The 60948-nt window shown below is 51.2% G+C and overlaps 1 protein-coding gene across 1 annotated transcript; it reads right to left on the bottom strand.

Annotated features, from left to right (window-relative positions):
• Positions 1–32825: 32825 nt before the first annotated feature.
• On the bottom strand, positions 32826–60540 carry shisa9b (shisa family member 9b). The gene is made up of 4 exons (XM_048992280.1): positions 59629–60540; positions 57667–57794; positions 37356–37511; positions 32826–33319 (listed from the first exon to the last, which is right to left on the bottom strand). Exons 1-4 carry the CDS (start codon positions 60144–60146, stop codon positions 32826–32828), a joined length of 1296 nt encoding a protein of 431 aa, XP_048848237.1. The 5' UTR covers positions 60147–60540.
• Between the last annotated feature and the right edge of the window lie 408 nt (positions 60541–60948).

Raw genomic sequence — 60948 nt, forward strand, 5'->3', positions numbered from 1 at the left:
CCTCCATAACGAGGGCAGTAAAACGAACTCATTAATATTTATTAAAAATAAAAGCTGCTAGATGGGAACAGGTGCAGTGAAGTCTGCATGGTGTGGCTCGGCTCCTGCTCCTGAGGTGTTGGATCGGCGCTCGATTTTAATGCCTGGCGGCTCCCGCTCCTGCGGCGTTGGATAGGCGTTCAATTTTAATGCCTGACGGCTCCCACTAAGAGGGGCTCACACACAGCTCATTATTCATGCTGTGCAAAGATCTCTGAGCGTCTATGTCAGTGTCTTTAATATGAAAAATACATTCAAGGTTATTTGTACATGGATCCAGAGATTTGATGATGACAGCAGACGCATTTCGCCCAAACATCGCATCATCATGCATCCTCCAAAGGATCTCCTCACTGAGTTCTTCTGCAGATGCAGAATTCCATTAGAATGCTGGCAGGTTCTCCGACTTCTTTCTGTCTAGTCTTGTGTCTTTCCCGTCCTTCTCCCTCATTATTCTGGCAGCGGGTGGGCTTGTAAACAGGAAGTGCCATGGAGGTGTCCTTGCGCCAAACCCAGCTTTCCGGATCCTCGCCGTGATCCGTGGCAGCCCTGCAGGCCTCTTCTCCTCACTTTACTTCACTCACCTTTATTAACCTGTTTTTTAAACCCCCCCATTCCCTCGGGCGGCTATTTTCGAATGAGAGCAGCACTGTCCTGCCGCACAGCTGTCCAATTGGTGACCCCCCCTCCCCCCCCCCCACTGCTATTGCTGAGGTTTCTCCTTCTGGGGGCGGGTGGGGGACTGAGTTACCTCGCCTCACTCAGCCTAATGCCTGCCTCGGGATACATGCCTTTGTTACCGCTTGTGCTTTCTGGCTTTCAGTCTCTCTGGAGGTACGGAATGGGTATGGGGTGCGTATGAGTGTGCGCCGAGGCTCTCTGCAGCCCTCGCAGCTGTTCTCTACACTCTGGAGCTTCGTTTTGCTGCGTGGCAGAGAATTCAAAGCTTCAGTTATGGCTTATCACGCTGTCTCAGAAGCAGGAAGCGCACTTGTTCAGGGTTTTGCTGCCAGACCGTACAGTAAAACAGTATGCTTTAAACATGAACAATGAGCCACCCTGAAGCTCCACCTGAGAGTCCCAGGACATTGGTTCTTGTCCTCCATCCCTAGCTTGCGTGGTTCCCGTCCTCCTGCCCTGGCCGTGAGGTTCTCGTCCTCCTGCCCTGGCCGTGAGGTTCTCGTCCTCCTGCCCTGGCTGTGAGGTTCTCGTCCTCCTTCCCCAGCTCGCGTGGTTCTCGTCCTCCTGCCCTGGCTGTGAGGTTCTCGTCCTCCTTCCCCAGCTCGCGTGGTTCTCGTCCTCCTGCCCTGGCTGTGAGGTTCTCGTCCTCCTTCCCCAGCTTGCGTGGTTCTCGTCCTCCTGCCCTGGCTGTGAGGTTCTCGTCCTCCTTCCCCAGCTCGCGTGGTTCTCATCCTCCTGCCCTGGCTGTGAGGTTCTCGTCCTCCTTCCCCAGCTTGCGTGGTTCTCATCCTCCTGCCCTGGCTGTGAGGTTCTCGTCCTCCTTCCCCAGCTCGTGTGGTTCTCGTCCTCCTGCTCTGGCTGTGAGGTTCTCATCCTCCTGCCCTGGCTGTGAGGTTCTCATCCTCCTGCCCTGGCTGTGAGGTTCTCGTCCTCCTTCCCCAGCTTGCGTGGTTCTCGTCCTCCTGCCCTGGCTGTGAGGTTCTCGTCCTCCTTCCCCAGCTCGCGTGGTTCTCATCCTCCTGCCCTGGCTGTGAGGTTCTCGTCCTCCTTCCCCAGCTTGCGTGGTTCTCATCCTCCTGCCCTGGCTGTGAGGTTCTCGTCCTCCTTTCCCAGCTTGCGTGGTTCTCGTCCTCCTGCCCTGGCTGTGAGGTTCTCGTCCTCCTTCCCCAGCTCGTGTGGTTCTCATCCTCCTGCCCTGGCTGTGAGGTTCTCGTCCTCCTTCCCCAGCTCGCGTGGTTCTCATCCTCCTGCCCTGGCTGTGAGGTTCTCGTCCTCCTTCCCCAGCTCGCGTGGTTCTCGTCCTCCTGCTCTGGCTGTGAGGTTCTCGCCCTCCTTCCCCAGCTCGCGTGGTTCTCATCCTCCTGCCCTGGCTGTGAGGTTCTCGTCCTCCTTCCCCAACTTGCGTGGTTCTCATCCTCCTGCCCTGGCTGTGAGGTTCTCATCCTCCTTCCCCAGCTCGCGTGGTTCTCGTCCTCCTGCTCTGGCTGTGAGGTTCTCATCCTCCTGCCCTGGCTGTGAGGTTCTCATCCTCCTGCCCTGGCTGTGAGGTTCTCGTCCTCCTTCCCCAGCTTGCGTGGTTCTCGTCCTTTTCCCACACTCTTTTAAGAGTGTTCCCTGTTGTGGAGACAGTTCCAGATCGGTTGCCGTCGTTTCTCCTGAGTGGTTTTTCCGGCCTCTGCTGCCCTGGCAGAGCCATTGCCTGTGTACCTGAATCCTCTGAGCTTCTAATGAATGGAGAATTATTCAGCGTGGGGCAGGGGGGCTGTGTTTGCATTCTCCCCCCTAGCACCTCGCCTCGCCTCGCTGCAGCCTCTCCGCTCCAATAATCACCGAGCAGGAGCCTCCTTCCCTGGTATCCCGGCCGCCACTCAGAAACACCTTTTTTCTTACTTTTCCTTCTGTCAGCCATTATCGGCTGAGCATCCACGGTGCGTGATTCCTGGCTGCCAGCAGGGTCAATGCCGGATAATGACTGGGGGGTCGGGGGGGGGTTTCTTCTTCACGCTCCAATGCCGGTGAAACGTAACAGCAGTGGGTGAGGGAGTGGTTTCAGGCCTCATTACGGAGGCACTGAGTGGTGCTGCTGCAGAACGTGACCCAATGTGTTGGTTCCGGTTGCCTCTGGAGGCCATGGGGGAAAAGCTGCACTCTGATGGCCCTGGATGGGCTGTAAAGCACAGTGTCCAGAGCCCCAATGAGGATGAATCCGAGATCAGGCCTGAGGTCCAGCATGGCCATCCGACAGACTCACTGTGTCCTCCTGAAGACCAGAGAGGATTTTCCTCTGGTTTCAGGGGCCAATGTTTGGGATTCAGGGGCCACCGTGCATGATTCAGGGGCTGGTGTGTGGGATTCAGGGGCCAATATGTGGGATTCAGGGGCCACAGTGCATGATTCAGGGGCTGGTGTGTGGGATTCAGGGGCCACAGTGTATGATTCAGGGGCTGGTGTGTGGGATTCAGGGGCCACAGTGTATGATTCAGGGGCTGGTGTGTGGGATTCAGGGGCCACAGTGCATGATTCAGGGGCTGGTGTGTGGGATTCAGGGGCCACAGTGCATGATTCAGGGGCCAATGTTCGGGATTCAGGGGTAGGTGTGTGGATGGGTTCTGTGTCTGCTGTCAGTGCTTGAAACTCCAGGGTATTTGGGGGTGTTCGAGACAAGGAGCTGCATGGGAGTGACAGGCCCATTAACTTGCTCCCCCTCCCCAACAGAGAGTTTCTCTCTCTTTTTTGACTCCCAAACCCTCCCGCTGATGAGGGCCATTTGGGATCAGGGGCCACTGATGGAGGCCCCGCAGCTCAGCTCCCCAAATGCAGCCTCACCTGCTTCATGAAAACACCAAGGTATAGAGTGTCAGTGACCTTTGATATACTGCTAAAACCTATGCATATAAAAAAAAAATCAGAAGCCAGGAGGAATCCTTCAGCTGAAAAATTTGTATTCTGTGGTTTTCTGGCAGCGTTTTCTGCTCCAGGTCCAGGACCAAGGTGTACAATTGGGTCACCGTCTTCCCCCTGAAAGTGATGAAACTGTGGAAGGTGGTTCTTCCTCAAGCAGCCTCGCAGACAGACGCCCCCTTGTGGCCTGGGGCACCATCTGTAGAACCTTATCTAGGGCACACTTCCCCAACATCTGATGTGAAGATGATGCGGTGTGAGAGTAAATACAGGCACAATTTCAGCATGGACATGACATCTGAGGTTACTGTCCACCTCTGTAGCTCCTAGACACTCAGCACGTGTTAATATGTCATGATTATGTCAGAGATCAGCACTCGTACTGAAATAATGAGGTGCGTATTCAGACCAAGCCGCCGTTAATGAGCCGCTGTGTTTCCTGTCCCAGCTGGTGACTGTAGACGCACAAGTAGATTTGTCCGTTTATCAGCAGACACTGTCATCCAAAGCGACACACGCGCGAGGAGAGCGAGGAGGTCCGAGGGCGGGTGAGTCAGCATCCCTGGAGCAGCTAGAGTTAAGCGCCTTGCTCAAGCATCCAGTGGGTATGTGATTACGCCACTGGCCGTGGGATTCAACCTCACAACCTTCAGGACATGGGAACAGGCTGCTAACATAGTGAGCTGCCCACCAACCCTGATAGGGCTCCCGACCTTACTGACACGCCAGTGGCCCCTCCCACACACCCACATTTGAACCCTTCACCGTGTGCACTGGAGTGTGCAGTTAATCGGATATGTGGTCCATTATCACCATAACTGCAGTGAGTTTTCACTGCTAAATTCCCGTAAACAAAATATAAGATGATGCTGGCTGAAGGTGCCATGCAGACACCATGTGGCATTGTGGGTAATTATATGTGACCCTGCTGGATGACTGATGCAGGTGTCTGGCATTACAGGTCGGTGCTATGAGCAAACCCTGGGCATGAATAAAACTATCAGCAGAACATGCGCCCCCCCCCCTCCCCAAAACACATACACACACACAGAAGCACCTCTTGCAGTACTGACACCAACGTGCTTTTAAAGAATCCGTCTTGACTTTAGCCTGTTATTATTATTAAGACAAACTCCTGGTTTTCAAGCTGCTAACTATACTTATCCAAAGTACCACAATTAATTCATCAATTAATTAATCAGTTACAATTGAACATATATGAGCTGTTTATCATGATCACAAGCTGTATAATGGGGAAAGATGAGCCCCATAGAGGTTTAAAAAGTAAAAGCAATGTTTTTTAAGTGTGTTTAAGAGCAAAGAGGTGTTTAGAAAGTTGTTAATTGGAAACGGTCCTTGTCGCTGTAACACTAACCATAAACCTGTCTACGTCTCAGTACCACTGTAACGCTCACCCTAACCCTCGTTTCGTCTCTGTACCGCTGTAACGCTCACCCTAACCCTCGTTTCGTCTCTGTACCCCTGTAACGCTCACTCTAACCCTTGCTACATCTCTAAGGGTCCCCTTGCCACCTTGGCTCAGGAGAACTGCAATACCTCATGGTTATAGCATGCTTTCTACTGCGGTGTCTCCCACAAGTCTGTTCTGGCCAGCTTCTGATCCCACAGCTCATCAGGCTGGGCTCTGATCCTGCATCTTGCTGGGCCAAATTTTAATCCTGCAGCTCGCTGGGCCGGGCTCTGTTCCTGCAACTTGTCAGGCCGGGCTGTGATCCCACAGCTCCCTGGGCTGGGTTCTGATCTCACAGGAAACCAGTCTGGACCCTGCTCCCATAGCAAGCTGGGCCGGGCTCTGATCCTGCAACTCACTGAGCCGAATTCTGTCCCCCCATCTCGCTGGACCGGGCTCTAATCCCAAAGCTTGCGAGGGTTGGGCTGCGATCCTGCAGCTCTCTGCGTCATGTTCTGTCTCCGACGCTGTGTCTGCTCTCTGGGCCCCAGGAAGATGTTTGTATGAAGCCGCGTGAAGTTAAACAGCCCCACCGAGGGGCCCTTAGGGGCCTGAGCCGTTCCACTTTTTCAGCACTCATGCTAAAGTGAACAGCAGACATGACAGAAGCTCGTCCCCAGGGGTGAGGGGTGAGGGCCTGGAAGAGGCTAACGCGCCACTTTTAAGTAAACATTCCCACTGGGCAACACACAGCGAAAGGGGCAGAGAGAATCTGTGAAATAAGTGTCACTTTGTCTAACATTAATGGACTTACTGGGGGGGGGGTGTTGATATGGGAGAGATGCATTATGGGAATCTCAGCATTGGCATTTCAGTGGTTTCCTTCGCCATTGCAGGACAGTGTGTGGGTGCACGTGCATGAGTGTGTGTGCATGACTGTGGGCTCGGTCCCATTGCAGCTAAAGTGCCTTGCTGGAACTGTTTGTTACTGAGGGTCCCTTTCCCTCCTCCCTGTCAGGACAGATCTGTCTCTCTTCCCTGGTTCATCTTCACTAGCCGAATCTCATTAATGCTCTGGCCGCTCTTACTTACTGTGTCTGTGGCAGTGGAAACATTCCAGTTTGATATTTACATCCTGTTCCTCTCCGGTTCTGTTAGATTACAGTCACGTCACATGATGTAAGACGACATCATTAATGGTAAAGAGGCCAGTAAAACAGCCGGATTAGTCTCGGCTTCAGGTGCTGCCGCTTATAATGACGGCTCAGATTCTGAGCTGGCAGATTTAAATTGCATTCAGTTCCTCGCATTCGCAGCAATGCAGCTCTGAAGCATTGCATGCACTGTATGTTTGCATTTTTAATGGCCCAAGGAGCTATTAGAGAAGCCTGGGAGTAACGACTGGGCAGGGGGCAGAGAGAGACCCCGTGTAAGATGGAAGTAGTGTGGTGAAGCCCTGCAGAGCCAGCCTGGGCAGTGGGTAACATTCCCGTTTTTCAAAAGGCTAAAGCTTATGCTTTCTAATCCTTTGTCGTGCTGATCAGATCACCCTCTGGTTAATTCTGAGGGTGTATCTTCATTCAGCTAAATGAGTTACTGTTTGCACTGTGTGTTGCTGAAATTTGTCTGGGGGGTGGGGGGGGTGGGGGTCAGAACCAGGGTGGCGGGAGGCATCAGTGTCAGAGGGAGGGGCCCTCTGCCCCCAGTAAGCGTAGGATTACAGCTGCATGACAGCGTCAGTGATGGTGTGTGCAGATTTGCCGGAAGTGAGAAGAGCGCTCTAAGCGAAGATGGATGGGCATTTGTGTGGGGGCGGTACACTGCTGAGCAGAGGATTGTGGGATTGCTGTCCTCCCCAGCCCCGCCAGCACTACTGAAGCGCTGCTCTGCTCCCATCCCCGGGATGTTCACGACCACCTCTGCGGTCATACGCCGGGCTCCACACGTGCCCCCGCCCTCAGCACCTTCAGCCCCACCTCCCATGTCTCCACCTCCATGGAGCTGTGACAGCTTGGGTGTTTCTCTGATAGTGCTGATGCTGGCAGCTTCTCCTGAGTCCCACCTTCAAAGCCCCCCCACCAGCCACCCCCCAGGAATCTCCATGAGCCCCGATCAGTCACGCAGTGTGGGACGTCCCCAGGGCGCTGTAAAGAAAACAATATTTAAAACAAGAGGACAACGCAATGGGAGGGGGGGTGTACGAACACCTTTTAATGTGCTGAGACTGCCTTTTATCAGCTATATTCTAGATCACTACACACACACACACACACACACACACACACACACACACACACACACATACACACACGCACTTGTCAGGTAAACATATCTTTATGGGGACCGCTCATTCATTTCTATGGGAAAAATGCTAACGCTAACACGCACATACACACACACACATGCTCACACATGCACACACCGTCGTATGGGTTAAAAGCTGAGGATGGATAGAGGTTAAGGGTTTGCGGGGCTCTGCATTCACCGCTAGGGAGATGATACCTTTAATGACATTTTTGTTAATGCTAAACCCAACTTGCACCTCCCTCACACATGTTACACCTTCCGCATTTGTTTTGTCGTTTTTAATCATTAATAATTAATAATTAACAATGAAATGCTCCCCGAGTCCCTAAACCACCCATTCTCTGACTGCCATGAAAACGCAGCATGAGGTGCTATCGAGTGTCTGGCTAACGCACTCAAATTCATTGCGCGGGCAGTTAATCAGAGCTAATGAATTGGCAGCGCATCAGGGATGCACTCCCCGGTGCTCAGGATTTATCCCCCTGGACCTCCCCCCCAATGGGAAGCTTGTGTGTGGCATTCGGGGGCCTGGCTTCCGGGGGTGACACTAGGGTCCCTGTTACGTGCCCCTCCACCTTTAACTTAGGACAAGTACAGATGAGTGTGGAAGGCCCCCTCCATCCCCATGCCCCCCTCAGGTTTAGTGACGGGGGAACCGCCCTTAGAGACACGCACAGTGTCCCCACCCCCCGCAGCTCAGACGGGAATTACTCACAGTAATTAGGCGACAGATCATCCGATTACTCTGTTCTTTCTCATCTTCACTGTCAGTCCTTCAGTGGGGGGTGGAAGCAGGGCATTGTTGGTAATACGGAAGCGGGAGTCACTCTGACGAGTCCCCCCTACCCACAATAGGCACGGCTGGGGAGTCTGACACCCATGGTTAACAACACACTTCATGTGGACTGTAGAGTGGGCTATCTGCCTAATGAGTATTATGGTATGTGACACCCATCTCCCAGCAACCTATGCTCTCTATCATATCCAACAGTGCAATCCAGTTCTTCCCAGCTCAATCATTATGTATGGACTTTGCCTGCTGCTGCCCTGACACTGAATAATAAAATAAAGCACGCAATCAGAATGCAGAATGGAATCTCTGGCGCGATTACCCAATTAAAATGCAGAATGGGATCAGTGGTGGGATTACCCAATCAGAATGGAGAATGGAATCTGCGACGTGATTAGCGATAGCGGTGGTTAGCAGGCGGTTTGTGTTCTGTGGCCTGGTAGTCTGTGTCTGCTCATAGTGGTGCGGTGGTGAGGTAGAGTGAGGGGCCGGCTGTGTCTTCTGTGTCAGGACACATCAGGCAGGACACATCAGGCAGGACATATCAGGCAGGACACATCATGTTTGAGAGCAAATGAGAGAATGTGAGCAAATGGCCAGGATAGTCATGATGAAGCTGCTTAGTGCTCTGCTAAGTTTCGGTTATTGTCAGAAATTTTCTGTTATGGAGGGAAAAATCCGCCCGGAGTTTGGAGTCCCGCAAGCCAGCGGTTCTCGATTTAACAGCGAGAGACCATCTAGGGGGAAGTGTCCGTGTCCAGGGTGTAAAGCAGCTCCACTGGGGAGCGTCGGCGAGCCACATGAAGGAGACCTCAGGGTCCAGCTGGATGCCATGATAAGCGGGTACCAGATGGATGGATCACTAGGGGGCAGAGGGGAGTGAGATCGTGCCGGGTCAGAGTTCGCTGTGTTATGCTGTTTACTCTCACAGAATCATGACTCACAGGCTTGACATGTATTGGCCTGAAAACTGCAGCTGGACCTTTGAGGGCCTGTGCAGAGCAGGCTGGCTGCGTCATATGCCGTCCCGACATCTTGGCTGAATAACTGCTGTGGGGCTCACTGGGGTCACCAGCTCTGCTTTCCGTGATGCGCCCATTTCTTATTCAGAAAGGGTTCTGCTCTCAGCCAGGTTTGTCCGAATGACGCATGCAGGTCAGTGAGCCTGCCTTGTCAGGGGCCCGTCTCGTCTGGGCCCTCCTCAGGAACCTGTCTCATCAGGGGCCTGCCTCTTCTGGGGTCCATCTGCTCAGGGGCCTGTCTCATTAGGGGCCCATTTTGTTAGGGGTCCGTTTCATCAGGGGCCCACTCCTCAGGGGCCTGCCTCCTCAGGGTCCTCCTCATCAGAGGCCTGCCTCCTCAGGGGCCTCCTCATCAGAGGCCTGCCTCCTCATGGGCCCTCCTCATCAGAGGCCTGCCTCCTCAGGGGCCTCCTCATCAGCGGCCTGCCTCATCAGGGGCCTCCTCATCAGAGGCCTGCCTCCTCATCAGAGGCCTGCCTCGTCTGGGGTCTGTCTCATCATCCGTCCTGCTCACATTAGACAGCCTGAGGCCACACAGCATTTCACAGGCAGTTTGGTAACATTAAAGATTACTGTCAATCCCTTCTCCCACTCCTCGTGATCAGCTGGCTTTCGAGGTAACTGAGATCAGCCCTGATAGGCTCCTTGACACTCAGGGGCGGTCTTTCGGTCCAGGACGCAGACAGCTCTCACTTCTCAGTACAGTGGGCCCTGATATCTCCTGCTTATCAGTCAAGTCAGTCATCCTGACGGCCAGTAATGGATACCTCCCCCTCGATATGGCCGGCTTTATGTCGGGCACAAAGTCACTTTGCTTCTGGAGAACCTCTCTGTGGCTTTAATCCACTGCTGGGAAGCACCATTCTCCAAAGCCGAGGTCACTCCGAACCAGCCTTTTAAAGGGGAGTGCAATGAAGCCATCTTTTGTCTAAAGTATGTGGTATTAGAATATAGTCTATATGCATTTTTAACATGTAAGTGGTGGCAAAATGTCATCTAGCTTTGGCTTTAAAGAATCTTAGGCTCTGTGAAGCTTGGCTCAAATGCAGAGTGTGACCTGTTTTCATCTGGATTTGTCTGGGAATCTGCTGGGAGCGCGGAGCCCCTCCCAGTATCCGGTGGCTATGCAGGGGGACAGATACGGTCCACGCATTTGCCTGGTTTCCACGAGGCTGCATAACTTGAATGATAGCAGAAGGTCACTTGTTTGAGACGGAGATCTGTCATACTGCTCTGACCTGTAGGGGGAGCACTTTCGTGACAAGATCACACTGACTGCAGACTCGATAGCCCACTGTACCTCCATGTCCCAGATCCTGGTCACCATCTCTGCACGCCCGGGGCTGTTTTTAGACTGGCTGGTCCATGGGGGGGGGGTCTCGCCTCATTCTGACAGAGGGACCATGTTTATTTATGTGCTTGTCGTGGCCATGGCACACATGCTGTGTGTATGTCCCACCATACTCCTTCAGGTTGAGGGGCTTTTCTCAAGGGCACAGCAGCAGAACCCCCCCCCCCCCCCCCTCCACCACCCAGGATTTCAACAGACAACCTCCAGGCTGCAGGTCCGGCACGTGTGGGCGGAGGAGGCGTCCCTGGGCCATGGAGCCCCATGGAAGCTGGTCTCGATTCTAACAAGCTGTCTGGCTCATAGGCCAAGATGATAGTGGGTATTAGCGCTTATGCTCTTAATAAGGTTGTCAGATGCTGGTGCTCCTGGGCGCCGAGACTGGCCGCCTCTCCTATCCCCCAGGTGGGATTTCTCTCCAACTCGCTAATCAGGGATCGTCTTAATAGCTCATCCTGACAAATGAGGGTCTGTTTCACTGTTTGTGTGGGGGGCCTTTGGTTCTGCCCTGAATGATGTCAGCTGTGAGTAAATGCTGGCTTTCTGCAGACAGGGGGCAGCGTCTGCGTGTGAAAACGCGGAAGGTGCCGGGAATCGATCCCCTCCAGCTCCGGATATAGAATTAATGATGTTGCCTAATGAAATGGAAACAAACTTCTGAGATGTGGAGGTGATCAGTCAGACCCTCCCCCATCCCACCACAACCCCCAACCAAGATCCTGAATGTGCAGGAGAAGCTAAAACACACACACTCACACACACACACACACACACACACACGCGCACACACACAGAGGAAAAGCTGCCAGGTTTCTGCGTGAGGTTAAATGTAATTAACTTCCCAGCTCAGGTTGTTTCAAATCTTTCCAGTGACTCTCTGATTTAATTAATCGGTTGTTCATCGCGACTAAATAACAATCAAAGGGAATTTCCACAGATTGGCTGCAAAAAAACGGTGGCAGCAATTAATCTGGCAGTAAATATTAGCTTACTCCCACGCAGATTCACAATTTACCGGCAAGTCGATTTTACAAAATGAACGTGTGCCCTGTGATGGAGGCATCTGAAGTTCACCGGCCCTGTAATGTGACCGAGCAGAGCGGATCTTTCATAAATACAGCTGTTTGCATTATATTCCAGACCTGATTTAGATTTGAATCCATTCCTCCATTCCTGAGTGTGAAGGTCTCCAGTCCTGTCATATTAATCAGCAATCGTGTGTTTTCCGTTTCCGTCTCTCCTTATCATTTAAAAGTAATATTTATTATTTAATCAGCTGAGAGGAACACAGCTAGTTGCCAAAAGGTCATGTGATGAATTTTATGGCGCCTACAATTTCTGTTTGACTGGGTATATAAGAAGCAGGTGACTAGTGATGTGTTATTATAACATGAATGGATGGATGGATAGTAGATTGGCCCCATCCCCTTTTGGAATAAACCCCACCCCTTTTGGAACAAGCCCCACCCCTTTTTGAATAAGTCCTACCCCTTCCCACTTCGTGATTCCTCTCTTCATTTATCCCTGCAGCAGGGAGTCACATGACATTGGTGCTCGAGGCGCCCTGCCCCACTGGCCTACATACAGCCCTAATGTCTGTGCTCCAGATTGCCAGCCGCCTCAGATACCACCCCCCCTTCCTCACACCCCCATCTCCTTAAACCACTCCGGGTGCCACAAGCACACAGCCGGGGGACTCAGGCGGACTCCACTGTGGCAGGAATAAGCCGGACATGTGGCTGGGCTGGGGAACCTCTGACTGGGTCTTGTGCTGTAGGGGGTGGAGCCTCCTCAGCCACATTTGGGTCTGTCTGGGGGGGGGTAGGTGGGTCTGGTGAGGAGCTGACACACACAGACAGACACAGAGACACACACACACACGTGCGTGGACCAGGCAGCCGGCTGCTTGGAGACGAACGTGGTGTTAATGGACCTTTTATCCCATGGGATCTAAAAACACTTCAGCTGTAATAGTTGCAGAATTATCAAGCGGGCCTTTGGTAGTCAGGCTCTCCCAGAGGGATCACTGCATCTGGTCAATGCCATGCACCCGACCACAGCCACATCTCATGGTGGGGGGGGGGGGGGGGGGGGGGGGGGGGCGTGTCCCCTGTTTATTGCCACTGTGAGGTCACGCAAGTTTAAAATTAGATAAACATATTTTAAGGTACCTTTGCAATCAATGGGAAAATATGCCACCCCCCCCCCCCCGTTTTATTTATGGCAAAATGAATCTGTCTCCCTCCCTAGATTAACAGCTCTGCAGTGTCTCGTTCTGCTCGGGTCAGAACCTCATTTCGGCGTACAACAGAGGGACTCCTCCACGTATCCACAGCCTCTCAAACCCAGCTTTCTGATGGGCTTGGAGGGGGGGGGGGCAGACAGATTTACATGTTTTATCTCTGGCTTGTTCATCGGCATCCCCTGTACTGCTGCGTGGGGCCAGCGTGGAATAACCCATGAGATACCGGCTCGAGTGGGAACTTGGGGGGAAAACATCAGCTGCCAGCGTTAATGAAATGTTATCTGCTTGGGAAGGTAAAAAACCGTGAGCTGAGCTGCTCCTCCAGCAAACAGGAGTGTGAGGGCAGTTTATCACCTGTTAAGCAGCAACTCCAGCCCCTAAACACTGCTTAGCAACAACGGGTATCTATCACCATCCGGCAGAACTCTGAGCCGAGGCAACTGCAGGCGATGAAATGGAATTATGGGAGTGCTGGGGCTTCTGGGGCGTCGCTAATCCATCAGCGCCCCCCACCTCAGATTTCAGCTGGCTTAAAGAGGGGGGGCTCCACGCTGGTATGGTGTTTGGCGTGGGAGAGGACGCAGGGTCCTCCAGATTTCCAAACGTGAGCCAAAAAACTCCTTGTTGGGGCCATTCAGACCCGTTCGTTAAAGCTAAGCACTCACAGGCAATGTATTTTTTTTCTAGATTTTTCCTCTTCCTCTGTTAGGTGGAAATTGAACAGTGTAGAGCAGGCATGCAGGGTGTGTAACCACCGCTGCTCAGGAGATCAGGTTAGACACAAAGAGGTCAAGTCATCTGAGCGAAGACACAGAGAGATGGTCTGGGAATAAAGACACAGAGGTTGTTTCTGTTTGAACCAAGACACAGTGAAGTGGTCTCTGTTTGAAGAAAGACAGAGTGAGGTGGTCTCAGAACAAAGACATAGTGAAGTGGTCTCTTTTTGGACAAAGACACAGTGAAGTGGTCTCTGTTTGAAGAAAGACAGAGTGAGGTGGTCTCTGGACAAAGACACAGAGGTGGTCTCTGTTTGAACAAAGACATAGAGGTGGTCTCTGTTGGAACTAAGACACAGTGAGCTGGTCTCTGAACAAAGACATAGTGAAGTGGTCTCTTTTTGGCCAAAGACACAGTGAGGTGGTCTCTGAACAATGACACAGAGAAGTGGTCTCTTTTTGGACAAAGACACAGTGAGCTGGTCTCTGAACAAAGACACAGTGAAGTGGTCTCTTTTTGGACAAAGACACAGTGAGGTGGTCTCTGAACAAAGACACAGTGAGGTGGTCTCTGTTTGAACTAAGACACAGTGAGCTCGTCTCTGAACAAAGACACAGTGAAGTGGTCTCTTTTTGGACAAAGACACAGTGAGGTGGTCTCTGAACAAAGACACAGTGAAGTGGTCTCTGTTTGAACTAAGACACAGTGAGCTCGTCTCTGAACAAAGACACAGTGAAGTGGTCTCTTTTTGGACAAAGACACAGTGAGGTGGTCTCTGAACAATGACACAGAGAAGAGGTCTCTGTTTGAAATAAGACACAGTGAGCTGGTCTCTGAACAAAGACACAGTGAAGTGGTCTCTTTTTGGACAAAGACACAGTGAGGTGGTCTCTGAACAAAGACACAGTGAAGTGGTCTCTTTTTGGACAAAGACACAGTGAGGTGGTCTCTGAACAAAGACACAGTGAAGTGGTCTCTGTTTGAACTAAGACACAGTGAGCTCGTCTCTGAACAAAGACACAGTGAGGTGGTCTCTGAACAAAGACACAGTGAAGTGGTCTCTGAGGGGCAATTGCAGTATCTCTGCTCTATCATCCATGAGAAAGTCATCTCCTCTGCATTTTATGAAATAGAAGTGGTGCTTATCCCATGACCTCTGGGGGGGGCATAGAGAAGGGGCCTCCACTTCACACCAGCCTATAGTAAACATCACATCTGCTGCTGGTGCTGAGGGTAAAAGTGACATTTTCCTGTCCTCTGGCTTCGGCCCTCATCTGCTGTCACATGACTACTAAATGTTTTTGGGAAGTGTTCTGTTTTTGAGGGCGGGGGGCATGTAATAGCAGAGCGGTGCACAGTGTCTGCCCCACCCCCATTCCGCAGGATTTCCCGACCTTTCACGAGGTCACTTTGCCATGTGGATCTGTCCCAAGCCACCGAAGAATCTCCATTTCGAAATGTCATCGTGACCCCCCCCCCCAGCTCTGCACTCTCCACTGCTGCCAGCACAAGCTGGCTCCGCCCGCATTGATCTCATGGCCTTCTCAGTGTCCAAAGCTCTGTCTGATCCAGCGCCCCCTAGCTTCAATCGGGAGACCCATGCCGTTCATGTCGCCGGCGCCGTCCGTTACGCATCCCTGCCTCTTTACGCGCTGTCAGCAGTCACGTCCGACAGACTGCGCTTTCAGAGCATGTGTCTGGCTAAATCCCGTCCCAGTCAAATGCCCTGCGAGCCCATGGCCAGCCAACCTGGTTATCTGGCCTGCACAGAGGAGCCAGCGGGCATGGTGGAGCGTCAGGGTCTGTGCGTGTGTGTGTGTGTGTCTGAGCGTGTGTGTGTGTGCGTCACACCTCCTCCTGTGCAGAGTGCACAGAGTTGGATCATATCACCAGTAGCACGGGAGAGGAGAATCTTCACAGAATAATGAACATCGCTCCATTTTTGGTCTTTATGCGGCAAAATAAAGCTTCAGACAGAAGGTATCTGCTGTCAGCTGTACTGCCTGCATGAAATTAAGGTGTGTTTTTTAATATAAAAACCGCGGTTGAGGGGCAGCGTTACTCTTTTGTGACTCTCCTGTGCAATCTTCTGACTCTGGCAGCTGTCCTGTTGCTGGGCTGTGGCACAGGGCGCGAGCAGGTCCCCTGCACTGACAGCTCGTCCCCAAGGGAGACTGAGGTCACAGATTATGTCATCAGAGCGGGCACATTAAAGCTTTCTGTGTGGTAGTAGGAGTGTTTGGGACAAGTCCCCGCCCTCCCACATCAGGAGAGCCTACTTCTGCCCAGGGTCTATTACCTTGTCCCGAAGCTGTGTCCTTCATCCTTGTGCATCTCTGAGGAGTGTGATGTATTTTTCTGTTCCCTATGGGATGCAAAGTTTCTCTGTGTCCCCTCAGGAGTGTGATGTCCCTCTCTGTCCACTGAGTGGTACGATGTCTCTCTGTGTCCCATCGGGTGCAATGTCTCTCTGTGTCCACTGCGAGATGCAGTGTCTCTCTGTGTCCACTGAGGGATGCAGTGTCTCTCTGTGTCCACTGTGGGTCACAATGTCTCTCTGTGTCCCCTCATGAGTGCAATGTCTCTCTGTGTCCACTGCGGGATGCAATGTCTCTCTGTGTCCACTGCGAGATGCAGTGTCTCTCTGTGTCCACTGCGAGATGCAGTGTCTCTCTGTGTCCACTGTAGGTCACAATGTCTCTCTGTGTCCCCTCATGAGTGCAATGTCTCTCTGTGTCCACTGCGGGATTCAGTGTCTCTCTGTGTCCACTATGGGATGCATTGTCTCTCTGTGTCCCCTAAGGGACATGATGTCTCTTTATATTCCCTGAGGGGTGCGATGTCTCTCTGTGTCTCCTGAGGGACATGATGTCTCTCTATATTCCCTGAGGGGTGCGATGTCTCTCTGTGTCCTCACGGTGAGCTTCAATGCTTCATTGCTTCGCCTGCTAACCACCCGGCTGCTTCTCTCCTAAATCTACTTTAAATAACTTCCCCTCCGTGCGCAGCTCTAATGGTGGGGTTGCCACGGCAACCCCGAATCCATAAAGCCCGCAGTATCATCTCATATTGCTTGGGCACAGGTTGGGGGGGGGCAGGGGGGCTGGGCTCGGAGGGAGATGGGGAGGGGGGGGGGGTTGCTGGCGGTCCGCTCAGCTGGTAGTGGGCCATGGCAGTGTCGCTCAGTAACGGATAGCACTCCTTGCAAATGGGTTTCCATGACACCTCTGGGAGCTATTTGGGCTGGCCGTGGGGCTGCCTGAAAAATGATACACCAAAAAAAATCTGCAAAGCCTGTGTGTGGCAGGAGCTTGTCCTGCGATCATCCACATCCTATCTGCAGGACTGCCCCGGCGAGCGCTTGCCACGCGTGACCCTGACCAATGGCACACTCGCTGATGGATGGGACGACTCACAAGCGCAGGTAGCCATCAGCACAGCTGCTTCTTGCTGGCTCCTCCTACTCCAGTGATGCGGTGTGGCAGCGGCTCCATCTCGGCCTCACTTTGCAGCGGCAACAATCTGCTCTCTCCATGCCAAGGAACTTCTGGAAAGTTGACGCAGGGACATTTCAGACCTGAAGATGTCAGATGTGAGGTATCTGGGTCTCCAAGCCACTTCCCTGGAAACTTGCCACCCCCCAGCGTATTGGACTGTCCAAATGGAGTCCAACATTGATGCAAATAGAAGAGCTGAAAGCCCCAACCCCCCACCACCACCACCACCACCACCCCCACCATGATGGAGGTCCCCCAGCCCTCACTGTCTGGTTGGTTTGCTTCTTAATATGAGGTGTTTCCCTCTCTCCCTGTTAAGGTTGCTGCTCCCTGCTCCATAATCCTCCGCGTGTCATTACCAGCATCTGCCACCTGCCTCTACCGTCAACCGATCACTATCTCTTTAATGCTTGCATTCTGCTTTCGTTCGTTTGCACCGCTGCCTCTCTTTCTGGAAGCCTCTTCCTGCCTGTCTCTGTCTCCCTGCTCCATTCTGCTCTCTTCTATCATGAATAATCACAGGTGTCCGAGACATTAGTCTAATGTTAGGCAGATGTTAGCCTGACATTAAGCTGATGTTAGCCTGAAGTCAACCAGGCGTTAGCCTGTTGTTAGCCAGGTATTAGCCTGACATTTACCGGACATTAATCCGATGTTAGCCTGACATGAACCTGACGTGAACCTGATCTTACCCAGGTGTAAACCTGACATCACATGGGTGATGCATGTTTTTGTATGTGTTTATTTCTTTGTTTTTGTCAATTGTTTGTCTAGAAGGGATTGGAATGTTCCAGCAAGTTGGACGGTAGTAATTGGTGTCAGTGGCTTTTGAGGGCTGTTGGTCCGTGTTTGAGGGAATAGACGCATTTACTTAGTTACAGTTATTTACTTGGGCCACGTTATAATGGAGAAAATAGTCTTCAGATAAAGAATGCTGGACTGATCCATAACCCAATGTCATTCCCAATGTCACTGAATTTTTGAAACTTTTGATTTTGTTTGATAAGTACACAGAAAATGCAAACATTCTATTTATTTTAATTCGTTAGAGACCAAGACATTTAACCAGACTTTTATAAGAAACTGTCACAGAAGTATTCAAAAACACTCCACGTATAATTATATATAATAATTTACATGAAAATTATAGGCTACGTCAGTAACTTTTGGAAAGCAAGCGGGACTCTAGCGCATGTTAGTGTTTGGCGATACGCCACATGTTTTAAACCTCCAGTCATGTGACGCACGGTTAAATTTCCGACGTTCCGTCCCTGCAGCCCCCAGATTCCCAGCCCTTCGGATCCTGAGACCTGCTAGCTGCACAGGGTTCAAGTCCTCTAGCGAGTTCAGGAAGCTGATGGAAATAAAAACGCTATATGTTAATGAAGCTTGTTCAAATTAAAATTAAGGTTTAATGGTGGGCATGCAAATGCTGTCGGCATTTCCTATTTTTAAAATCACACCAGGAACATTGCGCCTTGTTCGCACGACGAGCAGTGTGCAGAGATCACGCTGGAATCGCTCAGCTGCGCAAAAGAGAGCAGTGAATCTGATCCACTGAGAGCATGTGTTGTGTGCTGGTGTGATGGTATGACTGGGAAAGATCCCCTTTCTCTGGGCTGCCCTCCGGGGCTATGGATTGGGAAGGCGTGCGGCAGTCTGTGCCACCTGCACTGGGAAGAGGAAACGTCAGCACCCCTGGGTATACTGTTGCACTGTAACATTGTGATTGCAGTGGGAATATGCGTGTGGTACATTTTAATGAAGCTGGTGCTGGGCTGCAGGTGCTTTTGTGACTTGCTGAAAGAAGCCAATCAGAGATTGGGGGGGACAGTTGGGGATGAGGAAGGACGAAGCTCATCTGTAGCCTGTCAGTTGGTCCATAAGTTGGTCAGTCAGTTAGTCCATTAGTCGGTCTGTCAGTTAGTCCATCAGTCGGTCTGTCAGTTAGTCCATCAGTCAGTTCATCAGTTGGTCTGTCAGTTAGTCCATCAGTTGGTCTGTCAGTTAGTCCATCAGTCGGTCTGTCAGTCCATCACTCGGTCTGTCAGTTAGTCCATCAGTTGGTCTGTCAGTTAGTCCATCAGTCAGTCCATCAGTCAGTCTGTCAGTTAGTCCATCAGTTGGTCTGTCAGTTAGTCCATCAGTTGGTCTGTCAGTTAGTCCATCAGTCGGTCTGTCAGTTAGTCCATCAGTCAGTCCATCAGTCGGTCTGTCAGTTAGTCCATCAGTTGGTCTGTCAGTTAGTCCATCAGTCAGTCTGTCAGTTAGTCCATCAGTTGGTCTGTCAGTTAGTCCATCAGTCGGTCTGTCAGTTAGTCCATCAGTCAGTCCATCAGTCGGTCTGTCAGTTAGTCCATCAGTAGGTCTGTCAGTTAGTCCATTGGTTGGTCTGTCAGTCTGTCCGTCAGCTGCTATGTCAGTTGCTCTGTCAGTTGCTCTGTAGTGGAGATTGTTATCAGTTAATTAACCTGTGCACAGTAGGCATTAACTAAAGTTCTGTGTCTTTAGCAAGAATCAGGTGTCACCCACTTCCCATTGACTGCTTTATGGGGTCCAATAGGATTAAAGTAAGCTGACAGTCATCACTCTTTGTACATGTATGAAGCTGCTGATGACAATAGAGTAACCTTGAACATTTCTCCCACTATAGTCATAGTGTGCGTGTAGGTATATATTTGTGTGTGTCTGTGTGTGTGTGTGTGTGTGTGAGAGAGAGCAGGTATACCTATCCTTATGGGGACATCAAAAATGTCCCCATAACGTGATAAATATCCATTTTTTCCCTTATGGGGACCAGGAAACCGGTCCCAAAACTCTATTTTATAAAAATCAGTGACTGCTATGAAAAAATAAAAAATGCAAAAACTCTTGTATTTAGCTTGGTTACTTATGGTTATGGTTAGGGCAGGGTGGGGGTTAAGGTTGTCATAGTTAGCGTTAGCATTTTTCCATAGAAGTGAATGAGCGGGCCCCATAAGGATAGGTATACCCTACATGTGTGTGTGTGTGTGTGTGTGTGTGTGTGAGTGAGGCCCCTGTAGCAGACTCAAAGCTGGGAGCTCCGATCCTCACTTTCTGCACATTTTACCCACAATTCTTTATCATAACCACCTCCTCTCCGCAATGGGGGACTGAGGCTTCCCCCGAGCCGGTGTTTCAAGCTCCGGGTCCCGTCCACAGTATTAAGTGGGGGTCGTTCCTCCCTTCATTTCTCTTTCTCCCCCATTAATCCCAGGTAATGGCGAGCCTCGTTCCCAATATGACTTCAGTCCCAGAGGAGGGACAGTGTACAGTACTATAGCAGGCCGTTTTAGCATTAATCGGCTGTAGATGCTGCATTACAGGTGAACGCGGCCCACATCATGGCCTGATCTGTCCTCACCACCCCCCCCCTCCCACACTTTATTTCACCGTCAGCAGCAGCAGGGCGTGGAGACAGGGCTCTTGCTCTGCTGCAGATCTGATCCCAACTCCCGCTAGCTCCATCCAGATGTCCTCACCGCCCCTGAGTGCTGACAGGGCTTACTCAGGCCTTCCAACGCAGCCTCCGCCATGCAGTTCCCATTGTCTTTTGTTAACTCTCGGTCTCGCTCCTTCAAACGCAGTGGCGACGACTCGCTGTCCCTGTGGGACAACGGGGTCCCCTGTGAGGACTTTATGGATGGAAATGTGTCACCGAGCCCTCAGAAGTATTGCAGAGTGTGTAGCGCACCCCCCCCCCCCCCAGGACAATCCCAGATTTCCGGTCTTTGCGTCATGTCCCTGTATCTGTCCCTGCCCATTTAGCGAAATGTTACTCCAACCCTCTGTCTCGCTGCCATACAGACCCTTTGTTTTTTAAATACAATTAAATGAGATGTTTTGATTGCCTGCCGTTCGCTTTTAGCTTCATATTCATTTTATATTTATATCCCCTCAGAGGGTAACCCTAAGTTTGCAGCCCGTCCCCAGGAAATGTCACAGGCAAGATTCGTGATGGCGAAGGGAGACATTTTGCAAGGAATAGAGAAGGTGATGACAGTTGTTGCACGTGCAGGCTCGTCCCAATCTCCAAACACGCAGCGTCACTGTGCCATTCAATCTCCCAATCGATCTCCCATTAATTGGGTGAATCAGCTAGTTGCACCAATGAAAAGGCCCAGATATGAGAGGCCACCAAGCCACCGAGGCACTTCGATGTTACGGAGTCATGTCCTGTTTTCCTGGAAATTAGCCTTAATTGCATCTCTGTGGTGATTAATGACAGGGGACGACCTGGACCAGGAGGGGCTCCTATATTTAAACCTGTGTGTGTGTGTGTGTGTGTGTGTGTCTGTGTGTGTGTGTGTCTCTGTGTGCCCCGCTAGATCATAATGCTTAATGACAGCCATTAGCCCCCTTCCTGCTATTTTTCCACGTTTTCCCCTCTGAGGCCAGTATAAATAGCCGGCATGTCACCATAGTTCCGCTACCCGGAGCCTCGGACTGTACCTGTTACCGCCTTTTAAAGCCGCTCTCCCAGCTCCAGGACACCCGCCTCGCTGTGACTGATGCTCTGCTGCTTACCCCCCCCCCCCCAAGGTGGCCGTCTAGCTCTGAGTTTTTCTCTGTCCTGGGGTTGCCGCTGGTGAAGGAGCTTCACTGCCAAAGGGCCATCATGGGGACTTTCTCAAGTGAAGGAGGGGCGGCAGGGCCGGGTAACCCATTAAGCGACATTGGCGGCCGCCCAGGGCACCGTCCACTGATGGGGAGCCGCAGTGGTAGAGCTTGCCCAGGGAGCCACATGAGCTGTGACTGGCACTGATGGGCGGATACATCAGCAGGAGGCCCAGATACAGTGTGGGGCAGAGACAGGGTAGAGGTGGGACAGAGATGGAGCAGAGCTGAGGCAGAGACAGGGCAGAGGCGGAGGTGGGATAGGGGTGGGGTGGAGGCAGAGGTGGAGGCAGGGACGGGAAGAGGAAGAGGTACGGCAAGGGCGTGGTAGAGGTAAGGAAGAGGCAGAGGTGGGGCAAGGGTGGGGCTCCATCCCAACACCAAATCCAACATGAGCCATAAAGCAAGCAGAAGCCAAGCCCTCACTGGCCAGTAAGTTAGAGGCAGTTTGATTTGAAAAGATGGGGGATCTCTGAGCTGGGGGGGTTAGAGCACAGGCCAGGGTTTTGCCTGAACGTACGTGTTGGTGTGTACATCCCTCTCTGCTTTTATCTTCTGGACGCTGGACTGGAGGTGAGTCATGGAAATTACAGCATTCCACTGCCCCACGGATCGGGAAAAACAAACAGCTTATCAGAGAGATACGTGGCACTTTCCGAAAAATTGTTTCCACAGCAACCACTGAAAACACACGAGGTCCCAGGTCAAAAGCAAATATTGATATTTCAAACAATTCAGCACCATGTTTTTTACTGCCAGTACTTGCACTGGGGGGAAAATGTGTTTATTTGAAGGTGACTGTCGGCCGGAGAACAGAGATGGAGAACAGATTGGTTAATAAACGACCGAATATGAGGATTTACTGCGGGTATAAAGTCAGACGCCATGGTAACCAGCATGCAGGAGCTCAGGAAGCTTCTGATCTTTCAAAATGATCTTATTTCATTATGACTCTCTGGCATCTCTTCCTCGTTTAATGAACATCAGGGTGGGGGTGAGTGTTGTGTCGGGGTTATAAATGTGCGAAAGTGGTGCTGTTTGTCATTGTCAAAGCAGGGCGCTTCCCCAGGGAGGACTCCGATTTCCTGAACCTCACCGGGAGCTGGGCTGGGTCCAGGGGCAGGTGGGTGTTTGGTCAGAACCCAGTTGCTTCATGCATTTTTTTTTTGATACCCAAGGAAAAATTTACCAATTTTTTTGTTGTATATGTTCTCTATGGCTGCCCATTAGACCTGTTTCAGGGTGATAAAGAACATGAATCGGTGAGACACAGGAGTGTCGGTCTTACCTGAGGGTAGGACTGGAGGGTGCTGGGGTCAGCAGGGGGTGCGGGGAGGGTCACAGCAGCGGTCGGGAGGCTCCGGGGTCGGTCAGAGCGCCAGCATGCGAACAATCCGCCTCTCTGTGTGTGCGGACAGTCAGGAGGTGAAGCGGCGTGTTTCCCAAACACACAGGGACAGTGTGTCTCCTTAAACAGCCCCCAGGGCCTTGATTAAGCCAAGGGAGCGGCCTGTACCATCTGCCCCCACACCGGGGGGGGGCGTCCCTGCAGGGGGAACCGCATGGCCTGGTCACCACAGCAATAGCTGTTGTAGTATAACTATTATTATTGTAGAACTATTATCCTTATTATCTGGCGGGGGGGCAGCCAGTCGACCTTGGACCCCCAGAGGTTTTTTTTCTCCTTACTGGGGAGTTCTTTCTTTCTTTCTTTCTTTCCTTTTTCCCTGTTTCATGTACCGTTTTGTATAAACGATGCAGTAATGAATTGCCACACAGTCTGTTGTGAAAGACACTACATAAAAATAAACTGAATTGAATTAAAGAGAATCATGACTTATCACTATGCAGCGTTCTGCGGCTGACCCACATCCTGTGTGCTGGCAGGACTCTGGCTGGTTCTCCTCGAGCACAGACATCACCCTGGAAATTCTGGGGTCCCTCCGCCGCCCCGTGTGTGACTGTCTGTTCACTCTCTATGCCTCACACTGCAGCAGGGAGTGGGGGGAGGGGGGGGGGGGGGGGGGGGGGGCTTGGCCGTCTTTCATGCTGCACATGTGGAAAGCAAATCACACGTATGTAAGCAAAGAGGAAGAACTCCCTGCATCAGTTAAGAGAGGAATCATCTCCGGCTATTAATATGCGCATATTGATAACTTTTTATTTTTACTGCTTTATTTACGAAGTCATGACTTAACCCACGGTGTCATTTTAATCCTATTCGCAAGGATGAGAGTTAACTAATCAGTAATTACTAATAACTAAGTTCACTGTGCACATTACTTCCCACTATTACATTCCAGCTCCATAGTCACACACGCTAGGAAGTTGTTACGTTCCCAAACAGGTTTGCCACATGCTTAAACATCCAAGAAAATTTTCCTGGTGTTTTCCATCACTTAAATCACGTGTTTGTCTGGGGCCCCCAATGTTGTGTGGGGCCCCCTGTTGGCCACAAACTGTCACTACACTAAATGGTAAATAATTGCACCTTATTTAGGATATGCTGAAGTAGCTTGTCCTGCTACGATTTCCTGATTCCACTCACTCTGTATTTATTTGGGGGGGTGGGGGCAGTAACAGCAATACTCCCCCTGAATCTTGCTGAGCTCTTGGTGTGAGGTCACCTGACTGGGTGGCCCTGAAGAATGGACACCCTGAAGGAATAAGATGGGGGAGTGAGGCGACGTCCAGTTTGAGATGAGAAGCAGGAGGTTCCTTCGCTGGATGACGTCGGCAGGAAGGAGTTAAGCAATTGTCACCCAGAATCCGCCCAGTGTGCCATAAATATGCAGATTAGTGGTGGATTCACCGGAGCTCTCATATCTAACCGTCCCGCTGTTGTACTATAATCCGGCACATAATAGGAGACTTATTTTAATATAGCCATGTGCTAAAGGTGTGGGCAGGAGTCATCGGAGATCGTTGCTCTCGCACCCCATACCGTGATACGGGCACTGATATCTTCTCTCCTGCCCCTCTCCAATCACACCCCCCCCCCTCCCCAAGAAGCTCACTGGCTCCACCAACCCACCCAACAGGGGGGTAATTTGTGTCTGCTCAGTTTTAGGTCATGTGACATTTCCAGTCATGTGACATTTCATGTGACTACATGTGGACTCAGAGGACCTCATTAATCAATTGTCTTCCCACGCATTTTTTTATTTTGCATTTTTTGCATTAAGTCGCCCTCCATGTTAAAAATGATTTGAACAGCACTTGAGTTGTTTTCAGCGTGAAGCTGCAACGGGGCCCTTGGTGGCTCGTTAGGCCGATGAAGCGCCTGTCACATGTCGCCATGGACACACAGCTGAGCAGCAACCTGGAGTTCCGCTGCAGTCTCAGGGGAGTTTCGTTCACATGGGGAGGGCGCAGGAAGATGTGTATGTGGGGTCACAGATACTTCCAAAAGGTTTTAACTGTTGGGGGGAGAGGACCACCCTCACAGAAATACCCACCAAGACACTCGGGAAGCGGGGTACCCTCACGGAAATACCTGCCGTGATACCTGGGAAGAAGGGGTACCCTCACGGAAACACCTGCCGTGATACCTGGGAAGAAGGGGTACCCTCACGGAAATACCTGCCGTGATACCTGGGAAGAAGGGGTACCCTCACGGAAATACCTGCCGTGATACCTGGGAAGAAGGGGTACCCTCATGGAAATACCTGCTGTGAAACCAGGAGGGGAGGAGGGGGGGGGGGGTGTATATGTATACATATAGGGCTTATAGGAAAGGGTTACATGACACAACCCACCCCAATTCCCAGCTCCCTCCCATGTCATTGTTGCCATGGAGATGCATTAAGAGGTTTCCATGAAACTATGAGTTCTGTCGCTGTGGCAACATTTGGCTTTCATCCTGCTCTGGGATTTTTCTCTCCTACTGGTGTGGGGTTCACTGCCCGGCCGAGGGTGACTGTGGTTCTAGCCGGGGGGGCATGTAGATCATGTCCAGGTAGAGAGTCACCTGGTGACCTCAGTTTGTGCCGCTCTGTTCCCTGTTTCCTTATTTTTACTGTTGCTGAAAGGGCCTGCATGGTACCCTGGCCCCATCCATGACAGACAGGATGTCCCTGCCTGCCTGTACCTGGGTCACACTACTCTGTGTGCTGTCAGGACCATAGTGCTGAGAACAATCACGCTGCTATGTCATCCGCTATCGTTTCTGTTGAACCAGGCGCTGATCTCCTCTATACAACGTATTTCAACACCGAGAGATTTCCAGAGCTGCTCCGCTGGTGCCGTGATCTCTGTCTCCAAAAACCAGAACCAGCTGTCAGGAAGGCTAAAGCTAGTGCTCTGTTCAGCTATATGTCCCGGACAGTCTCTGCAGTTGAGCGTTTTCCTGGGGAGTTCCACCACAGGCTGTCCCGTTTCTAGACCAGGGGCGCCTCTATCTCGACGACTCCTGATGTGTCTCCGCTAGAGATGGACCTTTGTAAGGCATCTTCTGACGAGTGAGATCTGCCGCTTCTGGGGAATCCTGTCAAAGATGACAGCAGTCAATTATGCTAATTTCCCAGCAGAAACACCCTGTTCTTAGTTACAGAACAGCCTTAATCAGCAGCAGTAATGAGGTCAGGTCAGCGGATGGTGAGGCAGCCTCAGAGCTGAAAGCTGTCACCTGGTAATTGACTAGCTGAGCTACTAATACTATCCATTGTTCACTACCCAGAAGGCTGAGGATTGTGGCCCAGGGTGGCAGAGTCTGTGGGGACAGACTGTGTGATGCTCCTCAGAGACTATTGAGTTGGGTTACAGTGCTGCAAATGACCCAGCATCATTAATAAGTATGGAAGGATAAAGTTTTAACATGAATAACACTGCTAAAGGCAGGTAGTTTTCTGAGATTTCTCCATGAAAATAAACGACAAGTAGAACTTCCTAAAGGATATTGGGGAGCAGTAATTTTAGGAAAGCATCCTTGAGGTATTCATCAATATCAACATCGTCATCATCATCATCACCAGCATCATCATCGCACGCTCAAGGCAGATGAATACAGTGCTGCACTGTGTGTCTTTCGGGATCATGACGCTCCATTCAGGCTTGCCAGTGCTGCAAATTAACTCTGTGGATTCCTGCTTAATGAGCCAGTAAACGTCCAGCTTTTCTGGCTGGGGGCGGAGCTCAGCCAGATGGCGGCCACTCCTCACTGGTGCGAGTTTGTCACACAGCGCCGCTCCCGCTGTGCCGCGACAGAGCCAGACTTCGTCATGTGACCACACAGCCATCGAGTCCTTCGTTTGCCAGCTAACCTTCGTCTGAGGCTAACCGTCAGACGGGGAGCGTGGCGGTCCAGCTGTCGTATCTTTGCTGGAAACCACACTGGCCCGATCAGGATCTTTTTGGCTTGCAAGACTGGCCAATGAGAGACGAGAACCGGGGGTGAGGGTTCCGTGGGAAACCCTGACGTTGCACACCGGAGAGAGATAATTAACCTTTGGTAGCTTTTAAGGTAATTAACCTTTATGTCTTTTACAGTGAAATATCAGGTGGTATGAGGGGTCACCCTCGTTTAGGGTAGATTGCACCAATTAGGGCAGGTAATGATGGCAGCCTGGGTGGCAGCAGTGGGGTCCTGTGTGAGCACAACACTGGCAGCCCGACGATCTGGCTGATCCAGGTCGCAAGGGGGTCTCTGCAGCTCTCGGATGTCTCGGATGCCCCTCCCCCACAATTAATCTCGGCTTCTCGTTATTACTAGGTGACACTTCCTGCTTTGGAGTGGGTGAACGCAGAGCCGAGCGGAGGCCTCTGCTTGTCAGTGTCAGAGCTGGGAGGTGGGGGGGGGAGGGGGCTTTGCTGCTGAATGTGTCCCCCAGGAGAAACTGTTTGGTACAGATTAGGGACTCCTTGATGCAATGGATTCAATTTAGCCGGTGAATCCAGCGTATCGAATTAGATTGTATGGAATGAGTGTATCCGACCGGGATATTCCCCGGATTTTTTTTAAGAAATTGAAAAAAAGGAAGTGTGATCACACGAGTGTCTGCTTCCATCCCAACGTGGTGGGTCTTTCTCATCCCGGGATATCACAGCCCTACTAGGCTGGAAAGGGATGAATGCCTTACACACGCGGCCCTGTTTTCTTTCCTGCTGATTCGCTTGACGTAATCGTGGAATTCCAGCGCAAGCCAGCAGCGGTTAGAGATTAATCACTTAATCAAAGGTAATTCAGTGACTCTGTGTGTGCATGTGTGTGTGTGTCCTGTGTCTGTGTGTCTGTGCCTATCGGTGTGTCTGTGTGTGACTGTGTCTGGGTAGGTATTCATTAAATAAGTGTGATGCCCTTCTGCTTGCCTTCACTTCCGGCCAGAACACAGCTGCCTTTAGGACCTTTGCGCTGACATTCTTTATAAGATGGCCGCCACCCTGCTGATTGACTTTGAGTGAGACGCAGGCAGCGGCTCCATCCCATCTGGCTGTCTGACTCTAACCCCCCCGGTAGAGCAGAGAGGCCCTGGGGCCCAAGCTCAGCCCCCGGCCCTCCGCTCACCGGCAAAAGCTTCTTATACAGGGCGAAGGCTTCCAGCAGGCGATTGTACACAGAGAGGAGTGAATGGTGGGATGGGGGGGGCGTGTCCTGTGTCAGGTGTCCCTGCAGTTAACTGGGCACTTACATCCAAGCCTTGAGAATTTGGGCTGGTCCTCAGGGTGTCTGAGAGCCTTCAGTGGAATGCAGGGTGTTTTGGGAAAGGGTACCGGTGTGTGTGTGTGTGTGTGTGTGTATGTGTGTCTTTCTGTCTGTCTGTTTGTGTGGTGTGTGTGTGTGTGTGTGTGTCTGTGCTCAGTGTCCTTCGGGGACAGATCAGGAGGAGTGAGCACTCAGGGACACGCAGCATGATAGCATCTCAGCCTTCATCGAACTGTCTAAGGTGGTGCTTTTATAACTGCGGTTAACTCATTGATAGACCCACACCAGCATGATTAGATATATTTTAGCATAATTACACAGTTTGTGATCATCTCCATCCACACCTAATCCCACCCATAACCCGGCAACACCCAGAGTTCGCGGGCTGATGTAATTAAGCTCTGTGATTGCTGATTATCGACACGGAGCAGCTGTTGCATAAATAAGTGTGACTTGGGTCCAGGCAGAGGTGTCGAACTTCGGTCGTAACGGTGACTAAAGCCGTAATCACGTCCTTCAGTGTGAAAACAGGCAGTGAGAAGAACGGAGATGCTCACCCCCCCCCGAAAGGGACGCCCACGGAAGCACAGCCCGCGTCGGGGAAGATACACCCAGGTCTGTACCTCCATCGCGGTGCAGCACTGACGGTGCCTCGCATGTTGAAGGACAGACTTTATCTCTTAGCTTTTCAGACTGTCGTCATCCAGGCAGAACATTCTGGAAGAGGAGAAAGCTGCCGTCTCATTCAGACCACCTGCTCCGGGCCGGAGAGGAGCCAGTGAGAGTTACACAAGTGGGCTTTCCGCTTGAGCTCGGGGGATGTGAGTAAGCAATGGGGGCGGGGGGGGTGGGCTGCTTTCTGCCACACACGGGGGAACGGCGTCTTCAGTGCAAGAGCCCACCTCCACCCCCCCCCCCCCTTCCCCTCCCAAATGCTCAAAGTCTGCTCCCTCCTTCCCCTGGTGTTTCCTACACGCCCTTCTCACCGATCAAATATTTAATTAGCTCATTATTATAAAAAAATATTTTATATTGCTATAAATACACCATTATTTTATTCATGTTGTATAAAAAATAGTTCAGAAAAGCGTGAAGCGGTTTGCATTTCCGCATGTGCATAATTGCGAGGTATTTGCATGCGTGTTGTTATGCATGTGCAGGTGTGTTTGGACCAGCTAATTACAGGGAGCAGATTTAGAAGGTGCTTTGAGAGGATGCGCAGTTTTACAGTGTATGTGTAAAAGACGCGCACCACGGGGCCTCAAAGAGTGAAGCGCTGCTGGGAAGGGACCTTTCTGTGATCAACCAGCAACAATAGACCAAACAAACTCTGCTGAGCCAACCTCAATCCTGCAGTACAAACGCTAGAGATCACAAGACCCAATGCAGGCAGCAAACATTAAGGACCCCGCGCTGAAGGCATCTCAGAGATCACTGAGGAGCAGTGTACCCCACGCTGAAGGCATCTCAGAGATCACTGAGGACCAGTGTACCCCACGCTGAAGGCATCTCAGAGATCACTGAAGACCAGTGTACCCCACGCTGAAGGCATCTCAGAGATCACTGAGGAGCAGTGCACCCCACGCTGAAGGCATCTCAGAGATCACTGAGGAGCAGTGTACCCCACGCTGAAGGCATCTCAGAGATCACTGAGGACCAGTGTACCCCACGCTGAAGGCATCTCAGAGATCACTGAAGACCAGTGTACCCCACGCTGAAGGCATCTCAGAGATCACTGAGGAGCAGTGCACCCCACGCTGAAGGCATCTCAGAGATCACTGAGGAGCAGTGTACCCCACGCTGAAGGCATCTCAGAGATCACTGAAGACCAGTGTACTCCACGCTGAAGGCATCTCAGAGATCACTGAGGAGCAGTTTTCGGCTCAGATTAGAGCAAAATATAACAAAGTGTATTCCACACTAATCAGGCTGTTGGCACCCTGTCGCATATTTAATTTTAAAAGCATAATTAGCCGTTAATTGTGTTTTTGACTGTCGACAATACCTTACGGGATTTCCCCTGCCGCTTGCCACTGTTCGTTCGTGGCCTCCATTCTCATATAGAGAGGCTGTTTTGTATCTAATTAGATGCCTGTGTGATTTGCTCCCCAGAGAGTGGCGCCGGTGAGCACAGCCCAGCTTGTTTGCAGTCCCGCCCAGACTCCTCAGATGGACGCCAGGGTCTTTTGCCTCTGAAACTGCAGGAAAGTGAGACTGGCAGGCAGTCAGGCCGGTTCTCTCCTTCTGAACACGGAGTCAATTCTTTGAACGCGTCACATGGGAGAATAACTAGACCCTGCCAGGTAGGAACGTGCGGCGCGGATCTCTCGAGCTGCCGTGAATATCATTAGCTGCTTATTTGGCATCCAGCTGGCGTTTTTGGGAAAACAGAAAACGCAAGCTAGTCCTGTGCACGGCTTCAACGCACCTGAGGCAGAATCGATTAGAAAAAAGGCATTGTGGGACCGGTGCTGGTGGCCGTGGAGAAAGACGAGGTTTCACAAACAGCCCGCCAAGGAATGGCGGAGACCTCAACCTGCAAATAGCATCCCGTCGATGCACGCAGCCCATCTGCACACGCGTGTGCATGTTCACATGCTCCTGCCCGCGACGATGGCTGCCCCCTCTGGCTGTGGGATGTAATGACATGAAACGGTGGGAAAATATAAAAATGGCAAATGGTGGACGTCTTTTCCCACCGTGTGAATCTGTTTATAACTTATTTATAACATGTTTTGTGACTTGACAAGAGCTGTTTGTGTTTGTTCTGTCGAACGTTTATATGTTCATAATGATTTGACCACCACTGAACGCTCGTTTCGTTCCTTGTGCATGACATACAGCAGCACTCATACCTTCATCCTTACCATCAATACTGGAACCCAGGTAGTCTTAGGCTGTGTAAAGAAAATGGGTCTGCTAAGGTCGTTGTTAGATAGCTGCCCAAAAAACAAAAAGCAACCTCTGTCCGATAAACATCGTCGTCGTTGGGGCTGCGTGGACGGGAGACTGTGGAGGAGAGACTGCAGACGGTGAGGCAGGCAGGGGGACCTCTCCCCCATCACCCAACCCTGACAACCCTTTCCACTGCTCACCACAGGGTCTTACAAAAACACAGGAGTGTTCCGTGAGTACATATTCAGCTTAAAATACACCCTTAAACCCAATTTAGGGAATCTACAGTTCAAAGGAATTTATTTCACATCTACTGCACGCAATAATACATTTTTTTATATAAATTCATCAGAAGCCAAAAAGGAAATATTAACTGGTCAAAACAAAACAAGAGGGAAAAAAAACTCATTTCTGTCCACTGTTGTAGTCCAGTAATTTCATTCTTGTTGCTATGGTCACCATATTCTTTAAAAAGTCATAAAAAAGGGAGCTTGGCACAACATAGAAATCGCACACATACAGTAGCATTCAGACAATGTGGTGGGTCCTGCCCGAGGACGGGAGACCTCCCCCGCTGTGGTGCCGAGTCCCCGTGAAGTGACGCTCCGAGGCCTGGCTGTCCTCCTGTTTACTGCGTTAATCACGAAAACGGACAGGATGTAGGACAGACTTACCGCTAAGCTGTGTGAATCTATCTATTCTATTCCCTTCTTATACCAGGTCCTAATTTTACCATTTGTCTATGAGTAGGGTTAGGGTTAGGGTTTGGGTTAGGTTTAGGGTTAGGTTTAGGGTTAGGGTTGTCGAGACTCCTCCCTATCACAGTACTTAAACAGCAAGGTTAACTATCTGAGGATGTAACTGGAAGAACAGCAACTGTTACCATGGCGACAACGCACGCTGTCCCCCATGTCCTCTAACCGCATTACCGAGGGGGACAAAGGCAGAAGAAGTGAAGTCACGTCACAGGCTGCTACTCCCAAGCTGTATGGGCGGTTTGCAGCGTGTTCCCAGTTCTCTGTGCGGGTTCCGTCCCTTGTTCTCTAACAGGCAGAACATTCCGTGTGTGATTGGAAAACAAAGCAGTCCTTAACCACGCAAGTAAAGAAAGGGGGTTGATCACAAGGGGACGAGGGGGGGGGGGCGGGGAGAAGGTGGTGAGCCGGGGGCCACGTGGAGGGCGTGGCTGTCACACGCCGGCTGGATGCTGCGGTTTCCGGAATCTTCTCCCTGCAGGTGTGCTGTACGTGGGCAGGCCTGCTGGAGGCCTGAGTCAGGGTCTCGCTGCTGCTCGATGTGTCACTGCTGCAACTCGGAAATTCGGGATGAGATGGGACTTTTCCTCAGCCCCACACATTTTTGCTGTTTTTTCCAGCCCCGGGGCACCCCCTCAGCCATTAACCACGATGCTCCCATGCCGCTAATGTGGCCCCTGGGGGCCTCTGTCCCGCTGCCCAGCGCTGCTCCGCCATTCATCGCCGTCGCTGAGAGAATAAAGTGACAGACGGACATTCTCTCCATTTGTTTACCTGTCTCCCCCCTGGGGGCCGTGTAAGATACACAAAGACGCACTGCCGCAACACCCACATCCCAGAACACGAGGCCGGTGGGCCCCCCCCACCTCTCTCCCTCACTCTCTCTCTCCCTCACTCTTTCTTCCTCCCTCCGGCCGGGTGCATGAGGGTGGGGCCATCTCACACAGTCACCTCCGTCTTGCTGTTGGTGACAAAATAGGGGTGAGGGGGCAGGTAGTGCTGGCTGCGGGACAGGTAGAGCTGGCCTGACCGCTCCATGGTGCAGTGCTTGCGGGGCGCGTACAGCGAACGGGGCCCCAGCGTGGCCGAGGCCTCCATGGCGCTCCAGCCCTTCATCATGCCCGGGCTGGCGATGGTGTGTGAGGCATACGCTAGCGGGGGAGGCCCATGGGCACGTACCACCCTTGGCTTGTGCCCATTTTGCTTGGGAATGGACATGGGGAGGGGGGCTGGCAGGGGGGTCGGCAGGGGGGTCGGAAGGGTGACCGCCAGGGGGGTTGGGAGGGGCGCCGGTGGGGCCACCAGGGGCTCGGGTGCGTAGAAGGGCGGTGTGTTGTGCTGTAGGCGTACGGGGTGCAGGGGCAGGCTGCCCTTGGTGGTCAGATCAGTCAGGTGCCGGCGATTCACGTAGAAGTTGTCATTGGCCTTTTCCGCTGAAAGGAGATAAAATCAGGTAAGAAGAATGTCACCCCCCCCCCCCCCACCCTCGCAAAGTGGTCAGGGCTAGCACTTCCAAATCATGACCTCACCTTGGTCTGGTTCCCTGACCAAGATATCCGTGCTGCTCACCCTAAACGATGCTGATGGCTCCTTAGAAGTGATCGAGGGCTCAAAGAATTGTTCCATTTCAATTTTACCATTCTACAGCCCGGCGCGATGCCAGCGTTTGCCATGTTTCAGACTGGCACAATGCCAGCGTTTGGCATGTTTCAGACTGACGCGATGCCAGCGTTTGCCATGTTTCAGACTGACGCGATGCCAGCGTTTGCCATGTTTCAGACTGGCACAATGCCAGCGTTTGCCATGTTTCAGACTGGTACAATGCCAGCGTTTGGCATGTTTCAGACTGACGCGATGCCAGCGTTTGCCATGTTTCAGACTGGCACAATGCCAGTCTGGCCCTTCTTTCTGTACATAGTTACCTACAAAGGGAACAAATCAAAACTGCATTTTTAGCGCCCAAACTTTCAGTGGGGCTCAAATTCAGCCCCTGTTATCAGCCCAGCTCAGGCTCAGCTGGAAGGTAGAGGCCTCAAGCCTTTCACTTTGATTAGATGTAGAGTTTCTCTCACTGGGTGCAGATCACACCTTCTACAGGCCTCTAAGTGAACAAGCAACGTTACTCTCGAACAATGGCACGAAATAAAACACGCCCACGATCGGCCCGTGGCTCGGGGGATTTGCGGAACGCCGATGGCAGCTTCCCCGTTAGCCTCTACGTCGCATGCCGTCAGCCGACAATTCTGTCTGACAGCCTAATAAAAGCCTTCATTCATTTGGGGGGAAAGGCTCTGCTTTCTATATCTGCGACTCAGTGGGGAAATAATAGATGAAATGAGAAGATAAAAACATTTAAATGGTTATGAGTCACTGAATAATTCATCTTACCCTTAGCCATGACTCTTTCTTGGTATTTGTTGTATTACTAATTTAATAATTTACTTCTTCAGTCATTCACCCTTACAATCAATTAAGGTGGCAAGATCCTGGACACGGCGTGTGCCGTGCCCTGCTGCCGTTCGCGGGCCTATCTTAGCGTGTTGCGTGTTTGGGGCGTGTCCCCTCCATATTTACTGTCAAAACATACATATTTCTGTACTGACATCTCTATGGCTATTTGCTGTCTTTGCGTCTCTGTGGGTCGACATCTGCTGCTTGTGGGACGTGCTCCTTCTCAGCGGGGGGTGTACTGGGGCACTGTGGTTAGCTGCAGGTTAAGTTAACACGCTTTCGAAATTAGCTGTCTTTATAAAAATACAGATTGCGTTAGATGTTCCCTGCTGAATGCCTCTGGGATACCACGGTACGCATCGCACAAGGCTCAGTCGGCACAGGAGAAGAAGGAAAGGATTCAAAGGAGTCGTAGCCTTTAGGAACACCAGCTCCCGTAGTCTGTTCAGGGGCAAGGGCCAACGATGAAGGTGTTCGGAAGCTTGGCCTCTCTCTAATTAACGACGCATTTGTTAATAGGCACAACAAAAGCTGTCTGGTTTATATGCAGCTGTACTGTCTCACGGCTCTGCGGATCAGGCCAGACCCAGTCATGTTTGACGACGCGTCTCCATACAGGGCGGGCCGGGGCGGATCGCGATCCACTCAGCTGTCTCGCCATCGCTGTTGCCACTCAGCCGCACGCCTCAATCTGCAGCTGTCATTTTCTCTGGCTTTATTTTTGTTTTAAAACGACTGCGGGTGAGTGACAAGCCATTAAATTCTCTCAAAATTGCCCCCAACAAGACTCCGTGGTGCAGTCGCTACACATCCCTGCCTGGAAAACAGAATTTCACAACATTTGGGTTTAATGACCCCGAAATGTTTTAAGCTGATCCCACTCGCAAAATGAAATATCCTCACATACGGCCATTAAGACAAACTCCTTTATGACGAGGTTGCTTCTGTCCAGGTGGTTTGTATAATTAGTACCCGAGAGTGACTGCAAACATGCCTCTGTTTACTCGTTAAGCATCACACGCTAAATTATGGCTTCCTAAATCCATCCCTGTTATTTTATGCAGATTTATTTATTTAATACCATGTATTTCCTTCCCCCACTCTAAACTGGTCTTTAAGTGAAAGATCTGAAAGTGTTCTGCCAGAGTCTCTGCCGCCATGCGACACAGAAGGAGCGGGCATCCAGTACAGTGAAAGGCAAGCGGCCATCTTTAATTACGCCACATGGGAGCCGTCCGGCTTTGGGGCCGATACCGGGTGACTTCTTTACGTAAAACGTCGCCTGCGTGGGTATGATATCGGGGATATGAGACTCTCAACTCAGTCATTTTCAAGTGAAATCTGAACGGATTCTTTTTTTGGTAAATGACATTCAAATAATTGGTCCCCTGTTTGTACAGGGACAGAGGGGGCAGATTCAAATATGTGCAGAGCCTGAGCCGCTGTGCCTTCTATATCAGGGTGCTGTTTCTGCGCGCCGGTGTCTGGGAGAAATCCAATACAGTGACCTTATGAGCGTTTGGGGACAGAGAAGCGTCGGATTGATTTCTGGATGCGCGGCTTATCAACTCACCGGCCACGGGCCGAGATTTCTGTGGGCATGGAAGGGGAGGCCATTATGACAGAAAAGCTGAAGTAAATAACACCAACTCCCTGGGCAAATGACACGTATTGTTCCATTTTTAAGTGTCTGATCCACGCCGCCGGTGACCGCATCTGTTTTATGAATCAGATGACAACGTACTGATTGGGCCACGGGGATTCAACACTGACTGTGTTATTTAAAGCAAAGTGTGAATAATTTAGGAATCCTCGCGGTGAAACTTGAAATATGTTTTCCTTCGATGAAATTGGCCCTCCTTCCACCCCCGCAGAACCCTCTAGTACACTGTGCAACCATGGGGTTAGAAGAATCTCAGCCGTTTTCACCTTCAAGGGGCCGGGTGGGACCCTGGGCTATAGCCTTGGACAGCATCTGCATTAACTGCCCACCCAGCATTATGACGGTGGCCCTAAGGACCACCTCTCATAGCTTTGCATTTCTTCCCGTCTGTCAGAGGTAGCGTCCAATGAGAAGTGCCCAATGAAATTCCAGCTTCTCTCATTGGCTTGCTGGGACATGTGACTTCCTTTGGAAATGTTACACTAGTAGCTTGTGTATTTTTGCATAAGAATCCCCATTTTTGGGGATTCATTACATTTATAGACCTGGAATATGGCACTGAAATAATCTCCATACAGTTATCCTGCTGTGTATCTAGTGAAGTTCTTGGATGAATGTCACAGCGCACCCTAATTCCGGAACACGATACCCGGCTCTCTCGCTTAGCGCTAGCTTAGCTTAGCTCATAATAGCTTTGCGGGTTGGGCCAGGTTGGTCCTGATGTGACTGAGAAGGCACATTTGCCGGAGCTTTCTCCCAGCTTCCCATGGATAGTGCCAATCCACTCCCCTGTGCTGATTAACAGAGATGTTGTCTGCGTGCTCCCAGCCGGCCGTGTCTGTACTGCAATGGGGACCCAGTCTGGCTGTAATTAGTGGCTGCGCCGAACTGTCTGCGGGTCCCATCCAGAGTAATGGTGATCCATGCTGGTCTAAGCAGCGTGGGCCGTCACACACAGAAGCCTGAGCAGGGCTCCCCCACCTGGCACTCTGATGCGCTGCGGTTTCTGTGAATAAGAGCTGCCTGTCAGACTGCAGTCCCGCCGATGTTCACACCTGATGGGGCTCCCAGATCGTTACCCAACCCCCCTGCAGTCATCGGTACAGGTTTTGAATCTTAAGCCTTCTGGGGTTAGACCTTTAGGCGATGAGCCATTTTTCTTGCTCAGTGTACTCCGGCACAACTAGAATGTGGCTGCTGATTGGATGTTGTAACATCACATGGTGTTGTGCTCTTACGACAGGGAAAAATCACGTGACCAATGAGATGGAGCTGAAGAGTATCAACCGTGGGACCACGAGCCCCTGGGTCCCTCAGCCTGTCAGTTTCGTGGGTGCTGGCACGGCCGGCCTTACCTACTGCTTTCAGTGACGCATACTTGTTGAGCTCCTTGGCCAGTGGCGGCTGATTGTAGGTGTGCGTCAGCGGCCCCCCCAGCGTTGCGTACGGGTGCGGCTGGGTCATGGTCGGCACCAGGGTCGGGGTGGGGCCCAGGCTGTTCATGGCGCCATCTGCGGGGAAGACAGGGGATGACACAAAAGCAGTTTGCTACGAGTGAGACGCTGTCTTGCTTCTGGATGACATTAGAAGCAGATACAGATTGGACGGAGGTAGGAGACATCACGCAGTGCGGTAATGCATACTGCCCTGCACAAACAAAACTGCGTAACAGTATATGTAAGATCAAAATTGAGTTATAACCGAAACCGGGCCATTCTTCTGTTTTATCTTGTGAAAAAATACTTTCGGCTATGTTGGGTTCTGAATAAAACAGTGTGAGAATGACAGTAACTACAAAATCTACACTAAACCAGGGGCAGAATGTCTCTCTTCTCAGTGTCAGTGTCAGCATAGTTACTGTGTCTTGCCTAACAGCAGATGCAGCTTGTCTTTAGAAATCCACACTGCCAGCTAGTTCCCGAGCAAACATGACCCACAGCGCCACCTACGATCATTATGCGAGTGTGCCTGCGGGGGGCGTGGCTTACGCTGCCCATGTGACTGCCTGTCCAGCAGGGATCCAAAACACTGCCGATGTCACATTTACGAGCCCAGATAGTCACACCGGTGCTCTCCATGGGACCAGAAGCCAATGGCACCGCATTCGATAATGCCTGAGTACTGCATAGTGGTGTTATTAGATTCTTATTTTGTTAGAAGTTGTTATGTAGTTCCTGCTCCAATACTGCTTACATTTGTACCTAGAGATTCATTTTAAGCTCAAACGTGGGAGTTTTACTTTCACAAAAAGGTTCTCAGGGCAGAAGGAAAAACAATAGCCAATCCCATTATAGAGAACGATGGTCCAAGCGACTAGAGGACAAAAGCATCTGATTGGTTGGTCCCACCCCCTCTAGTTGCTTGGACCCACCTTCTTTACAACCTGATTGGTTATCTGTCGGAACCGACCATTTTTCCTTCTGCCCTTAGAACATTTTTGCACAAGTAAAATTGCCCTCAGCTGTGAGTTCAGCCTAGCTGCACTTGCTCATTGACAGCAGTATGTTTCTTGTGCGACAAAAGCATCTGCTAGAGAAAATAAATGTAAATGTACATACTTTGCAAACCTGGTCTCAGCTGTTAACGACTAAAGAGCGATCAGTACGGGTTGGTGATATTCTGAGCTGTATTCTGAGTCTCTCTGCCACCTTATTGAACCTTTGCTTGAGTCAGACTGACAAGAACAAACAGGATCAAGACAAAGTCAGAACCCCGGAGGACACAGATGATGCCTGCAGAAGCCGTCGGGCTGCTGCTCTAACTAAAGGCAGACCTACGTGCAGTTTCCGGAACTTTCTGAAACATCAGCCGGCGGTTAATGGTGTGGCACATTAAGGGGGCGACTGGGGATAGGATCCCTGTTGTAATTCCTTCACACCTGCTACAGCTGCTTGTGAAGGTGCTGGCTTCACTTTCGCTATCAGTGCCCCTGGATATCCTGAAATAGAGCAGATGTCATCCATAACTCCTGCCTCAGCCGCCGTGCGCCGCCGCCCTAATGATAGAGACACGGTTAAGGCTTTTAAGCATCGAAGGCATCATGATTTGAGGCTCCTGTGGCCTTATTTTCCCAGCTCTGCCAGCTCCCTTTGCTTTTGCCAATAATTTAGTTCTTTAAGGTTCAGGCTCTGGGGAGGTGCAGCCGTGCCTCGGCCTCCTCCCAGACTGCATCGCCCGTGGGCACTCGCATGCCGAACCAGGTCATCACGCATCCTCCAATTGCCCCCCCTACGCCCGCTCTTGCCTTTCAGGGTGAGGTTCAGCACGCCCCTCATCCTCTGACTCTACCAGCCTTCCTTGCGGTGTAAGAGTTAGGAGGAGAGGGGTGCACTATCCACAATGCCCCTGAGATGTAGGTCGCATTTGTATCAATTTACTGCACTTTGGTTACAATTTCGTCCATTTCCTATCATGCGCGTTGCTATGCAACAGTGCATTGTGTATGCATGCAGGGAAGGCTGCGCAGCTTTCACTGCGCGCGTGTGTGTGTTTTTAAATACACCCTTTGTTCTGACAAACAGAGAGGCTTTCGTTTAAATAGCGTAATACACAGTGTGGCTGTATCTGCACTACAAACCCACATATAATTCACAGAGCAACAGGGGAGCAGAGGAAATGTACTACAAAAATGCATTATAAAAATCCCGGGCACTGACTGGATGGATGCTGAACTGACATAAACTGATATAATTTCACTTTCGGGTAAGATGACAATTTGTCACAGAGTCGATGTCACACGTTCTTAAAATGTCATTGGCTGTTATTGGCCGCCTTCCCCTGAACCGATACAGCGAAATGGAATTAAAAGCCAGCTGCTCTCTGGATCAGGACCTAAGAGCACGGCCCATTGGGCCAAAGGTCGTCCAATCTGGTGAGTCCATCTCACGTCACATGACACTACACATCAGTAGAAGGGAGACAGAGAACCTGCCCTCACTCTCATAAAGCCTGCATTGTACTCATTCATAGACTCATAATTCTGTGTTTTTTGACTCCACACCTCATGTCCCTGTATTGTTTGTAGTCCATCTTAGAAATGTTTTATTAGACTAGAGTGAGATAAAATCTCATTATTATAATGTTTGTTGAAAAAGATGTACGGCAATAGGAAATTAAACTCATTATCAATGCAAAACACGTACAATTTAGCTGTGATGATGATGATGATGATGATGGCAAAGATTTATGAATTATGGAGGACAATGATCCATGCAGGACAGTTGGCCGATATGGCTGCAGGTTCGAGTCACATGACCCTGTTGTTGGTCATTGTGAATGTAATGACAACCCTTTCCATCCGTAATATATGTAACGACATAGATCCCTGTAGGGTTGGAGATCTGAAAGACGCTATGAGCTGCTTGAGAAACCAGAAATGTTCCAGCACCTTCCACACCTCCCAGACGTCTGCTGTTACGCTAGATAGTCGGGGCCGGCTGCAGAACATCCTCCGCTTGGAAATATCCGGAAATAGAAAGTACTTACGCAGCCTATCCTGGGAAATGTTTCAGACAAAACAGGATCGCATCGTTTTTAATGGAGACCTGAAGGACTTTTTCCATAAGCGGCTGCTGCAGGTGAGTGGCGAGCTGTCCCCTCCTCAGGAGGGCGACTTTAGGGCTTTGAGAGCCTTTTACCTGTAATTAAATCTAAAGACACGCTTTTGAGGCAGACCCGGGATCAGACAGGCAATTCGGATGAAAGGCATTGTGGGGAAACCAGTTTGTCACTGACAGAGGAGGCCAAAAGGGAAAGAAGTTTCTAGAAGTTTTTTGAGACCGCTTTCTGACCTGAAACGGAGGGTAATTTTTACTGGGAGCAGAGCATCGCTTCCCTAAAGGCTGTGGCGCTCATCCTGAATGCTAGAACTTTCTTCAAAGTGTTCACTGGCCGACGGGAACTTTTTCGGGAACGTCACCACAGAGATGCGAAGGCTACTGGTTCTTTGGAAGCCCCCTGACTTGACTTTGCTCTGGGGGGGGGGGGGGTGTTGATTATGGAGGAAGCTGTCAATGTGATCGATGGTAATATGCCTTGTATACCTGGCATGTGAGCCCATCACAGTCAGTACCCAGCCATGATGAAGGTTCAGTGATATATAGACTGTACCCCCCCCCCCCCATAGCACGCTCTTTACTGCCTTTTACAGTCTAAGAATACATCACAGTTATTAACATTGGATGGTCAGGCCAGTAACAGCTAAAGAGGTCATGAGGTCATGATCACGTGCCCTTAGACAAATCAACCATATATAAGCAATATTTCCATCTAATCCAGCACAGGGTTATGAAGTGGTGTGGCACCAATCCCAGTCATGCTGAGAATAACACCAAACACCACTGACTCTCCTGTCTGGGTGGATCTAGACTGCAGGAGGACAACCAGTCAACCCCGGGAGATGGTGCTGCCGGCCCAAGCTCGGGCAGTAGTGGGATCTGAACCCCAGTGATACCAGCTGAGCCCCCAGTAATAAGACCTAATCCTCAAGTCACTGACTTTAGTTGCTTAACTAATTAATTAATCTCCCTGTCTCTCCACCTTCCGCCTGCCCCTTCCGAAAAACACCGGCTCCTCATTCCGTCTGTCTGTTGTCATCGAATTTTTCACAGTAGAGAGAAGGGGAACTGGGGGGGGGGCACCACCACGGAAATCCCCAAAACATCATTAACAATACAGGACGGTTATTCTGCGAGCGGGTCGGCCCAGAGGGACGAGTCGACGGACGGGTCCCTGACCCCCCCTCCCGGATCTCACAGAACATTCAGCCAAGAGCCACCACATCCGATTTAATCAGAGACGCATAATTAATGACGGGCCATAAAAAACACCTGAGATTCGGGATTTAATTATTTGCGTGAGCTAATTGAGAAATCAAACAGGCGTTTAGCGTCTGTGCATGAATACGGCGAGTTAGGAGGGCTGCGCAGACGCTTTGTGCAGCTGTGCTGCGTCACGGCCCATCTGTCTGGGTGTAACGTGTACACTGATGCTCCTGACAGCGGGCAGGTGGTTAAGCATCACCGGAAGTTCTGTGATCGGCCTGCAGGTGGCGCCATCTGTAGTTACCCTAAACTACAGCTTCGGCTGTCTAACGGGGTTAACAGGGTGCATTCTGGTCCTGGGTCTGAGCCTGGATATGGTCCTGCAAAAGCTGACTCAGAATCTCATGTGGGGGGGGCTGAGGGGAGGAGATCAAAAACAGGGTATGTGAGGGGAGATGACCGGAACCTCATATGGGCCAAACCCAAATTGATCAGTGAGCAGCATGAACACAGCGAACCCACGGTTAAGCACTAACACGTCGTCTCACTGATTACCTACCAGCCTCTTGAGGCTTTAACACAAAAAAGGGAGATTTTAGCAATGCGATACAACAGAGAGCAGCAATGGGCACTAACCCACAGCCTGTGTGTGGTATTTGAACCTGTACCCTTCCAGGCTCATACACAGAGGCCTAACCTGCTGAGCCACACAGCACCTTCCTCCCCTGCCCCTGAAAAGCTATGCCTGCTTAATGAAGCTGTGTGCTCACCTGCCGCTGTGTCAGGCCTCCTCTGCTCACGGATGAAGGACAACTGCTCGGGGTTTCAAAGGACCTCGTTCGGCCCTCTGAATGCAGGAGCGCATCTGCATCTCAATAGCGGCATAAAATTGGCATGGGGGTTGGAGGGGGGGGCCTATTCAGAATAGGTGTCTTTCTGGGTAAATGTTTACTTAAGGCAGAGGTTTCAAAGTAGCCGTCTGTCACATGTTTTTAATTCATCACTAAATCTGGCTTGTAGATCCATCTTTCAGTTTCCACAGTGAGTGTAACATCATTCCGCTAAACTGTGCTGCCACCCCCCCCCCCCCCCCCCCCTACCACCACCACCCCACTGCTGATTAGCGGATTATTAATATTAGATTATTCTGTCTGGATTCTCTTTGGCTTGTTCAAGAGACGGGCCCCCAGCCAGTGGCCCCCAGCCAGTGGCCCCCAGGCTATTTATGTGTGCGATCCCGGGTTTAAGAAGATATCTTAGAGACAGGTTGCCTGAGTGTGAAGATGCCGCGACATGTGGGAATGAGCTTGGAGAGTCTCTCTGTCCGCTGTCCGTCTCTGCTGGTGCGTCAGCCTGCGGTCGCAGGAGCACTGGCTCAGATTCCTCCAGTGAGAGCCGTCAGCGTAAAAGCGCTGATTCCCACCCCCCCACCTGCCCACCCGCCTGCCCACTCCCCTCCCCGTCCACCTTACATGCTGTGCTACTGGTTTCTGTTGGTTGCATCACCAGGCAGGGACTGCTTCAAAGTAAACCGATTGTGAGACAGGACAGCTCGCAGCAGACCTGTGTACGGGGGGGGGTCAGTGAGACAGAATGGAACGGGGCATACCTAGGTATGGGGGGGTGAGACAGGATGGGATGTATCTGATGTGGGTACAGGGGGGTGAGACAGGATAGAACTTGGCAGACATGGGTAGGGGGGGACAGGATGGATGCAGCAGACATGGGTGGGGGGGTGAGACAGAATGGGACGCAGACATGGGGTACAGCTCTGTAGATGATCACTAGTTGATTCGGCAAAGAACAGCACAGTGAGAGGCAGCCTTCGCACTTGCCGCTGCTCTTCCCAGGGCCCAGAGTCTGCTGGCATGTGACAGGGCGTGTGAGGCTGTCGCCTGCCCACCCTCCTAAAGCACACCCACCCCGTGCCCAAAGCCACGCCCACTCCCCTGGCTGTTCCATCAGGAAGTCACCCTTCCAGTGACACCGCGCCGACAGGCTGGCTCCACACACTGCTGTTCTTGTTGCTGTTATTAGCATGTTAATGGTTTCAGTGTGAAGGTGTACAGGACGCCTCATCGCTCGGAGATGTGCTGAAACGTGGACTTGCTCACGTACCTCTTGGCAGTAGAGTCCATAGCCATACCCCTCCCAGATGGTGACTGCTGTCCCGTTACCGCCGCTGTAAACAGTGACTGAACCCCTGTAGCGGCACCATAGCAGCTTAACGTGCTAACGTGCTAATGCGCTGGTGTTGATCCCCCTTCGGCCGTTCCCACTCAGGTCATGTCAGGTGGGTCCTTTATGTTACTCAGACGTTCCACTGCCTGTCAAGGCCCTCTACAGTTGTCATGACAACATAGAAAATGTCCCCATCCCCATGAGGTGCCAGAGCAGACAACACTTTTGAGGGAGGTTCATTTCACCTCCCTAACCTGCAGCCCCTCCTCTCTCACCCACAGCCCCACCTCTCCCCTGTGGCCCCTCCTCTCTCACCCACAGCCCCACCTCTCCCCTGTGGCCCCTCCTCTCTCACCCACAGCCCCTCCTCTCCCCTGCAGCCCCTCCTCTCTCACCCACAGCCCCTCCTCTCCCCTGCGGCCCCTCCTCTCTCACCCACAGCCCCACCTCTCCCCTGTGGCCCCTCCTCTCTCACCCACAGCCCCACCTCTCCCCTGTGGCCCCTCCTCTCTCACCCACAGCCCCACCTCTCCCCTGTGGCCCCTCCTCTCTCACCCACAGCCCCTCCTCTCCCCTGCAGCCCCTCCTCTCTCACCCACAGCCCCTCCTCTCCCCTGCGCCCCCTCCTCTCTCACCCACAGCCCCACCTCTCCCCTGTGGCCCCTCCTCTCTCACCCACAGCCCCACCTCTCCCCTGTGGCCCCTCCTCTCTCACCCACAGCCCCTCCTCTCCCCTGCAGCCCCTCCTCTCTCACCCACAGCCCCTCCTCTCCCCTGTGGCCCCTCCTCTCTCACCCACAGCCCCACCTCTCCCCTCTGCCCCCTCCTCTCTCACCCACAGCCCCTCCTCTCCCCTGCGGCCCCTCCTCTCTCACCCACAGCCCCACCTCCCTAACCTACAGCCCCTCCTCTCTCACCCACAGCCCCTCCTCTCTCACCCACAGCCCCTCCTCTCCCCTGCGGCCCCTCCTCTCTCACCCACAGCCCCTCCTCTCCCCTGCGGCCCCTCCTCTCTCACCCACGACCCCTCCTCTCTCACCCACAACCCCACCTCTCCCCTGCAGCCCCTCCTCTCTCACCCACGGCCCCTCCTCTCTCACCTGCAGGTACCTCAGGTAGCATGGTACTAAATCCACTTGGTTGGGTTTTTCCTTTATACCTCCTAGCCTTCAGCATGGAACCAGCTCCATTCCAGGAAAATACTGACAGCTACCTGTCAGCCGCTGACATCTGGACCACCTTCCCCCATATTCCCAGGGACCCTGAGGTTGAAGAATGATCTTCTTCATCTTCTCCTTGCATGATGTTCACCAACAAAAGTATGAACAAGCAAACTCGAATGTCAAAACTCAGCTGTCATCTTCCGACATGCCGTTTCATCCAGGTGATGATCACGTGATCTGAACAATCGGGATGGCAGCTAAACCCAGACGCTGGAAAGATTCTCTAAAAACAAGACAGAAGCTGCTACTGGGATTTTGCAGCGAAATGCAGGTTTGCATAACAATGTGTCTGAAAATATTTTGAAAAGAGATCAGTTCATAAGTGCTATTTCACACAGTATAACTGCGTTTTAAAGAGCAGCCCTTTCTGCATTGAAAACAGCCAAAAATACCCATCTCTGAATTATGTTTAAATATCACATCCACTCCTACCTGCAGCCTGCTGTTCCTCTGCAGTTATCTAAAACTTCAAGGTTTGTTTTTAAAAGTTCTTCTGATTTGTATAATAGTTAAGATGCAACCCTGTCCACATTTATTAACATAGCTAAATGCAGTGATACAGCCTTGGTTGTGATCTACTGTTTAGACCAAATTTAAGCAAACCCTCATACCATCACAAGCAAACCTTCATATCACAAGCAAATCATAAGCAAACCTTGGGTGAATCTAATAAACCAAATTTTCACCCTATCAGCATCTGTAGTCAGTGTGTGCAGTTGGATTCCTTGACCGTCATGCCACCTGTTGGCAGACTGAAGTCTGCACCCACGTTCCTCAGTCCATGTGCATCTTCTCCATGGATTTCTAAGTATCTGACTGAGCATGTCACCAAACAACTGCAGTAAAATTTGAGCAACCCGAGTCTGTCCAAGTGACAGTTAGATAAGTGGCTCTGAATGTCTCTCGCTTCGGAAGGTCTCCCAGCACGCATGTTTCATCCTGTTTTGTGGATCTGCTCTCTGTGCAGGAGCTGGCCTGGTCAGCATGGAGTCTCAGGCATGAGGTCCACGCCCACCTGAGATGTTCTCAGGCTCTGCACTGCACCAGGAGCAGAGTGACGATGCATCACCACTGCAAAGCGGCCTGATGTTTCTACTGGAAACTTGCCTTTGATCTCCTGGAAGTAAGAGAACCACGGAGAAACCGACCCCTGAATTGCATTCCTCCTTTCCATGGAAACGCTGTTGGGTGCTGGTTAATGGATGATGGTGAGGTACATGCATGGTCATCGTGGGAACAACATCCGGTCGCCCGTTCCTGTCGCTGTTCCCATTTCCCCCCGCCGCTGATCTCTGCAGATCAGCACCATGGCTGGTTCCCCATGAGAGGATAACCTGTGGCTCCTGCATTTAACCCCCACCTCATCATTTTTGTTCTTCCTACTAGACCAGGAATACAGTGATTTGTGTGCATGAATGTACGCATAGACATTTTTTTATGGATATTACTTACACAGCTGAATTGTTAGACTTTCACACCAGTGAAGAATGATGCTGTTTCCCACCTGCCCCCCAGCATAGGAAACGCAGATTTCCCAACCGCCAATCATGCTGGGAGCGAAGGGTGTGCAACCTTTGCTGCCCCGTGGCCGTTGCCATGTGCAGCCTGGCAACACAAAAGAACCCCTGATTGGACGTCGCTAGAGGGGCTGTAATTATGACAGAGATGTAGGCCGTTAATGGCTTTGGGGGCTGGATTTTGGTCTGGTGGTGGCATTAGCTGTAAAAATCAAGAACAATCTATCACATAATTCATGTTGGATAAATTGCAGGAACACAAACAATACCACACTTCTTTTACAGAGCTGCCATATTATCAAATGCCTGTGGATTCAAAAGAGGAGTCACAGATGCCAAAGGAGAGGCTGTCAACTGCGAATGCCTATTCCACCATCTCCACCAGGGCGGCGCTATTTCAAGGAACTGAATGCACGTTCGGAAAGTCCGTCCATCACTGAGGTCCCCCAGCAGCCGGTCAGATGATTGGGTTTGCAAGACTCGCGGTCCAGAGGACCCTGGAGGTCACAGCATCTAACACACGAACCTTCTCTGTCTGCAGGGACGTACAGCTTGGTGTCTCTCTACCAGTGACGTCATCTTATGAGACATCAGTTGCATAGTTGAGCTCAGACGGAGCGTCTCTGAAACGCTGCGAGAAAGTGACCCTGGACGCAGCCAGCTTCAGCTGACGTGCACTCAGTGGAGGGCAAGGCCGGAGAGAGAGAGCGCAGTGTACCTCCCTGGCTCGCCTTGCTATATGTGAGAAGACATCGACAGAGGGGAAGTGTAGAAGTTCCTAGGACATTCCGGCAGACGTGCCGTCTGGCCGCTGCCTTCTGATCTCCATGTTTCTGCTTTGTGGGGATTCAGGAGCAAGCCTGGTGGGGGATCTGCTCCATGGGTGGAGAAGCCGGTCAGGAGAACTTACGCTCTGCCCCAGCCTTCCACCCCCAAAGTGATCTAGCAGCGGTACCATCAACTCCGTTGACTCTTCTGGTAACCATGACAGCCAGAAACAAGACCAATCAGAACAAAGAAACAGCAGTGGTAAAACACTCAGCCTTGACACAGCCCAGCCGCTGGCAGAGGTATCATCGGCCATGTCTCCGACTGCGAGACGGTACACGGTGTGCCGGGCCGATGGCTCAATCCACGGTGCGGAGGACAGATGGGATTCCAACCGTTATTTCATCTTCGGTGAACGTACCGTAGTTTGCGTCACGTACAAGATCGACCTGCCTCCCCAACAACATGCAGAAACCTCATGTGACACAGTAGCGTTTGGTAAATTTGGTGCCTTAATTGTTTCTTGTTCCCCTGGGTGAGACACTAAAAGAGTCTGGGGGCGGCGTCCAGAGCCTCCCGTCTCCCTGACAGACAGGGTTTTAATTAGATCTGCAGTAATGTCGCTGTGCCCTCCCAGGAGGACGGGGGCTTACCTACATGCTCTCTTAGTCTGACACTGTTCCATCAGTCATCCGCGGCCGGAAAACATTTGCATAAAGCAACAGGAAGGTTTTTTAAATGGCACTTTTTGTGAGGAGGGCATGACATTTTTCCAAACTCCACAGTGAGGACTAGCTAATCAGGGGGAGGGGTCTCAGCAGCCGTGGTGGATACGTCCTTGAGCTAATATGCCCCCCCCCACACCCTCAACAGACTGACACCAATGTGCGAGGACACACTCCCACGCCGTGCGCTTGTTACTCCACAACCACACTCCAGCGCCCCCCCCCCCCCCCCACACACACACACACACACACACACAGGTAATCACACAGCATACTGTGCCCACCCCCAGCCCACCAGGGGCATTATGGACAAAGCATGGGGCCTGGGGTCACGATCGCCAAACGACACCCCACGCTGCCCACGGAGCCGTGGTTTTCTCACCAGCTCAGAGAGCAGTTTGATGCCTCCCTGCCCCTCACCAGATCCCGCCAGATCCTGCAAAGATCCCACCACCCGTCCCATGGTGAATCATTAACGGATGGGAACAAACGGCGTGTATTCCCAATGAACAGAACAAACATGCCAGTGGTGAGTGCTGTCTTTGCGGGGGCCTGGGGCGAGCATCGGGGTGTCCGCACATCTGCCCGCCTAATTATACATCAGCATTTCTCTGAAAGCTTTTTGTGTTTTGCTAACTGTGATTAGCCGCGTGTTCCTGTCAGATTCATCAGCATTGACTCTTTTGACCTACCTTGTTGTGTTAATACAATGTTTGCACAAAGGAAAGTGCCAAACACAACATGATCGCAGCAATGCAAGTTATACTGCAAGTTGGACTTATTCAAGCCTGATTTATATGCTGTAATTTCCATTTCAGAACATAACCATTTAAAGGTTCATAAATCACATTGTTTCACTTGTTTAGCTTGTCTTAATTGTTTGAATTTTCCTGCTTGTCATTGAGAATCATTATTGGTTATCAATATATTTCAGTATGAAACCAAAAGCTCGACAACTTCATCGTGTACATATGTGTGCTGCCTTGCATGGATCATTTTAGGCTGCAGCACCATTCGGAGCCTGACAAACACACCTGCAATTCCACACACCGTGAGCTCATACCGCACATTCCACGGCCCGCTGCGTGGCTTGTGTGTGTCCTGTTTATGTGTCTCCCCGATGGAAAAATTAGTGTTCTGAAAACTGAGTCACACTGAATCATCGCAGTTTAGGATCTGGATCAGAATATGTCGCGCAGTCCTGAATTTGCTGATGTATAAATGCATGAAACCTGTAATTTATTCATATAAAAATCATATCAAATGAAGTAGGCCGTAGGAATTCTTCTCAGCATGCAGCTGCAGTGTAACGGCCGTCCGTCCGCCGCTAGAAAAACATACAAATGGAACTCTCTGCTGAGAATGGCTAAATGGGGCTACCTCAGTGCAGGTAGCATGTTAAACTTGCTGTTTGTCATAGGGCCTGCAGGGGGCGCTCTCCTTACAGATGAGTTTAATGAGATGGCTCCTGGCCATCCTGCTGCCCACATACTAACTTCAGGGAACTGAAATAAGAGGGACTAAGCGGGACAGACTCAGAAGGCGCAGAATCAACCACCAGTGAAGCTTCACCAAAAACCTCAGAGCCTGGAAGTGGCCCCTCATTGAGTCACAACGTCCTCGTGCCTTATTGAACAGCCTGAACCAAAGGACGGTCTCAGGCTCTTTTGACTGGGTCTTTGCGTAATGAGCTAATTAATGCCCAGTCTAATGAAGACCCAGTGTCATCAATCCCAGCCTATTTTCACCTTATCGATCAGTCAGGTCTGGCCCTATATGAGTCCTGCATTTCTAAAGCAGGAAGATTGAAGATTGAAGTCTTGGATGGTGAGTTCCAGGCTAGAAGGTACATGTGGTTGTTCAGTGGAATTGGGACTGTGGATTCGAATCACTAAGTTGACAGAGTAACCCTATCACTGCTGTACCCTTGAGTGAGACCGTTAATGCCACCTGCTCCAGGGTCACTGGCTGAATGCCGATCTCAGCTTTCCTCACCTGTGCGTCACTTTGGAGAGAAGCCTCCGTGTTTATGTCAGCGGGCTCTGATCCACAGCGTGCCGCTCTCAGCTTGCAGGCTGTCCTTTCCATCCCACAGTGAGACACTCATCCTGCTGTTATCCGGGATCTGACCGGGTTATGTAAGACATCCTCTTCAGCTCAAGGACCTGCGATCCAGTCCCCTTCTCTCTGAGACACCCTAATTAAGGGCATGGTGTCAGGGAGGTTGAGGCCGCTGACTGAGATGACATTAAGCTTGTGGGGGGTGGAAAGTGGGCAGAGCTCGCCCTGGAAACACCACCGGCCTCAGGAACACTGAAAACGTTCCGTCCTCCCCTCCGACCAACCTGTAGTTTCTGTTTGGCCATGAACTGAAATCAGGCTGCGGCCTCTATCTCCCAGTTTTCTTTTCTGCTTTTAACAAACTGCTTCAAAACTCCACCCTCCGAATAGAGCACCTCGAGTGCAAAAGGCCTCTTTCTTCCGCCACATGACTGAAAATCACCAGAATCCCTGTCCCCTATATTTGTGTAGAGTTCCGGTGGCAGGGCGTGAGTGTCAGCTCTATTGGAAACCCAGGTGGGCATCAAACTCACAACCCACTGGGCACAAACCCAGCTCTGAGTGCAGGGTTATGGGGAGGGGAGTGGAGATTGTCCCAGGCGGTACAGGGCGTAGGGCAGGGGAACAGCGTGGACAGGGTGACTGTAGGATCTATTAATAGGGAAGCATGCAGCTGATTTCGTTTTATACAGTGAAAACTGCGTACAGTGATCACGTCTGTCTTGGTGAAATGAATCATAAGCAGATGATCGTTATAACCAATTTTCTTATTCTTTATGTCTCAGGCGGATTACCGTCTAATTGACACAGTGCCTTGTTTTTGGCAGTGTATCATAAGCTTTTACGAGTCTATGTTCCTCACTGAGAGAATTTCCTTACATGCGGCATTAGCCTCAGGTAGCTATAGCCAGAAGCAGATGGGTTACCGCAAGACAAAGTAGGGCGATCAAAGTAAAAAAAAAAGCAGTTTTAATTTGTTCCCTATGTTGTCATGTTTAAAAATAACAAAAATTAATACTGTAAGCAGACTCCTTCATTATTTAAACAGTATCTGTACAGGAATGATTCTGTCCCAAGCTTTTTGATCCATATAAGCGGTTGATCACTACAACCATGATCACTCTAAGCAGTTTCCACTGTATTTACTTGGACAGTGGATTTTGTATAAGCCCTCCCCCCGGCCCAGCCGGCAGGGCGAATCACTGACTGTGCCCCAGCTGCTCCTCTAATCATCGAATTAGGCCACAATCGGCGTTTGCCGTCCATAACAGCTGTGCTATGGAAACAGTTACAGACGGCATCAGAGCAAAGGATCAGCGGCCTCAATCACTTCCCCTGACTGATCCCCAGGAGGCAGCGGCGAGGCACACGGTGGTGAGGTGTCCATGAAGCCCACACACTGGTGTACTGAACTGTATAAAGACAAAAATATCATTTAAAATTGAATACGGAGCCGGCAGACTCAGATCCGTTGTGCTGGTGGACGGGGAAAGGAAATGCAGATGCGGACCAAAACATCCCCTGTCACCATAACCTCCAAACCCTAACCATGAGACTCAAACCCTGCTGATCCTGACCCAGCCAACAACCCAATGGCTCAATGACACAGGACGTCTAACCCCGCAGCTCTGTGTGTGACACAGCGTCTGCAGGGGGCGTCCTCCTGCCTTACCACCCACCATGAGCTTAAAGGCAACCTGATCTTCATCTCCGCGACGGACAGGAAGTTTCTACCCATGGCCCGCATCCCCCATCATCTCCATGGAAACTGCCATGCTCCAGCAAACCACGTGATTATCTAATAATATAAACAAGTGGCGTGTGCTTTCAGAGACGCCCTTGTAAGGGGAATCTGCTCCTCCGAGCCACATGCTGATCCCCGTCCCCTCCGGCCCCCGCAGAATTGCTCTTAGACGATACATACCTGCATGGTTCTACTCGCTGTGGTTTCCATGGAGATCGCATGCAAATCGCTTGCAGTCATCCTGCGAGCCCAAGTGAGGGTTCTGCGTGGCTTTGCCCAAGCCGAAACCCACGGCGTGTGGCTAAACGGTCATGCTGCGCGCTCACACTGCAGGTGGAGTACTGGGATGCGGCACTGACGAACTGCACCATGCATGGCTGCCGGATGTCATGTGATTTATGTCATGCAGTTTTGCATAATCAAACATGGTTTTGTGGGGCATCTTTAACGTTAAGGTCTGATTACGCTTTAGTCACATGCTTCAAGCCACCAAAGCCCACTGAACAGGAAACACACATAAGGAAAGACACCCTTTATTAATCAAATACATTAGGATTTACCCCCTATCGCAAAATATTACTCGCCCCTGGGTCAGGCTAGGGGGTAACTGAAGGTTCATCCGTTTCTGCTCTATGGATTGATCTGCAACATCTAGCAGTTCGCATTTCAGCCGAACATGCTGAATATCTAAATATCCTCTTGCTATGTGATCGTGCTCCGGAATGATCCTCATCCTGGACAGACAGTCTTACAGATGATCTTAAGGGCCAGCCGGCCACTTCTGTTGACCAGCTATCTGTCTTTTGGCTTTATGAAATAACCCTGTTGCGCTTAATCCTGGTGGAATACCGACCCCCCCCCCCCCCCCGTGTGCTGAGTCATATAGATGGGCACCGCGGTGATGGCGCCCCATGGTGGCGTCTGAACAGTGACGTATTGTACGCTTTTATCAGACACGTTCGCTGGACTCGCCGCGCTTGTTTACATTATGCGACGCGTACGGCGCGAATATTTCACGCTAACCTTGATGTAGCTCTGGGTAGGATAGCCTGCCAAGAGGATTAATAAGCAGGGCGGTAATCGGTGAGCGTGGCACGGTGTGACGGATAACGCGGGCCCTCCCGTGGCCTCGGGGATCGTCTCCGTGACGTTCGGCACTGACGGATGCGATCGCGTCGAGGACTCGACGCGGACTCTGAGTATTCCTGGTGCTCCGTGTGTTCGTTCGAGATGTTCGGGGGTGGGGGGTGGGATTTCAGAGGCCTCATTTTCTACGTGGGGGCCCTGCCGGCTCTGTTTTTCAGATACGGCCTGTTACCCTGAGCCCTCTTTTGTCTGGGGGGCTGCACACCGGTAAAGACGCAGGACCGTGGCGGTTTCTGAACGTTCCTGTCAAGGTGGAAGCTATGATCCAGCAAAACACTTCAGCAGAGTAAACCAGACAATGCGGGAGAATTCGGCTCCTCAGCCTTATTCATTTAAGTCATCTTAATTAAAATATTGAAAACTAAACTGCTGTAAGGTGTAAACACATACTGGCTGGTTTTTTCTGACTCACTAATGCTATATCTTTCTGTAGCGTGTCAATGATATTTTAATGGACCCCAAAGCAGCAAAACAAATGCTCAAAGCCTGGCAGAGCGTTCCCTGGCTGCTGTAAATGTGTCACACCGCCATCACAAAAAGCAGGGAAACCAGCTGTTTTCGTGACACATCTGCAGTGAAATGCAGTGGATCTGCTGGCTAAACTCTCACGCTAACGAGTCAATTTCCGCAAGATGGGGCCGCGCAATGAGAGCTGCAAGGGAGGCCCTACCGCATGCTGAAATGTGGTCTGAGTGCGTCTCAAATGTGCTGATACCCCTAACCCTGGCCTAGCAGTGCGCCCCGGCAAGTGCAAGTGGGCGGAGCCCCGAACAGGCCGCCAGCCTCCGCAGTTCTCCGCGATCACCCTCCCACGCCGTCCCTGCCGGGCACCAGCCGCCACTTGCTAACGCACTTTCTCCACGGCAACCACGAGCCAATAAAAGAAGGAGCCCAAGAAGACTCGATGCGGCAGAGTGAGTAAGATCAGTGAATGAAAGGCCACGTGAAGTCCTCTGATCCGACACAACTGCATGAAGACCCCTGTTCACACATAGTGGTTCTGCAACTCGGGTCACACCAAGACCAAAGAATGAAGATCCCCAACATGTTTCCAGCTACTGGTTTGCAGTAGTTTCTAGTTACCAGTGGCTGGCTGATTGAGCTTCTGCCATTGCCCTTTCCTCTTATGTCAGTCAGTGCAACGAAGGAAACGTTAAACCAAACTGCCAAGTCCCTCGTTTGTCTGTACAATACAAATGCTTTATATGGTATTTTAGAGCTTACAGACAGCTGGAGGCAAACAGAGTTGGACAGGAGTGAGAGAGGAAGCAGAAACAGGCTCCTTGCTGTGACGGGCCCTTGCCCAGAGTCTCACTCCTTGGTAGGTTTACCTTCCTGGGATTGGCTGCCCACTCCCGCCCACCCCTCCCAACCCCCCAAGAGAACAAATCCCCTTCAGCGAATCACAGTGACAAGGACACTGGACAGGAAACTTAGGTCGCTAACCATCTCTGAGCCACTCTCTGTGTACTGTGCGGTACTACAGGCTGCGACCCGTACTGCCCACATCTCCAAGCAGCCCCCGATCAGCACGAGGACCGGCGTGTACCGAGAGACCCAGATCCATCACAGTGAGGGCCCCCTCCCCTCCACACATGCACCTCAGCACACCAGCAAGCACTCTACCAAGAGGCACTTCCAGCTTCTACCAGACCGCCGGATGTCGATGTGCTCAGGGTGTATTCCCGCTTGTTACTCTGTTATTCTGCACCACCGTGCACGGTGAAGTCCTCAAGCCGCCCGGCAGGGTGAAACTCACACCACCCCCATGCCACCCAGCAGGGTGAAGCCCGTGCCACCTGCCATGGTGAAATCTGCTCCGCCCCTTACGCCGCCCCTAATGCCACCCAGTGCAGTCAAGCCCGTGCCACCCCTCATGCCGCCTGCCACTGTTTCGTCACCCGGTGCCCTGTAATTGGCCGGGACCCATCCCAGTACCTCTCTGCCAGTTGCCTTCATAATAAAGCCCGAAATTTCCAGCAAGGCCCCCCTCGCCAGCTCCATTCTGCAGCTTTACATATTACAGAATCGCTGTCGCTGCTGCCTGGTGTTTGAAATCCCTGCTGTTATTCCTGTCCTCGTTCCACACGCTCCCCCTGAATCCCGCCGGCAGAGCCTGCCGCGTCCCGACACGCACGCCGCCCGTAAGCTCTCAGCTCTCTGGCACCACGCCAGCACGGATCGCAGATTCACCCCATTCCTCCTAAAGACCCTTTGGGTGTGATTTTCCCCTCCCGACCTCCTACATGTGCAGAGCTCAGACACGGCTCCCCATTACGCTAAAGACCACAGACTGTAGTCATGTACGTGAGTCTCCGGTAGACTGCAGAGGTCTCTGAGTACGGACGGCAAACAGGCCGCCTGTCCTCCTCGGGCGTTTTGAACAAAAACACCTCGGCACGCGCTCAGCAGGAGCTCATGGGGCGCAGAGGAGCAGCGCAGGCACGCCTCCCATTCCAGAGCTGCGCTCCCTGTGATTGTCCCCCCCCCCCCCCACCCCCCCCCAGAGCTCCGGCTTCCTCCCACAGTCAGGAAAACATGATGTTCGAGTGAAATGGTGACTCTCAGCTGCTCTTTCCATATTCTGTGTGTCTATGTGTGTGTGTGATGATGTGTGTGTGTCTGGGTGTGTGTGATGGTGTATATCATCCGTATGTCTGTGTGTCTGTACGCATCTGTGTCTGTGTGTCTGTCTCCGTGTGTCTCTGTGTCCAATGCTCCAAATCACACTGTCTCAAACTGTTTAAGCTGAATATAAACACACAGATCAGATTCCAGGTTAATGACCAGCATGAACATAACCCTGTCTGGCTTCCCCTGTGTCACCTGCTCTGTGACAGTTCCTGTATTTATTTTCCCGCCTCTGGACTGTGTGAGTGTGCTTCGAACCCATGCCTCTGGACTGTGTGAGCGTGCTCGAACCCATGCCTCTGGATTGTGTGAGCGTGCTTCGAACCCATGCCTCTGGACTGTGTGAGCGTGCTCGAACCCATGCCTCTGGACTGTGTGAGCGTGCTCGAACCCATGCCTCTGGAGTGTGTGAGCGTGCTCGAACCCATGCCTCTGGACTGTGTGAGCGTGCTCGAACCCATGCCTCTGGAGTGTGTGAGCGTGCTCGAACCCATGCCTCGAGTGTGTGAGCGTGCTCGAACCCTTGCCTCTGGACTGTGTGAGCGTGCTCGAACCCATGCCTCTGGAGTGTGTGAGCGTGCTCGAACCCATGCCTCTGGACTGTGTGAGCGTGCTCGAACCCATGCCTCTGGAGTGTGTGAGCGTGCTCGAACCCATGCCTCGAGTGTGTGAGCGTGCTCGAACCCTTGCCTCTGGACTGTGTGAGCGTGCTCGAACCCATGCCTCTGGAGTGTGTGAGCGCACTTGTACCGCCACCACTTCCAGTGTGTTGTCTCCCCTGTGGCCGAGCCAAGGTGGGCGGGGCCGGATCCCAAACCCCTACCCCCCCCCCAACCCCCTTTCTCTTTTAATAGCTCCGGCACGTGTTGGATTTAGATCTTGAGGAGTTCATCTGGCAGTCAGTGCCAGTCGGATCGCGTGATGCCTTTAGTTAATGGAGAGTTTCAGCTCCGGGCTGTGGGCTCGCTCCACTCACTTAATTGTCTCCGGATGAGTGGCTTATTCAGGTCATTGAAGAGGCATTTCATCCGCTCATCCGTCCCCATGTCACACTTACAGGCAGCTGTGATACGTTTAATGAAGCACGTTATCGCTCCGATTTGCAGTCAATGCGCAAGGCGGGTGCCGCGGCGTTTCCGATCCATGGTGCCCTTAAGGGCTCAGCCGAACATCCAGCAACAAGCTACAAATCAGCATCATTTAGTTCCTCAAATCTCCTAATCCGCGTTACCAATCGGGGGCTGCAAACGGCACTATCGACACCGGAATGCTTTCTATTGTTGCCGTGGTATCGGAGCATAGCATGGCTGCGCGGCCGGCACGCCGTCCGCCGATTAACATTTCGGAAACAGGAGCAGTTGTTGCTTTCCTAATAGATTGCTGTAATCTTGTTTAATGCCTTTCGAAGGTGCTCTAACTACCCAGGCAACGCGTCATCCACATCGCTTTGCGTGGCGTCTCTCGCCGCCTTGCCCTGGCAGGCATCTGACTGCTTATATATATTTCTCTCGGTGATGCTTTCAGTAAATTCCTTTGATTTCTACACTCTACTCTCTTTGGAAAATTTAGGTCACTCGGTGCACGGCTAGCTATGCAGCATGCCCCAGAGAGGCACTCTGCCAAAGTGGAAAAAAATGAAACATATAAAAAAACAAAAGCATTTAAGACTTGGCCTCAAAGCAGCCCAAACCCTTGTTATTCTTCCACATCGCTCACTTAGCTCGGGCTCCAGCAGCCAGCCAATCAGGTCCCGGCTGACCAGCCTACTTTCCCAAGTCTGGGAGGTGGCACGGTGCCCCATATCGAGGGACTAGACCCAGTTCTCTGCACGCTGCTGATCGAGTTCAAATGCAAACTTTTAGTTTATCTGGTGTTGTATATAGGCGAAAAAGGAAAAAAGTCACTTACGGAAACTGTTAACGGTGACTCGCGCGTGCAGGTTCTCGTAGTGCTGCACATGCACGCCCAGGCCCTCCTCGCGCTCCATCGGCTCGGCTGGGCACGAGCCTGGCTGCCGCATGACGTTTGCGAGAGCTCTGCGGGGCATGGAGAGGGAGCGCATGCTTAGGGTGTACTTACCCAACGTGTAACGAGCAAGGATGTATGATCGTTTCATTCTGTAAAGGGTGGTGGTGGGGGGTACTGCAGTGCTAAACTGTGGATAATGTCAGAGCTCTACAAAGCAAAGTTGTTCGCACTTAATAGCTAAAGAGGTTGTTGACGTTTGTCTAACCGTAGGGGTAACTAAATTTTTAATTAAACTAGTATACACTTTACAGCAAAGCAGAAGATTAAAAACGGATTACGACCATCTTGCAAAGCTCGTATAAACAGAAAGATATGTTCCACCCTCTTTGGAGAAAATTACAGGCTTTCGCTGTTTCGAAGTTTTCTAGTTATGCTTCTTTCATTACAGTCGGAGAAATAACTCAAAAGAGATAAAACCGGAGAAATCGCCTGAGAAATGGCAACATGCAATTAACAGCGATGCAACGAGGAAAACAATTACTATGAAGAAGTGTAATAGACATTCAGACATGCTGTCGCAATGAATAATTACGGGCACGAATTGTAAGCATACATTTAATCCATAACACAGATCACTGCAATTAGATTTTTTTCAGTGATTTCCTTTGTTAAGCGCTTGAGACAGCCTGTTGTTCAGCAGCGCGACTGCCAAAAACAGTTTCCCCACCTGTGGGTAAAATATCTGTTAGAATTGTTTAGCATCGTTTTACACACCAGAAGGGATTGTTGAAACCAGATGGAGATTCTGGAGAATTTGGTTCAATGTTATTAATTATTGTTGTTTTCTTGTAATTATTTTAAGGTTAAAGTTTACTGAATTTCATCGACAGTTTATATACAAAACAGATTTTCTTTATTTCCCAATTACATAAGTGCGGCGCAATCCCGTAAGATTACAGAAATCCATCTCTTTTAAAAGCACCCGCTCGTCTGTGATGTGCATATTTAGTGATTATAGCATCGGTACATCAGACAGTCTAGATGTGTTTTTAGCAGCTTAAGAGCTGTCAGTTGCTTAGTTAATTACGCTTAGCCTGGTATTTTAATATTGTGTCTGTAATATTAGCACGTTGAATATTTGAAATTAATTAGTTTCTCCAGAAAGTAGGTCTATGAACAGAAGCTCTTTAATTTTCTTGGAAATTAGAGGGTCACCGTTAAATGATTTCCGGCTGACGGCTCAGAGTATCTGTTTGTGGGTTACATCACATTCTACAGTCTAATAGTAGTCACTAGTGTTCGAGAGCCAACCCCCCTCCCCCCACCCCCCACCCCATAACCCTGATTTCATTTGAACAAATTGTACCAATAACAAATGTGTTTTTAGATTCGGGCGAAGCCGAAAATGATGTTTTATAAGTAATAAATCAACTACGATGCTCTATGGCGAAAACATGTAGGCTACGGAGCACATTTTTACACAGTGTGATGCTTACGTGTGTAAGAATACACATTGTGCGAGTACATGAATGCGTAGGTTAATATGTTTTAATGCAATAGCACTTCTTTCGCTAGCCCCAGTGCCACCTGTTAGACTCGCTTGCGCTTCGCGGTGCGATGCGATGCGCGCACAAAGGGCTCACACGCACATCGTCTCGTTTGTTTGCAATCTCAAATGTCATTGCCGCGTCTATATGGTTATGCACAAGGGAAAGAACAAGGAGAGACATGTCGGTGTTTTTAAAGTGTGTTTTCGGAACCAGTAGTGAGATATTTCTGTATTTTGAGAATTTAATTATAAATTGATAGGCGTTAAAATCCCTGACCTATTATTTTTTTCCCTTCGCCACTCGCATTCGCAATAAGCACGAAGGCGCGTTTGGCACCCGACTCCACACCCACCTGGTCATGTTTTCTCTGTGGGGTCGATGCGCCTTTTCCAGTCCGAGCTTCGTGAATATCCCAACCAGCGCCATGATAGCCACTACTCCACAGACTATGTAGACAATTAAGTTAGTTTTATCCTTGGTCGGGTCGTGAGCGGGGTCGTTTTTTTTGGAGGGGGGTCTGCCCGTCATCATCCACATGGGAGTGTCGTAGTTTTTGCAGGTGTTCTGATCCAAGCGCGAGCTCTTAAACGCGCAGCAGAACCTGAAGCCACAGGTCCCACAGCAGTACAGGTAGCTGCCGGTCCTGCACACAAACGGGGGGTCCCATTGTCCCATCACGTCGTAGTAACCCCGGCAGCGGTCCTCAATATGCGGGGTCTCCGTTAAGCCGTTCTCGCCGTCTCTGGAGTCGTTGGAGCCCGACATCATGACAAAGCCGCTGAGTTGGCGTCCGGGCTCGCCGGCCGCGTCGCACAGCAGCACAACAACTTTAAGAACGAAGTAACCCAGCAGCCAGGCGGCGCTTCTCATCCTGCGCTCCCCGAGGTTCGCTTTCTGCTCCGCCACAACCAGAAGGGAGGAAAGACTTGCTCAAAGACGCCCGTACTTCGTTAAAATGCCCACACGCGTATCCCCAGCAAACACGACACATCCACCTGCGGCGATTAACATCTTCATAATAATAAGACCGTATCTCAGCGCGGTTCCAAGGTTTGGGTCCGTATGATATAAAGCCGCCGTTGCAGACGAGGCACCGTCTCGGAATGAAGTGGGACTTGCACTGTATTTAAAGCGCGCCCTCCCTCCCGCTGCCGGCCACTTGTTACGAGCATCCGCGGCGCTACATGCGCGTCCCTGTCACGTCCCCCGCCTCGGCGCACCACTCGCTGGCAGTCAGCGGAGATGAAACTGAACAACAGACCGAGTAGTGAGTGTGAGTGAATAAGAAAATGACGAAGGAAGGGTAGGGAAAGGGTGGGGGCGGGGAGAGAGAGAGGTGGAGAGAAGTGTGCGCAATCGGTATGATGCGCGCGCTGTAAAGCCAGCATGCCGCCAACAGAAAATGTTTGGAATAAGTGGGGGGGGGGGGGGGTGTATCACATCTACACACTGTTTAGTGACACTGTGCATACAGTTCTGCTGCTCAACACTAAACTTTTGTGTGCGTGCGATTGTAATTCTAACTGCTCTGGTTTTACTTTCTTGCTAAATACATCTCAAATGCACACTTTAAAACGATGGGGGGCAGATGAAGCGCAGTAATCACTGCATTCAAATAAATGTGCAGTGCAGCGATGGCTTTTGCGCCTGCGGTCATGAATCTCACTTAATG

The sequence above is a fragment of the Brienomyrus brachyistius genome, chromosome 22 (assembly GCF_023856365.1).
Source record: "Brienomyrus brachyistius isolate T26 chromosome 22, BBRACH_0.4, whole genome shotgun sequence".
In the NCBI taxonomy this organism is placed as follows: Eukaryota; Metazoa; Chordata; class Actinopteri; order Osteoglossiformes; family Mormyridae; genus Brienomyrus; species Brienomyrus brachyistius.

Excerpts from the sequence above, each read along its gene's own strand:
- shisa9b (XM_048992280.1), bottom strand. The coding sequence starts at position 60,146 with ATGAGAAGCGCCGCCTGGCTGCTGGGTTACTTCGTTCTTAAAGTTGTT. Across the intron at positions 57,795-59,628 it reads CACAGAGAAAACATGACCAG|AGCTCTCGCAAACGTCATGC; the intron begins GTGGGTGTGGAG and ends CATGCCCCGCAG. Across the intron at positions 33,320-37,355 it reads TGCGTCACTGAAAGCAGTAG|CGGAAAAGGCCAATGACAAC; the intron begins GTAAGGCCGGCC and ends ATCTCCTTTCAG.